The 68,979-nt window shown below is 46.6% G+C and overlaps 1 protein-coding gene across 2 annotated transcripts; it reads right to left on the bottom strand.

Moving 5' to 3' along the window:
- Positions 1–28,619: 28,619 nt before the first annotated feature.
- Positions 28,620–62,239, bottom strand: DBNL (drebrin like). 2 transcript variants are annotated; one of them, XM_069766688.1, is made up of 13 exons: positions 62,060–62,239; positions 50,893–50,948; positions 50,610–50,722; positions 50,460–50,534; positions 41,816–41,959; positions 41,650–41,727; positions 41,414–41,565; positions 41,237–41,270; positions 40,115–40,208; positions 39,805–39,993; positions 39,621–39,721; positions 39,466–39,544; positions 28,620–31,291 (listed from the first exon to the last, which is right to left on the bottom strand). In XM_069766688.1, exons 1-13 carry the CDS (start codon positions 62,140–62,142, stop codon positions 31,152–31,154), a joined length of 1,338 nt encoding a protein of 445 aa, XP_069622789.1. In that variant the 5' UTR covers positions 62,143–62,239; the 3' UTR covers positions 28,620–31,151. The 2 variants fall into 2 exon arrangements, with proteins under 2 accessions (XP_069622789.1, XP_069622788.1); XM_069766687.1 differs by having other exon boundaries at positions 39,466–39,550; positions 62,060–62,238.
- Positions 62,240–68,979: the final 6,740 nt, after the last annotated feature.

Here is a 68,979-nt window from a genome sequence, read left to right as displayed (position 1 = left end):
GATCTCGCAGGAATTTGCCACTCCTCTGCCTGATTAAGTAATTGGGTGTCATCCAGGTCTCCTGCTGTGTTCATCTTTCTACCACCTGAACTGCTATTCCTGGGCTCCAACACCGCCAGTTGCGGCTCAGAAGAGCAGGCTGCACAGTAAAAACATACGACCCAGTGTTATTGGGTTTCAGTAACGTCAGCTGATCCCCAGCTGTGTAGCCGGCAATGTGTCCTGCGACCGCCACGCTGGCACAACAACCTAAATGTAAGGGAACCTGTCCCCCCCCCCCCCCCCCGTCGTTTGTTACTGAAAGAGCCATCTTGTGCAGCAGTAATGCTGCACAAGCAAAAGGTAGCTCTTTTAGTTTAGCTCCTTGCACACGCAGAACTTAACACTTATAAAATGTGTTCACTGATACCGTTATACCGTCCCGGAGCTGGGACTTTCCTTCGTAATGTGACGCAGCACAGCCGTCATTCCTACCCCCTTGGTGCCATGCGCTGCCTCCTCAGCGTTGTTTTAAGCTGTCACGGAGCCTGCGCTGTTCTGTTATCCCTTGGCCATGCCCTATTTGCGCTGCCTGTCTTCTGACATAATTTGGTGTCAGGCTGGCTGCGCCTGTGTGGCCGCGCTGCCCGAGATCCCGCCTCGCAGTGTCTTCTGATTGAATCACACTGCGGGCCTGGGATCCATGGGCATGCGCAGTGCATATCTTCCAATCGGGCTCTCGCTCATCTCCCTCCGCCTTCTTTAGACTGTGCGCCGTCAGCTGATCCCTAATAGCATGCCACGGCCGTGACACCGCACAGTCTGAAGAAGAGGGAAGGAGGGGAGTGAGAGTCGAGGATATTCACTGTGCATGCCCATGGATCCAAGGCCCGCAGTGGGATTACGTTAGACGACACTGCGAGGTGGGATCTGGAGCAGTGTGGACGCACAGGCACTGACAGCCTGACACCAAATTATGTCAGAAGACAGGCAGCGCTAATTGGGCATGGCCAAGGGATAACAGAACAACGCAGGCTCCGTGACAGCTTAAAACAACGCTGAGGAGGCAGCGCACGGCACCAAGGGGATAGGAATGACAGCTGTGCTGTGTCCCATTACGAAGGAAATTCGCACCTCCGGGACGGTTTTACGGTAAAAGGGGACACATTTTTAGTGTTTACTTCTGTGTTTGCAAGGAGCATAATTAAAGGAGCAACCTTTTCCTTTTGCATCCTTAGTGCTGCACAAGATGGCTCTTTCAGCTACAAACGTCTTGGGGGGGGGGGGTTAAAGGTTCCCTTTCAACTTGCTCCAATCAGGCTTCGGCCTACACTCTGTTCCTCTGCTGTCCCTGGGCTCTAACACCGCCAGTTGGTGCCTGGAAGTGCTGTCTGCACAGTCAACAGTCGCTCCTCTGTTATTGGGGTTCAGTAACGTCAGCTGATCCCCAGCTGTGTGTGCGGCAATACCTCCAATCTGCTCCTCCTGCTGTCCCTGGGCTCTAACACCGCCAGTTGGTGCCTGGAAATGCTGTCTGCACAGTCAACAGTCGCTCCTCTGTTATTGGGGTTCAGTAACGTCAGCTGATCCCCAGCTGTGTGTGCGGCAATACCTCCAATCTGCTCCTCCTGCTGTCCCTGGGCTCTAACACCGCCAGTTGGTGCCTGGAAATGCTGTCTGCACAGTCAACAGTCGCTCCTCTGTTATTGGGGTTCAGTAACGTCAGCTGATCCCCAGCTGTGTGTGCAGCAATACCTCCAATCTGCTCCTCCTGCTGTCCCTGGGCTCTAACACCGCCAGTTGGTGCCTGGAAATGCTGTCTGCACAGTCAACAGTCGCTCCTCTGTTATTGGGGTTCAGTAACGTCAGCTGATCCCCAGCTGTGTGTGCGGCAATACCTCCAATCTGCTCCTCCTGCTGTCCCTGGGCTCTAACACCGCCAGTTGGTGCCTGGAAGTGCTGTCTGCACAGTCAACAGTCGCTCCTCTGCTATTGGGGTTCAGTAATGTCAGCTGATCCCCAGCTGTGTGTGCGGCAATACCTCCAATCTGCTCCTCCTGCTGTCCCTGGGCTCTAACACCGCCAGTTGGTGCCTGGAAGTGCTGTCTGCACAGTCAACAGTCGCTCCTCTGTTATTGGGGTTCAGTAACGTCAGCTGATCCCCAGCTGTGTATCCGGCAACGTGTCATGCGACCGCCACGCTGGCACAACTAAAATGTAAGGGGACCTGTCCCCCCCCCTAGGCGTTTGTTACTGAAAGAGCCACCTTGTGCAGCACTAATACTGCAAAAGGAAAAGGTCGCTCTTGAAATTATGCTCCTTGCAAACGCTGAACTACACACTCATGTAATGTGTCCCCTCACACCGTCCAACCGTCCCGGAGGTGGGACTTTCCTTTGTAATGTAACGCAGCACAGCCGTCATTGCTACCCCCTTGGCACCGTGCGCTGCCTCCTTAGCGCTGTTTGATTCCGTCATGGACCCTGCGCTGTTATGTTATCCCTTGGCCATGCACAGTTTGCACTGCCCGTCCTCTGACATCATTTGTTGTCGTCCTGGCTGCGCCTGTGCGTCCACGCTGCCCGAAATCCCACCTCGCAGTGTCGTCTAATGTGATCCCACAGTGGGCCTGGTATCCATGGCCATGCGCAGTGAATATACTAGCCTCTCACTCCCCTTCTTCACGCTTCTTCAGACTAGGCGGCGTCAGCTGATCCCTAATAGCATGCCACGGCCGTGACGCCGCACAGTCTGAAGAAGCAGGAAGGAGGTGAGTGAGAGGCGATGATATGCACTGCGCATGCCCATGGATCCCTGGCCCGCAGTGGGATTACATTAGATGACACTGCGAGGTTGGATCTCGGGCAGCTTGGACGCACAGGCACTGCCAGCCTGACACCTAAATGATGTCAGAAGACGTGCACCGCTAACTGTGCATGGCCAAGGGATAACATAACAGCGCGGGCTCCGTGACAGAACCAAACAACGTTGAGGAGGTGGCGCACGGCACCAAGGGGGTTGGAATGACGGCTGTGCTGTGTCACATTACAAAGGAAAGTCCCACTTCCGGGACGGTTTGACGGTGTGAGGGGACACATTATATGAGTGTATACTTCAGCGTTTGCAAGGAGCATAATTTTCGGAGCCACCATTTTCCATGTGCAGTATTACTGCTGTACAAGATGGCTCTTTCAGCAACAAATGCCTGGGGGGGGGGAGGGGGTTTAAAGGTTCCCTATCAACTTGCTCCACTGCAGGCTTCGGCCTACACTCTGCTCCTCTTTGATTCCCTGGGTTTCAACACTGTCAGTTGCCACCTGGAAGTGTTGTCTACACAGAAAAAACACTAGCTGATGTGTCAGTGGGGTTCAGCACCGCCAGCTGTTCCCCTGCTGTGTAGTCGGCAACGTGTCCAGCACAAGCCACGCTGGCACAACAGAACAAAAGCTGCCACCAGTGCAGGCTTCGGCCTACACTCTGCTCCTCTCATCCTGCTACTGCCCCTGGGCTCAAACACCGCTAGTTTTGGCCCGGAAGTGCTAGCTGCACAGAGAAAAACACCAGCCAATGTGTTAGTGGGGTTCAGCACCGCCAGCTGTTCCCCTGCTGTGTAGCCGGCAACGTGACCTGCAAACGCCACGCAGGCACATGAACTGAAATTAAAGGGACCCTGCCACCCACCCCAAGGTGTTTCTATGTATAACAGCTACCTTGTACAGCAGTAATGCTGCATTTGTACAAGGTGGCTGACTTTTTATCCTTGCCAACGTGGAACTCAACACGTACAAAATGTGTCTCATTGAGACCATTCCACTGTCCCTGAGGTGTGACTTTCCTTTCTAATTACACGCACCACCCCCCTTGGTAGCGCTGCCCGTCTTCTGACATCATTGGTTGGCTGCCTGTGTCTGGGTGGCCGCCCTGCCCGACACAACCCCCCTCGTTGTCTCATATATTTTGGCTGCGAGGGTGTGATTGATGGGCATGTGCAGTGCATATGTTCGCCTGTCTTAACTCATCTCCTTCCGCCTTCTTCAGACTGTGCGGCCTCATGGCCGTGGTAGGCGATAAGGGATCAGCTGAGGCCGCCCAGTCTGAAGCAGGTGTAAGGACATGTGTGAGCGGCAAACATATTTACTGCACAAGGCCACGAATCCCAGTACCGCAGTGTGACTTTATGAAAAGACACTGTGGTTCTGGGATTTATGGCCATCGTTAACCACACCGGGCAACATGAAATGAGGTGATAAGACGGCCTGCACTAACAGGGTATTGCCAAGGGATAACACAAGAGCGCAGTCTCCTGTACTGCAAATAACAACGCTAAGGAATCTGCACCCAGCACCTAGGTGTAAATTTTGACACCTGTGCTGCGTCTTCTTAAAAAGAAAAGTCACGCCTCCACTACTGTTTGACAGTATAATGGGCAAAATAGTGTATGTGTTTTATTCAGCGTGTGCAAGGAGCAAAATTAAGAGAGCAACCTTTGACTTGTGCAGCATTAATGCTGTTCAAGGTGTGGCTCTTGTACCTTGCAACACCTGAGGGGGGGTTAAAGGTTACCTTTGAAATTGGTTCAACTAGGCTTCGGCCTACACTCTGCTCCTCTCCTCCTCCTGCTGACCCTGGGCTCTAACACCGCTAGTTTTTGCCCTGAAGTGCTAGCTGCACAGAGAAAAACACCAGCCAATGTGTTAGTGGGGTTCAGCACCGCCAGCTGTTCCCCTGCTGTGTAGCCGGCATCGTGTCCAGCACAAGCCACGCTGGCACAACCGACCAAAAGCTGCCACCAGTGCAGGCTTCGGCCTACACTCTGCTCCTCTCCTCCTGCTGCTGCCCCTGGGCTCAAACACCGCTAGTTTTGGCCCGGAAGTGCTAGCTGCACAGAGAAAAACACCAGCCAATGCGTTAGTGGGGTGTTATGCTGTGCTATCAGGCAACACAGTGTGCAGTAATCAGCGCACATACAGTGATATGGCAATAACCCAAAAACAATAGAACAAGCTCTGAGACGTGGAATCTCTGCAGACTGCAATACCTGAACCTATCCTCACACAACTAAAAGCAGCAGTGGATTGCGCCTAACACTACCTATGCAACTCGGCACTGCCTGAGGAGCTGACTAGCCTGAAGATAGAAATACAAGCCTGACTTGCCTCAGAGAAATACCCCAAAGGAATAGGCAGCCCCCCACATATAATGACTGTTAGCAAGATGAAAAGACAAAACGTAGGAATGAAATAGATTCAGCAAAGTGAGGCCCGATATTCTAGACAGAGCGAGGATAGCAAAGAGAACTATGCAGTCTACAAAAAACCCTAAAGCAGAACCACGCAAAGGGGGGCAAAAAGACCCACCGTGCCGAACTAACGGCACGGCGGTGCACCCTTTGCGTCTCAGAGCTTCCAACAAAAGAGAATAGCACAGCTGGACAGAAAAAACGGAAACAAAAACAAAGTAACACTTATCTAGCAGAGCAGCAGGCCACAGGAAAGATGCAGTAGCTCAGATCCAACACTGGAATATTGACAAGGAGCAAGGAAGACAGACTCAGGTGGAGTTAAATAGCAAGGCAGCCAACGAGCTCACCAAAACACCTGAGGGAGGAAGCCCAGAGGCTGCAATACCACTTGTGACCACAGGAGTGAATTCAGCCACAGAATTCACAACAGTACCCCCCCCCTTGAGGAGGGGTCACTGAACCCTCACCAGAACCCCCAGGCCGACCAGGATGAGCCACATGAAAGGCACGAACAAGATCTGGGGCATGGACATCAGAGGCAAAAACCCAGGAATTATCCTCCTGAGCATAACCCTTCCATTTGACCAGATACTGGAGTTTCCGTCTAGAGACACGAGAATCCAAAATTTTCTCCACAATATACTCCAATTCCCCCTCCACCAAAACAGGGGCAGGAGGCTCCACAGATGGAACCATAGGTGCCACGTATCTTCTCAACAACGACCTATGGAATACATTATGTATGGAAAAGGAGTCTGGGAGGGTCAGACGAAAAGACACCGGATTGAGAATCTCAGAAATCCTATACGGACCAATAAAACGAGGTTTAAATTTAGGAGAGGAAACCTTCATAGGAATATGACGAGAAGATAACCAAACCAGATCCCCAACACGAAGTCGGGGACCCACACGGCGTCTACGATTAGCGAAAAGCTGAGCCTTCTCCTGGGACAAGGTCAAATTGTCCACTACCTGAGTCCAGATCTGCTGCAACCTGTCCACCACAAAATCCACACCAGGACAGTCCGAAGACTCAACCTGTCCTGAAGAGAAACAAGGATGGAACCCAGAATTGCAGAAAAATGGAGAGACCAAGGTAGCCGAGCTGGCCCGATTATTAAGGGCGAACTCAGCCAACGGCAAAAATGACACCCAATCATCCTGGTCAGCAGAAACAAAACATCTCAGATATGTTTCCAAGGTCTGATTGGTTCGTTCGGTCTGGCCATTAGTCTGAGGATGGAAGGCCGAGGAAAAAGATAGGTCAATGCCCATCCTACCACAAAAGGCTCGCCAGAACCTCGAGACAAACTGGGAACCTCTGTCAGAAACAATATTCTCAGGAATGCCATGCAAACGAACCACATGCTGGAAGAACAAAGGCACCAAATCAGAGGAGGAAGGCAATTTAACCAAAGGCACCAGATGGACCATTTTAGAAAAGCGATCACAGACCACCCAAATGACCGACATCTTTTGAGAAACGGGAAGGTCAGAAATGAAATCCATCGAAATATGTGTCCAAGGCCTCTTCGGAACCGGCAAGGGCAAAAGCAACCCACTGGCACGTGAACAGCAGGGCTTAGCCCTAGCACAAATCCCACAGGACTGCACAAAAGCACGCACATCCCGTGACAGAGATGGCCACCAGAAGGATCTAGCCACTAACTCTCTGGTACCAAAGATTCCTGGATGACCAGCCAGCACCGAACAATGAAGTTCAGAGATAACTTTACTAGTCCACCTATCAGGGACGAACAGTTTCTCGGCCGGACAACGATCAGGTTTATTAGCCTGAAATTTCTGCAACACTCTCCGCAAATCAGGAGAGATGGCAGACACAATGACTCCTTCCTTGAGGATACTCGCCGGCTCAGATAACCCCGGAGAGTCGGGCACAAAACTCCTAGACAGAGCATCCGCCTTCACATTTTTAGAGCCCGGAAGGTACGAAATCACAAAATCAAAACGAGCAAAAAATAACGACCAACGGGCCTGTCTAGGATTCAAGCGCTTGGCAGACTCGAGATAAGTAAGATTCTTATGATCAGTCAATACCACCACGCGATGCTTAGCTCCCTCAAGCCAATGACGCCACTCCTCGAATGCCCACTTCATGGCCAGCAACTCTCGGTTGCCCACATCATAATTACGCTCAGCAGCAGAAAATTTCCTGGAAAAGAAAGCACATGGTTTCAACACTGAGCAACCAGAACCTCTCTGTGACAAAACCGCCCCTGCTCCAATCTCAGAAGCATCAACCTCGACCTGGAACGGAAGAGAAACATCTGGTTGACACAACACAGGGGCACAGCAAAAACGACGCTTCAACTCCTGAAAAGCTTCCACGGCAGCAGAAGACCAATTAACCAAATCAGCACCCTTCTTGGTCAAATCGGTCAATGGTCTGGCAATGCTAGAAAAATTACAGATGAAGCGACGATAAAAATTAGCAAAGCCCAGGAATTTCTGCAGACTTTTCAGAGATGTAGGCTGAGTCCAATCCTGGATGGCCTGGACCTTAACCGGATCCATCTCGATAGTAGAAGGGGAAAAGATGAACCCCAAAAATGAAACTTTCTGCACACCGAAGAGACACTTTGATCCCTTCACGAACAAGGAATTAGCACGCAGTACCTGGAAAACCATTCTGACTTGCTTCACATGAGACTCCCAATCATCAGAGAAGATCAAAATGTCATCCAAGTAAACAATCAGGAATTTATCCAGATACTCACGGAAAATGTCATGCATAAAAGACTGAAAAACAGATGGAGCATTGGCAAGTCCGATCGGCATCACCAGATACTCAAAATGACCCTCGGGCGTATTAAATGCCGTTTTCCATTCATCTCCCTGCCTGATTCTCACCAGATTATACGCACCACGAAGATCAATCTTAGTAAACCAACTAGCCCCCTTAATCCGAGCAAACAAGTCAGATATCAATGGCAAGGGATACTGAAACTTAACAGTGATCTTATTAAGAAGGCGGTAATCAATACACGGTCTTAGCGAACCATCCTTTTTGGCTACAAAAAAGAACCCTGCTCCCAATGGAGATGACGATGGGCGAATATGTCCCTTCTCCAGGGATTCTTTCACATAACTGCACATAGCGGTGTGTTCAGGCACGGACAAATTAAATAAACGACCCTTAGGGAATTTACTACCAGGAATCAAATTGATAGCACAATCACAATTCCTATGCGGAGGTAGGGCATCAGACTTGGGCTCTTCAAATACATCCTGATAATCAGACAAGAACTCTGGGACCTCAGAAGGGGTGGATGACGAAATAGACAAAAATGGAACATCACCATGTACTCCCTGACAACCCCAGCTGGTTACCGACATAGAGTTCCAATCTAATACTGGATTATGGGTTTGTAGCCATGGCAACCCCAACACGACCACATCATGCAGATTATGCAGTACCAGAAAGCGAATAACTTCCTGATGTGCAGGAGCCATGCACATGGTCAGCTGGGCCCAGTACTGAGGCTTATTCTTGGCCAAAGGTGTAGCATCAATTCCTCTCAACGGAATAGGACACCGCAAAGGCTCCAAGAAAAATCCACAACGTTTAGCATAATCCAAATCCATCAGATTCAGGGCAGCGCCTGAATCCACAAACGCCATGACAGAATACGATGACAAAGAGCATATCAAGGTAATGGACAGAAGGAATTTGGACTGTACAGTACCAATGACGGCAGAGCTATCGAACCGCCTAGTGCGCTTAGGACAATTAGAAATAGGATGAGTGGAATCACCACAGTAGAAACACAGCCTGTTCAGACGTCTGTGTTCTTGCCGTTCAACTTTAGTCATAGTCCTGTCGCACTGCATAGGCTCAGGTTTACGCTCAGACAATACCGCCAGATGGTGCACAGATTTACGCTCGCGCAAGCGACGACCGATCTGAATGGCCAAGGACATAGACTCATTCAAACCAGCAGGCATAGGAAATCCCACCATGACATCCTTAAGAGCTTCAGAGAGACCCTTTCTGAACCAAGCCGCCAGTGCAGATTCATTCCACAGAGTGAGTACTGACCACTTCCTAAATTTCTGACAATATACTTCTACATCATCCTGACCCTGGCATAAAGCCAGCAAATTTTTCTCAGCCTGATCCACTGAATTAGGCTCATCGTAAAGCAATCCAAGCGCCTGGAAAAACGCATCAACATTACTCAATGCAGGGTCTCCTGGCGCAAGAGAAAACGCCCAGTCCTGTGGGTCGCCGCACAAAAAAGAAATAATAATCAAAACCTGTTGAATAGGATTACCAGAAGAATGAGGTTTCAAGGCCAGAAATAGCTTACAATTATTTTTGAAGCTCAGGAACTTAGTTCTGTCACCAAAAAACAAATCAGGAATAGGAATTCTTGGTTCTAGCATAGATTTCTGATCAATTGTATCTTGAATCTTTTGTACATTTATAACGAGATTATCCATTGAGGAGCACAGAGCCTGAATATCCATGTCCACAGCTGTGTCCTGAAGCACTCTAATGTCTAGGGGAAAAAAAAAAATGAAGACAGAGCTGAGGAAAAAAAAAATGATGTCAGGACTTCTTTTTTCCCTCTATTGAGAATCATTGGTTTGGCTCCTTGTACTGTTATGCTGTGCTATCAGGCAACACAGTGTGCAGTAATCAGCGCACATACAGTGATATGGCAATAACCCAAAAACAATAGAACAAGCTCTGAGACGTGGAATCTCTGCAGACTGCAATACCTGAACCTATCCTCACACAACTAAAAGCAGCAGTGGATTGCGCCTAACACTACCTATGCAACTCGGCACTGCCTGAGGAGCTGACTAGCCTGAAGATAGAAATACAAGCCTGACTTGCCTCAGAGAAATACCCCAAAGGAATAGGCAGCCCCCCACATATAATGACTGTTAGCAAGATGAAAAGACAAAACGTAGGAATGAAATAGATTCAGCAAAGTGAGGCCCGATATTCTAGACAGAGCGAGGATAGCAAAGAGAACTATGCAGTCTACAAAAAACCCTAAAGCAGAACCACGCAAAGGGGGGCAAAAAGACCCACCGTGCCGAACTAACGGCACGGCGGTGCACCCTTTGCGTCTCAGAGCTTCCAGCAAAAGAGAATAGCACAGCTGGACAGAAAAAACGGAAACAAAAACAAAGTAACACTTATCTAGCAGAGCAGCAGGCCACAGGAAAGATGCAGTAGCTCAGATCCAACACTGGAACATTGACAAGGAGCAAGGAAGACAGACTCAGGTGGAGTTAAATAGCAAGGCAGCCAACGAGCTCACCAAAACACCTGAGGGAGGAAGCCCAGAGGCTGCAATACCACTTGTGACCACAGGAGTAAATTCAGCCACAGAATTCACAACAGTGGGGTTCAGCAACGCCAGCTGTTCCCCTGCTGTGTAGCCGGCAACGTGACCTGCAAACGCCACGCAGGCACATGAACTGAAATTGAAGGAAGCCTGTCCCCCACCCCCAGGTGTTTCTATGTATAACAGCCACCTTGTACAGCAGTACTGCTGCATTTGTACAAGGTGGCTGACTTTTTCTACTTGCCCACGTGGAACTCAACACGTACAAAATGTGTCTCATTGAGACCATTCCACTGTCCCTGAGGTGTGACTTTCCTTTCTAATGATACGCAGCACCAGCCTTGGTAGTGCTTCCCGTCTTTTGACATAATTGGTTAGCTGGCTGCGCCTGTGCGTACGCCCTGCTCCAAACAACGCCCCTCGGTTTCTTATTTATTTTGTCAGCGAGGGTGTGGTTTATGGGCACGAGCAGTGCATATGTTCGCCTGTCGTCACTCATCTCCTTCCGCCTTCTTCAGACTGTGCAGCCTCATGGCCGCGGCATGCGAGAAGGGATCAGCAGAGGCCGCCCAGTCTGAAGCAGGTGTAAGGACGTGTGTGAGTGGCGAAAATATTTACTGCTCAAGGCCACGAATCACAGCACCGCAGTGTGACTTTATGAAAAGGCACTGTGGGTCTGGGATTTATGGCCATCGTTAACCGCACCGGCCAACATGAAATGAGGTCATAAAACGGGCAGCGCTAACAGGGCATTGCCAAGGGATAACACAAGAGGGCAGACTCCTGTACAGCAAATAACAACGCTCAGGAAGCTGCGCCAAGCACCAAGGCGTTATTTGGGACACCTGTGCTGCGTCTCCTTAAAAAGCCAAGTCACGCATCCACTACAGTTTGACTGTAGAATGGGCTAAATTGTGTACGTCTTTCATTCAGCGTGTGCAAGTAGACAAATTAATAGAGCAACCTTTCACTTGTGCAGCATTAATACTGCACAAGGTGTGTCTCTTGTACTTTGTAACACCTGAGGGGGGGTTAAAGGTTTCCTTTGAAATTGGTTCAACTAGGCTTCGGCCTACACTCTGCTCCTCTCCTCCTCCTCCTGCTTCACCACGGGCTCTAACATCGCTAGTTTTTGCCCGCAAGTGCTAGCTGCACAGAGAGAAACATCCGCCATTGTGTTAGTGGGGTTCAGCAACGCCAGCTGTTCCCCCACTGTGTAGCCGGCAAAGTGTCCTGCAAACGCAACGCAGACACAAAGCTGCCTCCAGTGCAGGCTTCGGCCTACACTCTGCTCCCCCTGCTTACCCTTTGCTCCAACACCGCTAGTTGGGGCTCTAGGAAGACAACCTTTAATAGGCAACGCATCTGGGTTCCAGCACCGCCAGCTGGTTCTCGGCAGTGTTTTTGTCACGGGTACTCCCTCGTGCCCAGCCTGGTTCCAGCACCGTCAGCTGTTTCCGGGTACTGTCAAACTCACTGAGACACCTATGCGTTGCCCCGTCGTGTTGCGGTCGAGTTAGCCAACTCCAGGGTGCCTCCAGTTTAGGAGCTTCCTATGTGGGCTGCATGAATTGGTAGTCAAGGCTGGTTCTGTAGTGCCAGTAGGCCAAGCTCCCCCTGTAGGACTGTTGGGGTTCGGTAACTGCGGCTGCCTCGCGGCCTAGCTGTTCTCTCCTCTCCTGTGGACCTTCGGGTCCACCACCTGGTTCCAGCACCGTCAGCTGGTTCCGGGCCGAGCCTTTGGCTTAGGTGCCTCCTCCTGGGTATCCGAGTTCTGCCAACGCCAGGCGGTCCTTGGTAGTGCTTTTAAGCGCGGGCACCTACAGCTTAGTAACCGGGTTCCAGCACCGTCAGCTGGTCCTCGGTCGTGCCATTGGCTCTTGCACACTGGGGCAACGCATCCGGGTTCCAGCACCGCCAGCTGGTTCTCGGCAGTGTTTTTGTCACAGGTACTCCCTCGTGCCAAACCTGGTTTCAGCACCGTCAGCTGTTTCCGGGTTGTGTCAAGCTCGCTGAGACGCCTATGCTTGCCCCGTCATGTTGCGGTCGGGTTAGCCAACTCCAGGGTGCCTCCAGTTTAGGAGCTTCCTATGTGGGCTGCATGAATTGGTAGTCAAGGCTGGTTCTGTAGTGCCAGTAGGCCAAGCTCCCCCTGTAGGACTGTTGGGGTTCGGTAACTGCGGCTGCCTCGCGGCCTAGCTGTTCTCTCCTCTCCTGTGGACCTTCGGGTCCACCACCTGGTTCCAGCACCGTCAGCTGGTTCCGGGCCGAGCCTTTGGCTTAGGTGCCTCCTCCTGGGTATCCGAGTTCCGCCAACGCCAGGCGGTCCTTGGTAGTGCTTTTAAGCGCGGGCACCTACAGCTTAGTAACCGGGTTCCAGCACCGTCAGCTGGTCCTCGGTCGTGCCATTGGCTCTTGCACACTGGGGCAACGCATCCGGGTTCCAGCACCACCAGCTGGTTCTCGGCAGTGTTTTTGTCACAGGTACTCCCTCGTGCCAAACCTGGTTTCAGCACCGTCAGCTGTTTCTGGGTTGTGTCAAGCTCGCTGAGACGCCTATGCTTGCCCCGTCGTGTTGCGGTCGGGTTAGCCAACTCCAGGGTGCCTCCAGTTTAGGAGCTTCCTATGTGGGCTGCATGAATTGGTAGTCAAGGCTGGTTCTGTAGTGCCAGTAGGCCCAGCTCCCCCTGTAGGACTGTTGGGGTTCGGTAACTGCGGCTGCCTCGCGGCCTAGCTGTTCCCTCCTCTCCTGTGGGCCTTCGGGTCCACCACCAGGTTCCAGCACCGTCAGCTGGTTCCGGGCCGAGCCTTTGGCTTAGGTGCCTCCTCCTGGGTATCCGAGTTCCGCCAACGCCAGGCGGTCCTTGGTAGTGCTTTTAAGCGCGGGCACCTACAGCTTAGTAACCGGGTTCCAGCACCGGCAGCTGGTCCTCGGTCGTGCCATTGGCTCTTGCACACTGGGGCAACGCATCCGGGTTCCAGCACCGCCAGCTGGTTCTCGGCAGTGTTTTTGTCACAGGTACTCCCTCGTGCTAAACCTGGTTTCAGCACCGTCAGCTGTTTCTGGGTTGTGTCAAGCTCGCTGAGATGCCTATGCTTGCCCCGTCATGTTGTGGTCGGGTTAGCCAACTCCAGGGTGCCTCCAGTTTAGGAGCTTCCTATGTGGGCTGCGTGAATTGGAAGTCAAGGCTGGTTCTGTAGTGCCAGTAGGCCCAGCTCCCCCTGTAGGACTGTTGGGGTTCGGTAACTGCGGCTGCCTCGCGGCCTAGCTGTTCTCTCCTCTCCTGTGGGCCTTCGGGTCCACCACCTGGTTCCAGCACCGTCAGCTGGTTCTCGGCAGTGTCTTTTGCTCTTGTACCTTCTGCTCCCCATCCTGGTTCCAGTACCGTCAGCTGGTTCCGGGCAGAGCCTTTGGCTTAGGTGCCTCCTTCTGGGTATCCAAGTTCCACCAACGTCAGGTGGTCCTTGGTAGTGCTTTCAGGCACGGGTACCTCCTGCTTAGTAACCGGGTTCCAGTAACGTCAGCTGGTCCTCGGTAGTTCCATTGGCTCTTGGACCTTCGGCTACCCATCTGGGTTCCAGTACCGTCAGCTGGTTCTCGGCAGTGTCTTTTGCTCTTGTACCTTCTGCTCCCCATCCTGGTTCCAGTACCGTCAGCTGGTTCTGGGCAGAGCCTTTGGCTTAGGTGCCTCCTTCTGGGTATCCGAGTTCCGCAAACGTCAGGCGGTCCTTGGTAGTGCTTTTTAGCACGGGTACCTCCTGCTTAGTAACCGGGTTCCAGTAACGTCAGCTGGTACTCGGTAGTTCCATAGGCTCTTGAACCTTCGGGTAGCCATCCGAGTTCCAGTTCCATCAGCTGGTTCTTGGCATTTTCTCAGCCTTCTTGTACCTTCTGCTACATTTCCAAGTTGAAGACCCTAACGTCGACGACCCGGAAGACCACCCCGATGACGACGACGGCGGAGACGACGACATGGAAGACCGAGAAGCAGAAGAACAAGAGGCTGCAGAACAAAGAGCAGAAGAACATTAAGCATAACACTTAATATCAGAGCAAAATATATAATCTAAATTATATGCAGAAGAAGACTAAGCAGTGTATGGGGGTGAGTCCGTTCCTCCTCGTGGTGCCCCTGGATAAAGCCTGATGCTGCAGGCCAAACTGAACGCGGACAAATGTAACTTTTGTGACTGGCAGAACGGAAGGTGTAATCTTCCAACTTTTATAGATAACAACTACGGGAATGCCTGTCACAAATGAGAATATGATGAAGAAGTAGAATAGGAAGACATGTGTGAGCGGCAAACATATTTACTGCACAAGGCCACGAATCCCAGTACCGCAGTGTGACTTTATGAAAAGGCACTGTGGTTCTGGGATTTATGGCCATCGTTAACCGCACCGGGCAACATGAAATGAGGTGATAAGACGGCCTGCACTAACAGGGTATTGCCAAGGGATAACACAAGAGCGCAGTCTCCTGTACTGCAAATAACAATGCTAAGGAATCTGCGCCCAGCACCTAGGTGTAAATTTTGACACCTGTGCTGCGTCTTCTTAAAAAGAAAAGTCACGCCTCCACTACTGTTTGACAGTATAATGGGCTAAATAGTGTACGTGTTTTATTCAGCGTGTGCAAGGAGCAAAATTAAGAGAGCAACCTTTGACTTGTGCAGCATTAATGCTGTTCAAGGTGTGGCTCTTGTACCTTGCAACACCTGAGGGGGGGTTAAAGGTTACCTTTGAAATTGGTTCAACTAGGCTTCGGCCTACACTCTGCTCCTCTCCTCCTCCTGCTGACCCTGGGCTCTAACACCGCTAGTTTTTGCCCTGAAGTGCTAGCTGCACAGAGAAAAACACCAGCCAATGTGTTAGTGGGGTTCAGCACCGCCAGCTGTTCCCCTGCTGTGTAGCCGGCATCGTGTCCAGCACAAGCCACGCTGGCACAACCGACCAAAAGCTGCCACCAGTGCAGGCTTCGGCCTACACTCTGCTCCTCTCCTCCTGCTGCTGCCCCTGGGCTCAAACACCGCTAATTTTGGCCCGGAAGTGCTAGCTGCACAGAGAAAAACACCAGCCAATGTGTTAGTGGGGTTCAGCAACGCCAGCTGTTCCCCTGCTGTGTAGCCGGCAACGTGACCTGCAAACGCCATGCAGACACATGAACTGAAATTGAAGGAAGCCTGTCCCCCACCCCCAGGTGTTTCTATTTATAACAGCCACCTTGTACAGCAGTACTGCTGCATTTGTACAAGGTGGCTGACTTTTTCTACTTGCCCACGTGGAACTCAACACGTACAAAATGTGTCTCATTGAGACCATTCCACTGTCCCTGAGGTGTGACTTTCCTTTCTAATGATACGCAGCACCAGCCTTGGTAGTGCTTCCCGTCTTTTGACATCATTGGTTAGCTGGCTGCGCCTGTGCGTACGCCCTGCTCCAAACAACGCCCCTCGGTTTCTTATTTATTTTGTCAGCGAGGGTGTGGTTTATGGGCACGAGCAGTGCATATGTTCGCCTGTCGTCACTCATCTCCTTCCGCCTTCTTCAGACTGTGCAGCCTCATGGCCGCGGCATGCGAGAAGGGATCAGCAGAGTCCGCCCAGTCTGAAGCAGGTGTAAGGACGTGTGTGAGCGGCGAAAATATTTTCTGCTCAAGGCCACGAATCCCAGCACCGCAGTGTGACTTTATGAAAAGGCACTGTGGGTCTGGGATTTATGGCCATCGTTAACCGCACCGGCCAACATGAAATGAGGTCATAAAACGGGCAGAGCTAACAGGGCATTGCCAAGGGATAACACAAGAGGGCAGACTCCTGTACAGCAAATAACAACGCTCAGGAAGCTGCGCCAAGCACCAAGGCGTTATTTGGGACACCTGTGCTGCGTCTCCTTAAAAAGCCAAGTCACGCATCCACTACAGTTTGACTGTAGAATGGGCTAAATTGTGTACGTCTTTCATTCAGCGTGTGCAAGTAGACAAATTAATAGAGCAACCTTTCACTTGTGCAGCATTAATACTGCACAAGGTGTGTCTCTTGTACTTTGTAACACCTGAGGGGGGGTTAAAGGTTTCCTTTGAAATTGGTTCAACTAGGCTTCGGCCTACACTCTGCTCCTCTCCTCCTCCTCCTGCTTCACCACGGGCTCTAACATCGCTAGTTTTTGCCCGCAAGTGCTAGCTGCACAGAGAGAAACACCCGCCATTGTGTTAGTGGGGTTCAGCAACGCCAGCTGTTCCCCCACTGTGTAGCCGGCAAAGTGTCCTGCAAACGCAACGTAGACACAAAGCTGCTTCCAGTGCAGGCTTCGGCCTACACTCTGCTCCCCCTGCTTACCCTTTGCTCCAACACCGCTAGTTGGGGCTCTAGGAAGACAACCTTTAATAGGCAACGCATCTGGGTTCCAGCACCGCCAGCTGGTTCTCGGCAGTGTTTTTGTCACGGGTACTCCCTCGTGCCCAGCCTGGTTCCAGCACCGTCAGCTGTTTCCGGGTACTGTCAAACTCACTGAGACGCCTATGCTTGCCCCGTCGTGTTGCGGTCGGGTTAGCCAACTCCAGGGTGCCTCCAGTTTAGGAGCTTCCTATGTGGGCTGCATGAATTGGTAGTTAAGGCTGGTTCTGTAGTGCCAGTAGGCCCAGCTCCCCCTGTAGGACTGTTGGGGTTCGGTAACTGTGGCTGCCTCGCGGCCTAGCTGTTCTCTCCTCTCCTGTGGGCCTTCGGGTCCACCACCAGGTTCCAGCACCGTCAGCTGGTTCCGGGCCGAGCCTTTGGCTTAGGTGCCTCCTCCTGGGTATCCGAGTTCCGCCAACGCCAGGCGGTCCTTGGTAGTGCTTTTAAGCGCGGGCACCTACAGCTTAGTAACCGGGTTCCAGCACCGGCAGCTGGTCCTCGGTCGTGCCATTGGCTCTTGCACACTGGGGCAACGCATCCGGGTTCCAGCACCGCCAGCTGGTTCTCGGCAGTGTTTTTGTCACAGGTACTCCCTCGTGCTAAACCTGGTTTCAGCACCGTCAGCTGTTTCTGGGTTGTGTCAAGCTCGCTGAGATGCCTATGCTTGCCCCGTCATGTTGTGGTCGGGTTAGCCAACTCCAGGGTGCCTCCAGTTTAGGAGCTTCCTATGTGGGCTGCGTGAATTGGAAGTCAAGGCTGGTTCTGTAGTGCCAGTAGGCCCAGCTCCCCCTGTAGGACTGTTGGGGTTCGGTAACTGCGGCTGCCTCGCGGCCTAGCTGTTCTCTCCTCTCCTGTGGGCCTTCGGGTCCACCACCTGGTTCCAGCACCGTCAGCTGGTTCTCGGCAGTGTCTTTTGCTCTTGTACCTTCTGCTCCCCATCCTGGTTCCAGTACCGTCAGCTGGTTCCGGGCAGAGCCTTTGGCTTAGGTGCCTCCTTCTGGGTATCCAAGTTCCACCAACGTCAGGTGGTCCTTGGTAGTGCTTTCAGGCACGGGTACCTCCTGCTTAGTAACCGGGTTCCAGTAACGTCAGCTGGTCCTCGGTAGTTCCATTGGCTCTTGGACCTTCGGCTACCCATCTGGGTTCCAGTACCGTCAGCTGGTTCTCGGCAGTGTCTTTTGCTCTTGTACCTTCTGCTCCCCATCCTGGTTCCAGTACCGTCAGCTGGTTCTGGGCAGAGCCTTTGGCTTAGGTGCCTCCTTCTGGGTATCCGAGTTCCGCAAACGTCAGGCGGTCCTTGGTAGTGCTTTTTAGCACGGGTACCTCCTGCTTAGTAACCGGGTTCCAGTAACGTCAGCTGGTACTCGGTAGTTCCATAGGCTCTTGAACCTTCGGGTAGCCATCCGAGTTCCAGTTCCATCAGCTGGTTCTTGGCATTTTCTCAGCCTTCTTGTACCTTCTGCTACATTTCCAAGTTGAAGACCCTAACGTCGACGACCCGGAAGACCACCCCGATGACGACGACGGCGGAGACGACGACATGGAAGACCGAGAAGCAGAAGAACAAGAGGCTGCAGAACAAAGAGCAGAAGAACATTAAGCATAACACTTAATATCAGAGCAAAAGATATCATCTAAATTATATGCAGAAGAAGACTAAGCAGTGTATGGGGGTGAGTCCGTTCCTCCTCGTGGTGCCCCTGGATAAAGCCTGATGCTGCAGGCCAAACTGAACGCGGACAAATGTAACTTTTGTGACTGGCAGAACGGAAGGTGTAATCTTCCAACTTTTATAGATAACAACTATGGGAATGCCTGTCACAAATGAGAATATGATGAAGAAGTAGAATAGGAAGACATGTGTGAGCGGCAAACATATTTACTGCACAAGGCCACGAATCCCAGTACCGCAGTGTGACTTTATGAAAAGGCACTGTGGTTCTGGGATTTATGGCCATCGTTAACCGCACCGGGCAACATGAAATGAGGTGATAAGACGGCCTGCACTAACAGGGTATTGCCAAGGGATAACACAAGAGCGCAGTCTCCTGTACTGCAAATAACAATGCTAAGGAATCTGCGCCCAGCACCTAGGTGTAAATTTTGACACCTGTGCTGCGTCTTCTTAAAAAGAAAAGTCACGCCTCCACTACTGTTTGACAGTATAATGGGCTAAATAGTGTACGTGTTTTATTCAGCGTGTGCAAGGAGCAAAATTAAGAGAGCAACCTTTGACTTGTGCAGCATTAATGCTGTTCAAGGTGTGGCTCTTGTACCTTGCAACACCTGAGGGGGGGTTAAAGGTTACCTTTGAAATTGGTTCAACTAGGCTTCGGCCTACACTCTGCTCCTCTCCTCCTCCTGCTGACCCTGGGCTCTAACACCGCTAGTTTTTGCCCTGAAGTGCTAGCTGCACAGAGAAAAACACCAGCCAATGTGTTAGTGGGGTTCAGCACCGCCAGCTGTTCCCCTGCTGTGTAGCCGGCATCGTGTCCAGCACAAGCCACGCTGGCACAACCGACCAAAAGCTGCCACCAGTGCAGGCTTCGGCCTACACTCTGCTCCTCTCCTCCTGCTGCTGCCCCTGGGCTCAAACACCGCTAATTTTGGCCCGGAAGTGCTAGCTGCACAGAGAAAAACACCAGCCAATGTGTTAGTGGGGTTCAGCAACGCCAGCTGTTCCCCTGCTGTGTAGCCGGCAACGTGACCTGCAAACGCCATGCAGACACATGAACTGAAATTGAAGGAAGCCTGTCCCCCACCCCCAGGTGTTTCTATTTATAACAGCCACCTTGTACAGCAGTACTGCTGCATTTGTACAAGGTGGCTGACTTTTTCTACTTGCCCACGTGGAACTCAACACGTACAAAATGTGTCTCATTGAGACCATTCCACTGTCCCTGAGGTGTGACTTTCCTTTCTAATGATACGCAGCACCAGCCTTGGTAGTGCTTCCCGTCTTTTGACATCATTGGTTAGCTGGCTGCGCCTGTGCGTACGCCCTGCTCCAAACAACGCCCCTCGGTTTCTTATTTATTTTGTCAGCGAGGGTGTGGTTTATGGGCACGAGCAGTGCATATGTTCGCCTGTCGTCACTCATCTCCTTCCGCCTTCTTCAGACTGTGCAGCCTCATGGCCGCGGCATGCGAGAAGGGATCAGCAGAGGCCGCCCAGTCTGAAGCAGGTGTAAGGACGTGTGTGAGCGGCGAAAATATTTTCTGCTCAAGGCCACGAATCCCAGCACCGCAGTGTGACTTTATGAAAAGGCACTGTGGGTCTGGGATTTATGGCCATCGTTAACCGCACCGGCCAACATGAAATGAGGTCATAAAACGGGCAGAGCTAACAGGGCATTGCCAAGGGATAACACAAGAGGGCAGACTCCTGTACAGCAAATAACAACGCTCAGGAAGCTGCGCCAAGCACCAAGGCGTTATTTGGGACACCTGTGCTGCGTCTCCTTAAAAAGCCAAGTCACGCATCCACTACAGTTTGACTGTAGAATGGGCTAAATTGTGTACGTCTTTCATTCAGCGTGTGCAAGTAGACAAATTAATAGAGCAACCTTTCACTTGTGCAGCATTAATACTGCACAAGGTGTGTCTCTTGTACTTTGTAACACCTGAGGGGGGGTTAAAGGTTTCCTTTGAAATTGGTTCAACTAGGCTTCGGCCTACACTCTGCTCCTCTCCTCCTCCTCCTGCTTCACCACGGGCTCTAACATCGCTAGTTTTTGCCCGCAAGTGCTAGCTGCACAGAGAGAAACACCCGCCATTGTGTTAGTGGGGTTCAGCAACGCCAGCTGTTCCCCCACTGTGTAGCCGGCAAAGTGTCCTGCAAACGCAACGTAGACACAAAGCTGCTTCCAGTGCAGGCTTCGGCCTACACTCTGCTCCCCCTGCTTACCCTTTGCTCCAACACCGCTAGTTGGGGCTCTAGGAAGACAACCTTTAATAGGCAACGCATCTGGGTTCCAGCACCGCCAGCTGGTTCTCGGCAGTGTTTTTGTCACGGGTACTCCCTCGTGCCCAGCCTGGTTCCAGCACCGTCAGCTGTTTCCGGGTACTGTCAAACTCACTGAGACGCCTATGCTTGCCCCGTCGTGTTGCGGTCGGGTTAGCCAACTCCAGGGTGCCTCCAGTTTAGGAGCTTCCTATGTGGGCTGCATGAATTGGTAGTTAAGGCTGGTTCTGTAGTGCCAGTAGGCCCAGCTCCCCCTGTAGGACTGTTGGGGTTCGGTAACTGTGGCTGCCTCGCGGCCTAGCTGTTCTCTCCTCTCCTGTGGGCCTTCGGGTCCACCACCAGGTTCCAGCACCGTCAGCTGGTTCCGGGCCGAGCCTTTGGCTTAGGTGCCTCCTCCTGGGTATCCGAGTTCCGCCAACGCCAGGCGGTCCTTGGTAGTGCTTTTAAGCGCGGGCACCTACAGCTTAGTAACCGGGTTCCAGCACCGTCAGCTGGTCCTCGGTCGTGCCATTGGCTCTTGCACACTGGGGCAACGCATCCGGGTTCCAGCACCGCCAGCTGGTTCTCGGCAGTGTTTTTGTCACAGGTACTCCCTCGTGCCAAACCTGGTTTCAGCACCGTCAGCTGTTTCTGGGTTGTGTCAAGCTCGCTGAGATGCCTATGCTTGCCCCGTCATGTTGTGGTCGGGTTAGCCAACTCCAGGGTGCCTCCATTTTAGGAGCTTCCTATGTGGGCTGCGTGAATTGGTAGTCAAGGCTGGTTCTGTAGTGCCAGTAGGCCCAGCTCCCCCTGTAGGACTGTTGGGGTTCGGTAACTGCGGCTGCCTCGCGGCCTAGCTGTTCTCTCCTCTCCTGTGGGCCTTCGGGTCCACCACCTGGTTCCAGCACCGTCAGCTGGTTCTCGGCAGTGTCTTTTGCTCTTGTACCTTCTGCTCCCCATCCTGGTTCCAGTACCGTCAGCTGGTTCCGGGCAGAGCCTTTGGCTTAGGTGCCTCCTTCTGGGTATCCAAGTTCCACCAACGTCAGGTGGTCCTTGGTAGTGCTTTCAGGCACGGGTACCTCCTGCTTAGTAACCGGGTTCCAGTAACGTCAGCTGGTCCTCGGTAGTTCCATTGGCTCTTGGACCTTCGGCTACCCATCCGGGTTCCAGTACCGTCAGCTGGTTCTCGGCAGTGTCTTTTGCTCTTGTACCTTCTGCTCCCCATCCTGGTTCCAGTACCGTCAGCTGGTTCTGGGCAGAGCCTTTGGCTTAGGTGCCTCCTTCTGGGTATCCGAGTTCCGCAAATGTCAGGCGGTCCTTGGTAGTGCTTTTTAGCACGGGTACCTCCTGCTTAGTAACCGGGTTCCAGTAACGTCAGCTGGTCCTCGGTAGTTCCATAGGCTCTTGAACCTTCGGGTAGCCATCCGAGTTCCAGTTCCATCAGCTGGTTCTTGGCATTTTCTCAGCCTTCTTGTACCTTCTGCTACATTTCCAAGTTGAAGACCCTAACGTCGACGACCCGGAAGACCACCCCGATGACGACGACGGCGGAGACGACGACGGCGGAGACGACGACACTGGAGACGACGACCCTGGAGACTACGACATGGAAGACCGAGAAGCAGAAGAACAAGAGGCTGCAGAACAAAGAGCAGAAGAACATTAAGCATAACACTTAATATCAGAGCAAAAGATATTATCTAAATTATATGCAGAAGAAGACTAAGCAGTGTATGGGGGTGAGTCCGTTCCTCCTCGTGGTGCCCCTGGATAAAGCCTGATGCTGCAGGCCAAACTGAACGCGGACAAATGTAACTTTTGTGACTGGCAGAACGGAAGGTGTAATCTTCCAACTTTTATAGATAACAACTACGGGAATGCCTGTCACAAATGAGAATATGATGAAGAAGTAGAATAGGAAGAATAATAACAATTGAATAAAATGAATATGTAGAATAGGAAGAATAATAATAGTTGAATAAAATGAATATGAAGAATAGGAAGAATAATAACAGTTGAATAAAATGAATATGTAGAATAGGAAGAATAATAATAGTTGAATAAAATGAATATGAAGAATGTAATAAAAAAAAAAGGTAAAGGATGAAGAAGAAGATGAATAAGGTGAAGAAGAAGTTGATGTCAAAGATGCTGATGATGATGAAGATGAAAGTGTGGGAAAAGTAAAAAAAAAAGAAGGGGAAGGGCGTGGAATAGTGAAACATCAATATCTGACAAAATAAAAAAAAAATTTACATAGTCAATATCTTTGTCACTCCGAACGTCTTTAAAAAAAACAAAAACATGCTATTCTATTTGATTGGGCTAAACCTCTATGACTTTAATGTCTCCGCCACCTCCCCAAATACATCCTGCATTATTCTTAGTTGTTTTCCTTCATGTAGAATGAACCTACAAGGAAAGAAAGGGTTTATTTCAATTCCGATATTTTGGTCCCATTGACTTGCATTGGGATCGGGTATCGGTATCGGCGATATCCGATGTTTTTTGAATATCGGCCGATCCAATCCGATACCAATACTTTCCGATATCGGAAGGTATCGCTCAACACTAATCACCTAGAATAAAGATTTCACTTGAAAACTGTTTGATTTCATTTTGTAATAAGCTGATAATGCTTATAACTTCACAAGTGACCTTGTTTATTTTTTATAAATAGATACTGTTTTCATAGGCAGTTTGTTCCAAAACATTGCAATTATACTAGAATAGTAGATGACTGGTAAATAACAATGACTGCAATTCAGATAGGTAATTTGGAGAAAATATGAGTTAATATTATTTGCATAATAATTTGGAACACAGTGTGTGTGTGTATATATATATATATATATATATATATATATATATATATATATATATATATATATATATATTTCTAAACAATTTTTTTTTAACTTTTGGCATGCTTCAATAGTCAAAGGAGACTAGAAGCTGCCACAATCCGATCGGCTCTGCTACATAGGGGCGATTTTCAGATCGCCATTTATATAATCAGATTTACTCACTTGCTAGGAGCGCTGACCACTGGGTGGCGCTCACAGCAAGCCGGCACTGACAACCATAGAGGTCTGCAGGAGACCTCAGGTTGCCATGCCAATACACCGGTGACCCGCGATCACGTGTTGGGAGTCAACTATGTGCGTATTTCTGCCACAATTGCCGGAAGTGTGATTTAAATGCCGCTGTCAGAGTTTGACAGCGGCATTTAACTGGTTAATAGCCGCGGGTGGATCGCGATTCCACCCGCGGCTATTGCGGGCACATGTCAGATGTTCAAAACAGCTGACATGTCCCTGGAAAGATGTGGGCTCACCGCCAGAGCCCACATGAAAGGGAGGGAGTCCGATATCAGCGTACTATTATGCCCGATGGCGGAAAGGGGTTAATTAAATGGGCTTACCAAACATATTCTGTAAAACATTTAGGAATTACATCTATTTTTCTGCAAAGACTTCTAATTTCAGGGGCTCAAATGTTATTGGACAGGTTAACTTTACCATAAATAAAATTCATTATCGTGAATTGAAATCCATAAAGACATTCCCAGAGAGAGGAAATATCACCCTCACATTGAACATATGGTAGTCGTCATGATAACTGGGGAAGTGAGAAAGATGACATTTCAACCTCAATTGAAGTAGGGACCTTCTGATCAAGTAATTACAGCAATAAATTTGATCTGAGAACCAGTCATCACAACGCAGATTTTGTTTACTCAAGGCGGTACCCTTCCAAGGGAAGAGCTTCGTCTATTCAAAGCACTGGTCCCTGAAATTTTGGAGTCAGTGATGTGATGAATATTGGTGTCTGCATCGATCCTATATGTATGGAAGATATATTTTTGGTGTCTTATCAAAAAGACACACAACGCACTCACATCACCGGATGGCCATGCTAACCCCTCCAACTTAATACTGGATAGATGGATGATGCTATTCCAGCCATGTTTCATCACTCTAGAAAGGTAAATTTGCAAAAGAAAACATGACAACAATATCTGCCGCCTGTAACCTCCAGGAGCGAGATATCCTGAAAATTAGGGATCTCAAAGTTATAAACAGACATAAGAGCCATTCCTGCATCAGGCCTAGTAATTTTCTTTTGTTATCTCTTATTTTGTCTAATTGTGAATACTGTATTGTGTTCTCATTTTGTATCATTTTATTTATTTTTTATAAACACTGCCCACATTTCCAGAATATATAAAATGTAATCGCTCTGTTCCTCTTGCTTTGTAAACGACACCCCTGAAGCCATAGACTACCTGTAATGGGTGTCCAGCTGGCATGAATAATAAACAGCCACGACCTTGCCCAGTCAATTGCGTAATTGTCCTGACGATTGGAAGCAGCAGGGTTGCATCCCCTGACAAACTGGTAGAAGCAGTGGGATTTGTGCAACCTCCCGTGTCATTCTCTGTCAAAATGGTGGCAGTGATTAGATCTGCATGAGCTACCCAGTGTCATCCATGACAAACTGGTGGCAGTAGTGGGATCTGTGTCCCCTCATACCCTCCATGGCCGTTATCCTTATTATTACTTAGCCTTTGAATGCAAAGAATTCTCTACAACCTGAAGTCTGGAAGCCAAGGACGTCACCAAACTGGGTTTCCTCCTTTGTGATGGTTTGCCAGCGTTTATTGCATGACTTCACTTGTTGCAAAGGCTTCCTAAGCATTTAAAAAGGTCACTTAGTCTGTTTCAGTAGGCTGCACAATCATGGGGAAGACTGCTTAGTTGACAGATGTCCATAAGGCAGTCATTGACACACTCCACAAGGAGGGTAAGTCACAAAAGGTAATTGCTAAAGAAGCCGGCTGTTCACAGTGCGGTATCCAAGTATATTAATGGAAAATTGAGTGGAAAGGAAAAAGTGTGGTAGAAAAAGGTGCACAAGCAACCGGGTTAGTCACAGCCTTGAAAAGGATTAAGAAAAGGCCATTCAAAAATTTGGGGGAGATTCACAAGGAGTTGACTGCTGCTGGTGTCATTGCTTCAATAGCCACCACACACAGAGGTATCCAGGACATGGCTACAAGTGTTGCATTTCTTGTGTCAGGCCACTCATGACCAATAGACAACGCCAGAAGTGTCTTACCTGGGCCAAGGAGAAAAAGAACTGGAATGTTGCTCAGTGGTCCAAGGTGTTGTTTTCAGATGAAAGTAAATTTTGCAGTCTGGAGGAAGAGTGGAGAGGCCACAATCCAAGCTGCTTGAGGTCTAGTGTGAAGTTTCCACAATCAGTGATGGTTTCGGGAGCCATGTCATCTGCTGGTATAGGTTCAGTGTTTTATCAAGACCAATGTCAGCACAGCAGTCTACCAGGAAATGTTAGAGCACTTCATGCTTCCCTCTGCCGACAAGCTTTTTGGAGATGTACATTTCATTCTCCAGCAGGACTTGGCACCTGTCCACACTGCCAAAAGTACCAATACCTGGTTTACAAACAACAGTATCACTGTGCTTGATTGGCAGCAAACTCGCCTGACCTTAACCCCATAGAGAATCTATGGGGTATTGTCAAGAGGAAGATGAGAGACACCAGACCCAACAATGCAGACGAGCTGAAGGCTGCTATCAAAGTAACCTGGGCTTCCATAATCCCTCAGCAGTGCCACAGGCTCATCGCCTCCATGCCACTGCACATTGATGCAGTAATTGATACAATAGGAGCCCCGACCAAGTATTGAGTGCATTTACTGGACATACAGTACATTTCAGTAGGTCAACATTTTGGATTTTAAAATAATTTTTCAAGCTGGTGTTATAAAGTATTCTAATATACTGAGATAATGGCTTTTGGGTTTCCATTGGCTGTAAGCCATAGTCAAGAACATTATCAGAAATAAACACTTGAAATAGATCACTCTGTTATCATTAACTTTTTGATGATCTTCTAATTCTGTGAGAAACATTTGTAGTTTCAACTGTGATAAGAATGCTTTTCCAGAACTGGGTGGCTTCTTTAGATGTTTTTTTTCAATGTCTAATCTGGCTTTTCTATTTTTAAGGCTGATTAATGGTTTCCACCCTGTGGTGAGATCTCTGTATTTGCTCTCAAGAAGTCTTCGCTTTATGGTAGAAACAGAAGCAATAGGTTAATCTGTGCAGCCGTGGAAAGTTTAAGCAGTTTAATCATCAACGCGTTTCCAAGTTTCACGACTTCATTAGGACAAACCTCAATAATCGATATTGTGGTTTTTCCTGAAGTTGTTAAACTTCGAAACGTGTTGACGAATAAACTGCTTAAACTTGGATCTGCAGGTCCTATTTCCTTCCACGGCTGCGCAGATTAAGCTATTGCTTTCATTTCCGTTTCTTCCATTTATATCGCGGGTCAACAACAGACTAACTGACAGTGGTTGTGTACACACAACTGCATCTGGTGAGCACCACTGTGCATGTTCTTTGATTACTGTTTAACCCAAGTAAGACCCTATTAGCGCTTCTTATTCCTTCCAGCATTTGTCTCCCTTCTCTTTATGGTAGACTGGAGAGTGTTCTTCACTTGGGTTTTTCTTCACTATGGAAAGTATTTTGTGATCCTCCACCACTGTTGTCTTCCGTGGCATCCAGTCCTTTTTGAGTTTCCAAACTCACCTGTGCGCTTTTTTTGTTGGTGCTGAATGTACCAAACTGTTGATTTGACCACTCCTAACATTTCTGCTCTCTGATGGATTTTTTCTTTATTTTCAGTCCAATGATGGTCTGTTTCTCTTCTACTGAGAGCTCCTTTGACCGTATGTTGTGGGTTCACATTAACAGCTTCCAAATGCCACACCTGGAATCAGCTCCAGACCTAGTACCTACTTAATTGAAGATGGATTAAGGAGGGAAAAGCCCATGCAGCCCATTAAAGAGCTTTTGAGATAATTGTCCAATTACTTTTGGTTCCTTGGAAAAGAGGAAGCTGCATATTAAAGGGAACCTGTCACCTGAATTTGGCGGGTCCTTTATTGGGTCATATGGGCGGTGTTTTCGGGTCTTTTATTAACCCCTTTTTTTCCCCGCTGGCCGCACACTGGTCGCGAAATTGACTTGCCGTTGATTCGCTTTCCTCCCTAGTTAACGCGTGCGCAAATCAATCTTGCCTTGCGCACGTGCAGTATGCTTTGCCCAACTGCGGGCAAAGCCGAAAACCATTAGTGTGCATGCGCCGGCGCACTATGGTCCGGAACACAGCAAAATACTTCCGGGACATAGTGCACCGCTGCATGCGCACTAATGGTTTTCGGCTTTGTCCGCAGTTCGGCAAAGCATACTGCGCGTGCGCAAGGCAAGATTACTTTGTGCACGCGTTAACTAGGGAGGAAAGCGAATTAACGGCAAGTCAATTTCGCGACCAGCGGGGAAAAAAGGGGTTAATAAAAGACCCGAAAACACCGTCCATATGACCCAAAAAAGGACCCGCCAAATTCAGGTGACAGGTTCCCTTTAAAGGAGCTGTAATTCCTAAACTCCTAATCCAATTAGGATGTGAACACCCTAAAATTCCATGCTGAGAGTCTGCATTTTACGCTCATATCGATTATATAACTGCATATGGAGTATGTTTTGGTAAAAAACAAATCCCAAAACTTGCATCACTGTCCAATTATTTCTGGACCCAACTGTAGAAACTCACATACTACTCGCTTTTATTTACAATCCTTTTAATCTAAAATGCGTCCAACACATTCTCCCTACAATGGTAAATAATAAATATTACGTGCGTATGTTATCAAAGACTTTTATTTTATATTCTAATGATTAAAAAAAAAAAACGAACAAAAAAAGTTTCAACATAATTATGTGATTTCACAGATCATTTGTACTCAATCCCTTTACATGACTGATCAGACAGGTGAACATAGACTGGAATTAAAAAAAAAAAAAAAAAAAAAGTATCAGACCCTGCAGAGGGCAATTAGTTCCCACACACCACCCGCCCGGCACCTTACCCACAGGCCCAGAGCACAGTATATACAGTACTATAAATGACAGGTGAGATCATGATAGCCATTTTTTCTTATAAGTGATTAGACATTCAGCTTGATTCACACTATCCGATGCAAGAAAAAGAAACTGCAAAATCCATACTATTATCAGTTGCAATTACAAATCATAATTTTCACAAATTATGTTAGATCTAGAAGATTTCCTTGAAGCATAAACTTCATTTTATTTTTTTTCATACATCAATAGTTCACATGAAAATATATATATCTTATCAGAGAGATCTGCTTTTTCTCAGCCAGGACTGATCATTCTCAAAATATTCAATTTAAAGGTAAAAATCTGTCTACACTGAATACAGATGACCCCATTACCGAGATAGGAGATGACAGCTGGTGCTTATAAAGTTCTATGGAGAACTGTCATTTCAGGAGAACTTGCGGCGGAATGTCTGTGCGTTCCGCTAGCTCCTCTTTCATAGAAATAAAAATCACCAACTGTCATGTATCTCAGTACAGGGAAAACCTGGTCTTCACTGAGGACAGATTTTACCCCTGAATTGAGAGTGAAAGATCAATCCAGGCGGAGAAAGAAGCAGATTTCTCTGATATATTATAAAGTTTATTATTTTCAGGTATACAATTGAATTATGAAATAAAACCGTTACCGTTTACAGGCATACTCCACTTTTAATCAGTTTACAATTCACAGTTGAGTTACATGACGTTTTCTTCTCTATTAATTGCTATAGCTACGTGGAAGATTCCTCCGTTTACCCCCATGCGATGTGATGACAGCTACACAGGGGGCTGGGGATGTGCTGCCGATAACATGATGCTGTATGGGGACAGAACTTGTAAATGGGGGCTGATCTACATGAACCATTAGGTCACACCGCTGTCTGTGTACACGGGAAACCAGCCGTTGTGTATATGAATGGAGAACCAGACATAATGGACTTAAAAAAAATACAAAAAAAAAAAACAAACAAAAAACAGTAAAGCATAGTGACAGCAATCTTACGCATCATTGGTGAAATGCAATAGCAAAATTACACTTAATACAGTTTTGTGACCCGTAAAAACCCTTAAGCTTGAGGGATTTCTCAGTAGGCATTTGATCAGATTGGTTATTTGGTATTGTCCTTTATATGGCAGAAGGGTACATTCACGATGTGGAAGTGTACGTCCGGGTGTGCTGCCTATAACACGGCAGAGTATTTGGGGACAGAAAAATGGTATCAGCGATCGTTCTGCCCCTATCATTGCTTGGACGATTGCAAATAGTCGATCAGCACTCGTTAATGGTGCACCAAGACGTGCAGTTTTTGGGTGCACACTAGTATAACTTGCTATTCCTATGAGGTTTATTCAGTCTTTTACTGTAAAAATCAAGCTGCCTGCAATACTGTGTACAAGACCAACACGTGGAAAGTCGTGAGACAAGCAGTCGCGAGCACTCGAACATATTATTCGATTAGTATGGAGGCCTCCTGATTAAACCCCCCCTTCCCCGAAGGATTTTGTGGGAATGAAGTGGAATCATTTTGTTTTTAGGGAAGAGGTAGGAGAAAATGTTAACTAAAGAGTTATTTCCAACATTGCAAGTTATTAACTTGATAATGGGTGGTGGTCAGATTGTTCCGATCCAGACTCAGAAATCCTTCATCGGATCTGTCGGGAGAAAACAGAGCCCCGTACTCCATCTCTGGCAGACCCGTAGACTATGAATGGCGCAGGAACTTTCCATTCTTACAGGACATCTCCGGATCGGTGGGGGTCTGATTGCTGTGGCAGGCGATATTAATCTCTTGTCTTTTAATGTGAAGAGCTTGCAAATAAAAGGTGAAAATGTAAAATGTAGCAGAAAAGATAGGATCTGAAGAAAAAGATGGCCAGAGAAAAAAAAAGAACAATAGGGGCAGGGAAGACAAGGCGAGAGGAAACCTCCCAGCGTAATTGCGGCACCCCCCCCCCCAAAAAAAAAAAAAAAATATATAGAAAACAGTAATCGGTCCTTGAACCCCAGAGGTCACTGTTAGGAATGACGGCAGAAAGTACAGTAATAAACCTTGGTGGTCACGTTATCCTTTGGTCGAACTCCTTGGTCTATTTGAAAGAAAAGACAAAAATAAAAAATACAAAAAAAAAAACAAAAACAGAAGCTCAAGGCTTGTAGGAAGAAATAGGTGACTGTGCCTCACAGCTGGACATATAGAATTACATTAAGTGTTTCCTATGTGGTTACAGCCCATGATAATTAGCGGTTTCAGTGCAATGGGGGCCTCTCTCCCTCCCCTCGCCAATCAGCTCATTCCAGCAGTTCCACGTAGTTGGCGGGGAACATGCCGAAGTGCCCATCGGGTCCGTATCCGCGCCACCAGCCATCGTCAATCATCTCGATGTGCGTGATGATTTGGTCGGGGTCAAATGAAATCTCGGTATCATCAGCTGTGTAGGAAAAAGAAGAAAGATTATTATTTTTGTTGTGCCAGAGCTTGCAATCTATTAGGAACAGAGAATAAAACAGGATTTTTGGTTACTCACAATAAATTCTGTTTCTCGGAGCCTTCACTGGGGGACACAGGAAACCATGGGATTAAGGCACACTCTACCCGGGCATTGGACGCCTCTTGGGCAGTACACCATAGGGCATCCGGGTAGAATGTGCCTTAATCCCATGGTTTCCTGTGTCCCGCAATGAAGTGATAGAAAAATATGAAAGATCTGAGAAGAGTTGGAAGCGGAGACACTTTAGGCCAGTGGTCTCCAACTTGTGGCTCTCCAGCCATTGCCAAACTACAACTGTCAGCATGTCTGGACATCCGCAAGCGGTTTTGCAGGATTTAGGGAAGAGATGAAAGTGAGACTACATGATCAGACTACACTGGGATTGTTTGTAGTCTGTCACCATGGAGATGCAGAAGTCTACATAAGTGTTTGGACACCAAATTATCTCAAATCACAGACTTCCACTGAGAGCTTGTGACCGTCACCGCAGACTTCTGGTCAGTCAGACGTTGTGGTCACAAGATATCACAGCGGCGCCAGAAACAGCTGAAGATGGTGGCTGGTAAGTATAATATTAGGGACAGGGAACTTAACATTAGTGGCACCACTCCAGCGATGAAAAAAAAAAAAAGTGGCATTAATAGTTTACACTGAACGCAAATCCAGCGCGGTCACCTCTCATGGTTAAAAAGAACAATAAAGAAAAAAAAAAAAATGCTAATTATATGAAGAATATGCAACTTTTACACTGAGGGGTCAATAATGTCAGAAATCTCATTGCACGTCTATTGTGGCATTTTTTTCTTCTTATAAAGGTAGAATTCTAGAAACAATGACAGACACTGAATAGACCTGGTGTGACTTCGGCAGAAGGACCGAATCTGCTAGAAGCTACGTCCACCTATGAACACTTTGCAAACAGTCGTCCCAATGTAATCACAAATGTAAGATTCATAAAAATTCATTAAAAATCTGAATAAGATTATGTTTTGCCTACAGCACCTATGCAGACTTCTGCATCTCCGAGGTAACAGACTGCAAACAAACCTAGCGTCGTCTGTTCCTACATGTCCCTGTCCGCCTCACAAAACTGCCGGCAGCCTGGGAACTATATACACAGAACACCAAGGCGTTTGTGGCTGCTGCGGGACTAGGTGGTTCAGTTATGTAGACACAAAAAAAAATAAAAAATAAAAAACCTCAGTAATTTTTCTAATATTTACAGCGATGATAAATGATGGTATATCCTAGCAGCAATTTATTATCAGAGGAGCAGACCACGGAGACCCTCACTCACCCCAAGAATGAAGGGGTGTAGCTGCACCTATGATTAGCACACGCAAGATCTTCCATCCTTATAAATGTATCAGCATTTTTTCCGGTTGTAAAGGAAGTCTGTTCCCCATTTACCTAATTTTACATTTTTTTTTATATTAGAGGATAAGAAGCTGCAGTTGCTGCCTGGTTTTGGTCTGATTGCTTAAGAGCCACGTAGTATGGAATATTAAAGGGAACCTGTCACCCCCAAAATCGAAGACGAGCTAAGCCCACCGGCATCAGGGGCTTATCTACGGCATTCTGTAATGTTGTAGATAAGCCCCCAATGTATCCTGAGAGATGAGAAAAACAGGTTAGATTATACTTACCCAGGGGCGGTCCGATCCGATGGGCGTCGAGGTCCGGGGCCTCCCATCTTCTTACGATGACGTCCTTTTGTCTTCACGATGCGGCGCAGGAGTACTTTGTCTGCCCTATTGAGGCCCCCGCCTATGTCCGCATGTGGCCACGTACCGATCTTTAATATTAGGTACGCAGGTCGTGCGGATGCCTCCGCATGCGTCGTTTTGACGATGCAGCGACCCGCATCGAACACAGCTGGTTGGAATTTTTTTTCCCCTGCATCAAGACGACTCATGCGGAGGCATCCGCACGACCTGCGTACCTAATATTAAAGATAGGTACGCAGGCCGCATGCGGAGCTGTGCGGCGGAGGTGCGGCCGTGGGCGGGGCTTCATAGAGGAAGTCCGCAGCTCACCAAAACGCTAGTGTGAAACTAGCCTAAAAGAGTATTGGTATATGACCTGGCTGCTGTCTACACGTATCTCGCAAGATCCTCTGCTTTTAATGGCTATCTTAAAAACTAATATTTTTTACGGATAAAGAAAAATATAGTACTTTTGCTGTTCCCCCACTTGTGCTGCGGCACTTCATCTGCATCACTGCTTCTTATTATTCCAGGGCAATAGGATCACTATGGCGCAGGATACAATCAGCAGGATATGATATGCCGCTCGGGCACAGTAATCCACAGACATATTTCATGTAACCGCACTGTAGTTTGTGGTTCACTTAGTGCAGGATTAGGAATGTTCTATTCCGTGTGGACACAGGGTATAACTGTGTATGAGGACGGGGAACATCCAAGGACAACATTCCACTGCTTCTTATACGGTGAGGGGCTCCGATAATAAGCCTTTAACTCTTAGTCTGCTCTATAGCAACAGAATTTTACCTAAAAGTACGGTAACTTTGCAAAAACTATGGTGGAAGAAAATAATTCTTAAAAAGCGTTCAGACTTGTTAATAAAAAATAACCCAAGTAACACCCACCTTCACTAATCCGCCACCAATTTTGTTCTTGTACTTACCTGGTCCCAAATTCAACACTACTGACAAGTGACGCATATAATACATAATACTAGATGGTGGCCCGATTCTAACGCATCGGGTATTCTAGAATATGCATGTCCACGTAGTATATTGCCCAGCCACGTAGTATATTGCCCAGCCACGTAGTATATTGCCCAGCCATGTAGTATATTGCCCAGTCACGTAGTATATTGCCCAGTCACGTAGTATATTGCCCAGTGACGCAGTATATTGCCCAGCCACGTAGTATATTGCCCAGCTACGTAGTATATTGCACAGCCCACGTAGTATATTGCACAGCGACGTAGTATATTGCACAGTCACGTAGTATATTGCACAGCCGCGTAGTATATTGCCCAGCTACATAGTATATTGCCCAGTGACGCAGTATATTGCCCAGCCACGTAGTATATACGATACGATACACTTTGATCCCGTGGGAAATTATGGTATCACAGCAGCACAACTTAAATCATAAAAATCATAAAGGAATTACATAGTTGACATGACAGTTTGTTGACAGAAGAACATTATACATTATACATTAGAAAGGACATACACAACGAGTGAACTGAAATGTAGAGAAATAAGTAGACTTTCACCTTGGTGGTTTAACCCTAATGTTATTATTGTACATTCCCATGGCAGTTGGCACAAACGATTTCCTATATTTTTCCTTCGCGTAGTATATTGCCCAGCCACGTAGTATATTGCCCAGCCACGTAGTATATTGCCCAGCCACGTAGTATATTGCCCAGCCACGTAGCATATTGCCCAGTGATGTAGTATATTGCCCAGCCACGTAGCATATTGCCCAGTGATGTAGTATATTGCCCAGCCACATAGTATATTGCCCAGCCACATAGTATATTGCACAGTCACGTAGTATATTGCCCAGTCACGTATGTCACAGGTTAAAAAATAAACATACTCACCTTCGGATCCGAGGGCCCCTTGTAGTTGTAACATACTCACCTTCGGATCTGGTGCAGGCGATGAGTGCGCGGCTGCTGCCATCTTCTGTTCCCAGGATGCATTGCGAAATTACCCAGATGACTTAGCGGTCTCGCGAGGCTGCTAAGTCTTCTGGGTAAATTCGCACTGCATCGCCGGGAAAGGAAGATGGCGGCCGGCTCTGCGAACAACGGAGGGTGAGTATAGCAGGTTTTTTGTTTTTTTATTATTTTTAACATTAGATTTTTTTTACTATTGATGCCGCATAGGCAGCGTCAATAGTAAAAAGTTGAGGACACACAGGGTTAATAGCGGCGGTAAAGGAGTACGTTACCCGCGGCATAATGCGGTCCGTTACCGCCGGCATTAACTCTGTGTTAGCGGTGACCGGAGGGGAGTAAGGAGCGGGCGCTGACTGCGGGGAGTAAGGAGCGGCCATTTTCTTCGGGACTGTGCCCGTCGCTGATTGGTCGTGGCTTTTTTTCCGCGACCAATCAGTGACTTGGATTTCTTTGACAGACAGAGGCCGTGACCAATGAATATCCGTGACAGACAGACGGAAGTGACCCTTAGACAATTATATAGTAGGTGTGTGTGTGTGTGTGTATATATATGAGATACATACACACATACTTTAACAGGCTTAAGCCCTTTTAAAAATAGTCGAGTGATACACACTGTGATACACACTGTGATAAAGGGGTTGTCTGGGAGTTTAACATTGATGGCCAATCCTTAGTATAGGTCATCTATGTCGGATCGATGGGGGTGCAACACCCGGCACTCCCGCCGAAACTGCTCAGGGGATAGAATAGTGGCTGCGGCAGGGTACTGAACATCCCTCCTTGAATAAGGGGCAGATGTGCAGCACCCGGCCACGGACACTATACAGTCATTGCAGCTGTGCAGCTCTGTGACGGTGGCGTTCCAGCCGATGCCACCACCGGGAACAACTGATCGGTAAGGGTGACGGGTGACACACGCCCACAAATCAGACAAAGATCTATTGTACGGATAGTCCAGCGATGTTAAAGTCCCAGACAACCCCTTAAGGGAAAACCTACAAGAACAGTTAATTTATAAATATCCTACTATCCTTCCAGACAATAGAGAATGCCAACACCCTATGCAATAGCTAGAAAGTGACTTATCCTTCATTGTACTCACAGAACATGGTTTTCAGTGGGGGCACTGCAGGGAAATTGAGAACTTTTTGCAATGTTTTCTCACCGATTGCAAATGAAAATCCCACAAAAATATATTTTTCTACGTAGACAAACCCTCTAAAAAAGGTGTATTCCCAACCGAGGTATTATAGCATGTAAATGTCCAATACACATGAGACCACTTATATGGAGAATGTGGATCCTACAGAGAAAACCTATACAGGTTTTATATATTAAACGAAAATCTTTTACAAGTTATTAGTCTCCTACTGCTATTCTTCACAAGGACAAAATACCAATAAACCCTATTTGTAATGGAGAATTATCTGAGCATGCTCTTACTAAATGTTATGGTGAATTATGCTGTGACATCTCCTATTGTGAATGGTGGATCCTGTGTTGTCAGCTGTATATAGAAGCATTACCTCATTTTAATCCGGTCTGTGATTATAATGAGACTTCTGAAAAGTGTTCTATATAGAACCTGAAGTTGAAGCCTAGTATTATGCCTAGTGGCCTGTGTGAATTCTGTGTCTTACGGTAATTTTTATTTTTTTAACAGATTCTGATAGATTAAAAAAAAAAAAAAAAAAAAACACGTATTTTTTAAAATATACATTTAATATAACCTGTATTATATGAAAAGTTATTTTCTGAGGACACATTCCCTTTAGGGAAAGAAATTTGCATATTTATCGTACTTTACAGTTCATGCATCTTCCATAGAAGTGAAGGGGGGGAGAATATATATATGGACACCTCTCCATTCATTCTCCGTTAGAAGCAGCAGCCATTCTCCACATAGATGTGGGTCCCAGAACATGAGGTTCAATGTTGGGCCCCTCCGACAAATGGATCCAAGTATTGGGCACGTAGTAATCCACATTGATGCCATAACCCGGTTGGATTGCAACGACATTTTAGATTTTTTGACAAATCGCCAAACATGCACATCAGTAAGTTCTTTACCGTCCTCTAGCCGATGATTAACTCCTAACCGTATCATAAAATGACAGATTACTCATCACACAGGATTTCCTCCACCAACACATACATCTTGTGTCCTAGATTAAAGTAAGCGCTCCATTACCATTAGTGTCACTATATCATCACAGGAAATAGCTGATCATTTCACCAGAATCAAGACCCTCAAGTGTCGAATAAATTAATCCACAACCTTTGGTGAAGAGACTTTCTCCACTTTGTAGGCTCCAGCGCCTAATAAAAGGGTTTTCTAATGTTTTAAAGGTCTGAACACTTTATGATTGATGGAGGTCAGACTGAATGAATCCCAACACTTCTGCTGTGCTATGCAAGTAAATCGCGTTGACTGCAACTCCCTGCAAAGCGGGACCAGCTGCCCAGTGGTCGGCGCTCATAGCAAGTGAGTAATTCAGCTACATATAGGCAAACCGATCAGCCTATCGGGTTATGGCAGCTATTGAAGCATGCCAAAAGAGAGAAAAAAAAAAAAAAGATTTTTGAAAATATACGGTGTGTGTATATATATATATATATATATATATATATATATATATATATATATATATATATATATATATATATATATATATATATATATATATATATATAAGTTTAACTCACCCCCTATTTCGCCCCATTCAAAATGAAAAAAAAAAAAAAAAATCAAACACACACACATTTGGTATTGCCGCATTCAGAATCGCCTGATCAATATAAAAGAAAAAAAAAAGCCTTAACCTGATCGCTAGACGGCATAGCGATAAAAAAAGTCACTGTCAGAATTAGGTTTTTTGATCGCTGCAACATTGCATTAAAATGAAATAACGGGCGATCAAAAGATTAAAAACATCAGCTCGGCACGCAAAAAAAAAAGCCCCCACCCAAACCCAGATCACAAAAAAATGGAGACGCGACGGGTATCCTAAAATGGCGCACATTTTGTTGTTTTTTGTTTTAACAAAGTTTGGAATTTGTTTTTTCACCACTTAGATAAAAAAGAACCTAGACATGTTTGGTGTCTATGAACTCGGAATGACCTGGAGAATCATAATGGCAGGTTTGTTTTATTATTTAGTGAACCGACCAAAAAAGCCAAACAATAATAAACTGTGGGATTGCACTTTTTTTGCAATTTCACCTCACTTGGAATTTTTTTTCCCATTTTCTAGTACACGACATGGTAAAACCAATGGTGTCGTTCAAAAGTACAACTCGTCCCACAAAAAACAAGCCCTCAGATGGTTATATTGCCGAAAAAAAATAAAAAAAAAATAAACCACAAATACCTCCGGTCATGAAGGGGTTTAACACCCTGTAGTGTAACATGAAAGGCAGTAAAGGGTGTAAATTTACTATATGTAGGGAGCTTGTGATGTTATATATCTGGGGGAGGGGGCGAAGCTGAGTGGGCCCCTAACCAGGTAACCCCAATTATAACTAAAGTGTCGCACCTTAATAGTGGATGTAGGAGAACCTCAGCAAATGACCGCGCAGTTACTAAAAATATAAAATAATCTACATAGTGTAATGCACCCCCCATATGCCTCCATACAGTATAATACACTCTCCATAGGCCTCCTTGCAATATAATGCACTTCCCTTAGGCCTCTATAAAATTCCTAAAAAAAAAAAAAAAAAAAAGGCGCCAGCGCAGTGGCTGCTATTGGATCCCCGATAACTGCTACTGTGCAGGCGAGGCGGCGTTATTTTCAAACAGATTTTTTTTTTTTTACGGAATTTACAGATACCATCAAATGAATGCACAATATGGTTGAAATCATGGTGAAGTGCAATATTCTATAATCATATATATTTAAACTAGGGGACAGGATAGTGGGGGGGGGGGGGGGGGGAAATCAGTGACCGGTCAGAAGCCATACACATGAATACCTAATCGGAGCACCACATAAAGCCCCCCTCCCCGGGGCACGAACATATCATTAACTCAAAATTGATAATAAAGGTTAAACAACAACCAGAAGACTGATTTCATCACCAAGGTAACATTGTAGTCAGTATAACGGCGCCGACCTGACACTGTCTGTAGATTACCGTGCACAATCCTGCTGACAGGTTTCCTTTATGGATACTTCATCAACATTTTGGTGCAACACATCCCATCTAATGGCAGCTGCTAACTATAGAACACTGTACATCTAAGCAGAAATATTTTGTATAGTCCAGCCAGTTCAGTTTTAGACTCCTAAAAAGAGGATATGGTTGTTCTATAGACGGTCGTCCATTCCCATCAGACAAGCTGCAGGGAGGAGTAACAGGACGGATGGATACAGTACACAGAGCATTCCCCTGCAGTTAGGCAGCACCGCATATTTCGGGATTTTCGATCAGTCGGCACTCACCAGCTTGGTAGTCGTACAGCGCTCTAGCACACAGTCCTCTGTCTTCATCCATCCCAGTTTCATAGACGGCTTCCTCCTGCTGCACCTGAAGTAAAAGATGGGGTCATTAATGATGGCACCACAGTGTCCAATACTACAATGGAGAAATCCTTTACCCCGGAATCCCCCGGAGCAGCCTCTTCGTACACAGCGTTGTCTTCTGGGGGCTCCTGGTACAAATCCTCTTCCTCCTCCGGCCGATATGAAGACACTGGCTCTGCGGAGATACACACACTCTCCACATAAGCTGATGAGGCCCATATCTGCCAGCTGCAACTACTGCTGGTTACACCTGTGTACCTTTCACAGTGACAGCGGGTTCAGGAGGTGCATGAGATACAGGGGCAACAGGAGACTTGGGGGGTGTCTGATGGGCACGAGACACGGGGGATGCAGGGGGTTCTTGAACACGATTTACAGGGGATGATGGAGGAGACTCTGGCTCGGGCTGACTGGTCGACTTCTGCAGGAAGGGACTGGTCAACCTTCCTGAAAACATACACCATGAGACAGAAAAGAGACATACTCCATGATGCAACAGAAAACATACAGTGAGGGAGAGACGTCAGAAGAGCACGCCATGCCTCGGTTATCTGCGGTGGGTACTCACCAGGCTGTGTGCTCGCAGATGGGGCACTGGGCATGGAGCGCTCTTTCTGTAGGAACAGCTCTCGTGCGTTTACCGACTTCTGGGCAGCAGAGTCCTGGAAAAGATGCTAGGGATGTAACCTGTATTTTATATGTACTGGTAATATCTAAGTTTTATATAAACGTTATACACTAATGTCTTTGCATCGTCTATTTCGGAATGTTACTTAGGTGCTTGATCCATCCACTCGCACTACCGCCAATGAACGTCCACCTAACTCAATGGCGCCTTGTCCTCTCATTCAATATATGCACAAATGTGAAGAGATCTACATGTAAAGTCAAAATGCAGACGTTTAATTAACCAGGGTTGGCCGTCCCCAGGGTTGGCCGTCCCCAGGGTTGGCCGTCCCCAGGGTTGGCCGTCCCCAGGGTTGGCCGTCCCCAGGGTTGGCCGTCCCCAGGGTTGGCCGTCCCCAGGGTTGGCCGTCCCCAGGGTTGGCCGTCCCCAGGGTTGGCCGTCCCCAGGGTTGGCCGTCCCCAGGGTTGGCCGTCCCCAGGGTTGGCCGTCCCCAGGGTTGGCCGTCCCCAGGGTTGGCCGTCCCCAGGGTTGGCCGTCCCCAGGGTTGGCCGTCCCCAGGGTTGGCCGTCCCCAGGGTTGGCCGTCCCCCTTTTTTTAAAAATTTTTTTATATATTTTTAACAAATTTGTTTTCACTTATTTTCATGTGTAGTACTGATATATGTAATAAAAATTAAAAACTACGGTTATACTTTAAGCAATCAGTGTCACATTGCTGGGGATCCAACAGCCGGCATCATTAATCTGCTATCTGCTCAGATGATTGGATGTAAACAGTGAGCAGAGCCGCAGCAGCACAACGCTCTTCTGTGTAGTAGCCGTCCTCAGGTGCTGCAGTTTAGCGCCTACTAAAGTTAATAGGAGCTGATCTGCATTACCAGGGAACGGCTACTACACAGGTACAGTGATGTGGTGTTCAGGCTACAACAGAGCAGAGACAGCCGATTAGGGGGCAGTCACCCAGCACCACCAATCCGTTCTATGGATAGAAAGCCCCATGTACAGTAACTGTTTGCAGCACCTCACTGTATTAATTGCATATACCCCATTTTTACACACTCACCCGATCTTTTTTATCTGCTTCTTGTTGTTGCCTCCTGTATGGGAAAAATAAGTAAATTTCCATTAGGTCAGCAGTTTCCAACCTGTTGCTAAACTACAACTCCCAGCATACTAGACGCTGCCAGGGCATGCTAGGAGGTGCAGTTTTGCAACAGCGACTGCCATCTGCCGCACTAACCTGTGAGCATCTATCTCTCCTGCCCTTTCCTTAAACCTTCTTTCCCTCGCCTCGGCCTCTTTCTGCTCCCTGTCTTTGCGCTCCCTCTCCAGTCTTTCCCTCTCCAGGTTAGCCCTCTTCTGCTCCTCCAGTCTGCGCTCCTCTTCATCTTTCTGTTTGCAGTGAATGACCATTGGTTATGCCAGCAGTGCCACCATGAAGCTGCCGCTATAGGCACCAGGATAGACCGTCCTCACCTCTGCCTTGGCCCAGAAGTTTTCTTTTCCGATGCGTTTGATTTCAGACATTGCATTCGTTTTCTGGTATACAGAGCCCTGTGAGTGAAACATCAATGTCACACAAGCCGCCATCTTTATCACAGCTCCCGACACCACTGGAGGCGGACCAGTAAGATTTCCTCACCACTGGGCCCTGGGGAGCGTCGTTGCCTCTGCTGGTCTCCTTATGGAAGTTGTAATTGGCTCCAGAAGCTTTGGCAACCTTCTCCATGATAGAGTCTGGCTCCACGTCTTCATCAGCGCGGGCATTAATCGTCACGTGGGCACCCTGAAGGAAAACAAGTATTATACCGGAGGCGCCACCGGGTTGTGAGAAGACATACAGGTCTCTCGATGTCAGAAACCCTCATTGACAGACTCTACCCAGGACGATGTTCACACTTTGGATAAAACACAAAAAATATGACCATGTAGAGGCGTAAAGAGGTATCAACTTTGTGATCTGCAAATATTGGTCATTGCAGATCGTACAGAGGAGCGAGGACCCCAATAACTGGAAAGTCACATTCTAATGACAGATACACTTGGCGTGTCAATTATCTCCTCATCATAGGCAGCCAAGTCTTAACATTTCACTTATCTCCAATTGTTCGCTCAGTACAACCCAGCCTTCAGCAAATATTAGAAAGTCGCTCTACTGTTTTTAACCAATGCTGTACTGATTAGGCCACACTTCATCAGGCTCCAGAACCCTCAGAAAACAGTTTAGTCTACCAATGACCATTTCTCCTGCAGCAGCTGCCACCATACACTAGTGAGCGTGCCCACTAAATCACATGTACACCACTAGCGTCCCAGGACACATGTCTTAATCGTTGAAATCAGGTTTTTATAACATCTGGCCCCCAACCATGGCGGGTGGTAAAGAGCTCCCAGATACCAGCACGGTCCTGCAATAGAGGTCACCGGGATAACAAGTCCGTTCCTGACATTTCTTCCTTCCTACATATTCCACCCTCACCTGCGAGTGATATTATTGAGAAGTGAAAGGAACTGCAGCGACTCAGTGGAGACCCCGTAACGTTACAGAGTAGGGTCAACGAGTGCTGAGGAGCAGAGGGCAGAAAAGTCATCAACGCTCTGCCGACTTCATGACTGCAAAGTCGAGACCTCCTCTGGTATTAACATAAGCACATACACTGCGCCAACGTCCGGGAGCTTCCTGGCCAAGCAGCCATACATCACCAAGCACAATGAAAGTGGTGGAGGGAGTGGTGTAAAGCACTAGAAAAAAAAACAATGACCTTGATTTGTCACCGTGTGCTCAGTTGTGCATCATTTTCAGGCTTTTACGCCTACTGGAGGCAGACACCCAGATACAGTCTACTACATCTGGGAGTCCGTCTCTGGTAGGCATACACACCTGAAAATGATGCACGACAGAACACACCGACTACCACAGCATCATGATGGTCAATGGGACGATTGGTATATGCACCCGATTCAGGTCTTGCCGGGGGTTTGGACGCAAGCCCCTACAGGACCACTGAATGTGGGGAAGAAAGAAGTGTGAAAGGGCCCCTACATCGTAAAAGCCACTTAGGGGGGCACGCATAGAATGATCTGGAGAGACTGAAGAGCGGTGACGTCACTGAGAAGAGCAGAACGGTGCTGGATACCGGAGAAGGCGAGTATAGCAATACACTACATATACACAGAATTAGTAGAAAAAAATATATATATATTCCTGGCTGTGCATCTTATTGATGCACACTTCTCATTAAATCTGCTGTATGAAACGCCAGTTTTAATTAATTGAGACTAATAATAAAAATAGCTTTACTCACACTGTGGGTCCTGTGCTGAATCTCAGCCATTATTACTGGTGCCTATTATTGTCTGCAGCGCTGACCTCACATCAACAGGGCTGCAGCCCATCAGTGAGCTCGGCGGCTCTACAAGAGTCTCTCAGCTACTGAATGGCTGCAGCACTGACGACGTAATGTCAGCGCTGCAGACAATAATAGGCACTGAAAGATGGGCTGCACACTCCTAATTGGACCCAGAGAGGGTGAATAAAGCACAGTTGTTGTAATTTTTTAGAACAATTTGAAGCTGGGGAACAAAAGTTTTATGAAATCTGAAAACCCAAACAAACAAAAAAAACACTCAGATGAATTGGTTTTCAGTATCACATCTGCAACTAATCTGCCATGGGTGAATATACGCTACTGTAAAGCGGATCAGAAACGGAGCTCCGCACGCCATAGAAGTCTGACGTCAAAGATTTTTTTTTTTTGCACAAATGACAAAATATAATCTGACATTCGAGTCCCTTTATTACAACAGGAGAGACTGAACTTATTGTGCTGCACAGCAGCTGATCGGCTGAGCTGTCACTACTACTGCGGGAGTCTAGCAGCAGGAGTCCAAATGGTTGCCATAGTTTACAGCATATCGCTGCTTCTAAGAAAAACATGTTTCCAGGAAGAAAGCCAAAATCCATGCAAGTCCTGGATCTGACACCGAGAAACCACGCTTCAGGCAGAGAGGAGACACTTCCGGGGAGAACGGGTCAGTCCTATCAAACAATGATAGCGAGACTTGACGTTCTCTGGACGTTCTACCACATTTGTGTCATGTCCATGTCATGGACTTCATAAAAGAAGGGGTCTTTTTATGTTCCTTCTAAAATTTTAGAAGCAAAAGTCTGAGTGATTTTCAAAAAGGGTCAAATTATAATAACTAAACGAATGGTCATAAGATCTTAAAAATGACGAGAGGTTCTTAGAACTTGGCGCGATGTTCTTGGAACTTGGTGGTTATTGACCAAAAGTGTCTCAAGGAAGGACAACTGAGGGACACTAGTACCCAAGCCTCATAGATAGGAGGGAAGCATAGATGAATCTGTAGGGCCCAATCTAATAGAAGAGCCACTGACCCAAAAATTGCAATGCCAGCCATAGCATGTGTGTATAAACTGGTCAGAAAGGACATGCTGGCCATTGTCCTCTGGACCATGGAAGGTGGCCTAGTGTAATGCCTCAGGTTTTCATAGACACTTACCTGGGCAAGATGTGCACTATGGGAAAAGACAACATGGCAGATAAAGTGTGACGTTGGGCTGGCAAACTTTAGGCCCTGGCATGATGTGGATGATACTCTGATAAGCACCACCTACCGAAACATTGTACAGAACATGTACATCCCTTATTGGCACTGGTATTACTTAATGGCAGCGTCCTCTTCCACTAAGATAATTCCCCCCCTGCGAAAACTGTTTAGGAATGGAAGAACATGACAAAAAGAGGACAGTGATGACTTCTCTCCAAATTCTTCTCCAGATCTCATTCCGATTGATCATCTGGAAAAACCAGTCCATGGGGGTCACATCTCATAACTGACAGGAGTATAAAGAGGACCTGTCACCAGATGAAGAGAAGCAGTTTCGCTCTTTTATCCCCGCTGCTCCCGGAGTATGCAATTTTCTTTTTTACATCTGCCATAGGCTCCAGAGATACGGGCCTTTTTATTTTGTGCAAATTTTCATGATCTTTGTACCAAGGGGCGTGGCTCACAGGATTCTGTGGGGGGTGTCTTTAGGCTACTCTCAATTACCCAGGGAGCCAAACCCCTTTGTCAATACTAACAATTATCATATTTGGAACACTAAATAAAAAAAATAAAAAAACATTTCTGCGCAACATATGCCTGTGTTTGTTAGGCAATTTCTGCGTGTGAGGCACCTGCAGAACAGCCATGAGCCATGCGGCCGCGGTGACTCATTTTTCGAGCACGAAGACACTCCGTTAGAACCCGAGCATGCTGAGATAACACCTTATCCGAGCACATTCGCTCATCACTATTCAGGATATAACGAAACAGTGAGAAAGCAGAAGTTGTGCCAATCTATAAAATCTAGTAGACCACGTTCATGGTCTGTCGGTATGATACTTTGACCCCGAGGGTGGTTTGCACGTTAATGAGCAAGCCAATTTTTACAATTTTGACCACTGTCATTTTATGAGGTAATAACTCTGGAAAGCTTCAACTTGTCCCACTGATTTTGAGTATGTTTTTTCGTGACATTGTACTTCATGATAGTGGAAAAAAATTAATAACCTCACATTTGAAGTCACTTTGAGGGGTCTATATTGATAGAAGATACCCAAAAGTGACACGATTCTAAAAACTGCACCCCTCAAGATGCTCAAAACCACATTCAAGAAGTTTAACCCTTCAGGTGCTTCACAGGAATATTTAACTTTATTTTGACAAAAATTGACTTCAGATCCAAATGTTTTTATTTTGTCAAGGGTAACGAGAAAAGAAAAAAAAAATGGACCCCAAAATTTATAGTGTAATTTCTCCTGAGCAATACCCCATATGAAGTTGAAAACCACTGTCTGGGCGCACGGCTGAGCTCGGAAGGGAAGGCGTGCCAGTTGACTTTTTGAATACAAAATTTGCTGGAACAATTGGCAGATGCCATGTTCCATTTGGTAAGCCCCTGATGTGCCCAAACAATGAAAATCCAACACAAGTGACACCATTTTGAAAACTAGACCCCTCAAGGAACAGAACTAGATGTGTGGTGAGCACATTAAACCCTCAGGTGCTTCACAGAAATTTATAAAGATGAGCCGTACAAATAAAAATAAAATCACATTTTCCCTACAAATATGATTTTAGCCCCAAATGTAGCATTTTTATAAGGGTAACAGGAGATATTGCACCATACAATTTGTAGTGCAATTTCTCCTGAGTAAGCCAATACCCTATATGAGGGGGAAAACTACTGTTTGGGTGCACGCGAGTGCCCGGAAGGGAAGGAGTGGGGCATTGGACTTTTTGAATGTAAAATTTCCTGGAATTATTAGCGGATGTCATGTCCTATTTGGACAGCCCCTGATGTGCCTAAACAGTGGAAACCCCCCCGCAAGTGACCCCATTGTGGAAACTAGACCCCTCAAGGAATGTACTTATATGTGTGGTGAACACCTTGAATACCCAGATGCTTCACAGAAGTTTATAACATTGAGCTGTGAAAAAAACAAAAACACCACATTTTCCTCACAAAAATGTTTATTTTGGCCCCACATTTTGCATTTTCATATGGGTAACAGGAGAAGTTGCACCATACAGTTTTCTGTACAACTTCTCCTGAGAAAGCAGATACCCCATATTTGGGGAAAACTGCTTTTGAGGCGCAGTTCAAAGCTCAGAAGGGAAGAGGCGCCATATTCAGATTTTCCTGGAATGGTTTGAGGGTGCCATGTTACATTGGCAGAGCACCGGAGGTGTCAGAACAACAGAAACCCCCTATATGTGACCTCATTTTACAAACTACACTCTTCAATGAATTCATCTAGAGATGCAGTGATCATATTGACACCACATGTGCCTCAGAATTTTATACCACTGAGCAGTGAAGAAAGAATACATGACATTTTTACCACTAAAATGTTGTTCTGGCCTTTTGGCCCCAAGTTTTTAATTTTTCTACAACAAACTGAGCTCCTTTTCTTCCTGAGTGCACCACTACCCTACAAGTAGTCGGGAATTTTTCAGGCACAGTGCAAAGCTCAGAAGGCAAGGAGAGCCAGATTTTACTGTTATGGTTAGGAGGTGCTTTGACCCACTGTGAGAGCCCATGTGTTGCCAGAACAGCAGAACCCCCAGAAGTGATCCCATTTTAAAAACTACACCTCTCAATGAATTCATCTAGGAATGCAGTGATCATATTGACAGCACAGGTGTGTCACAGAATTTTATACCATTGGGCAGTGAAGAAAAAAATAACTACATTTTTACCACCAAAATGTTGTTTAAGTCCCAGATCTCACATTTTCACACTGGGGAATGTGTAACAATGGCACCAAAATTTGTCCCACAATTTCTACTGAATGCGGCCATAGCCCTTATGTGGCTGTACAGTGCTAATTAAGGTACCTTCACACTAAACAACTTCACAACGATATCGCTAGCGATTTGTGACGTTGCAGCGTCCTGGATAGCGATATCGTTGTGTGACACACAGCAGCGATCTGGATCCTGCTGTGCTGTCGCTGGTCGGAGCTAGAAGGCCAGCACCTTATTTCGTCGCTGGATCACCCGCTGACATCGCTGAACCGGCGTGTGTGACACCGATTCAGCGATGTCTTCACTGGTAACCAGGGTAAACATCGGGTTACTAAGCGCAGGGCCGCGCTTAGTAACCTGATGTTTACCCTGGTTACCATCGTAAAAGTAAAAAAAACAAACACTACATACTTACCTTCTGCTGTCTGTCCCCGGCGCTCTGCTTCTCTGCACTCCTCCTGCATCCTGTGTCAGCGTCGGCCGGCCGGAAAGCACAGCGGTGACGTCACCACTCTGCTTTCCGGCCGCTGTGCTCAGTCAGTGCAGGAAAGCACAGCGCCGGAGGACAGACAGCGGAATGTAAGTATGTAGTGTTTGTTTTTTTACTTTTACGATGGTAACCATGGTAACCATCGGGTTACTAAGCGCGGCCCTGCGCTTAGTAACCCGATGTTTACCCTGGTTACCGGCATCGTTGGTCGCTGGAGAGCTGTCTGTGTGACAGCTCTCCAGCGACCAAACAGCGACGCTGCAGCGATCGACATCGTTGTCGGTATCGCTGCAGCGTCGCTTAGTGTGAAGGTACCTTTAGCCATATGGAGAGACTCGGGAGGGACAGAGCGCCACTTGCCTCCTGGAGCGCAGATTTTCCTAGAATAGTTTGCGAACTCCATATACAGAGCACCCATTTGCTAGAAGAGCAGAATCCCCCCTTAAGTGACTCCATTTTGGAAATTATACCCCTTGGGGAATTTATCTACAGGTGTAGTGACTGTTTCTGGAAAATACCCATGGAGTCAAAATAAACAGCAATGTTGCTGAGTGAAAATTGCCCTTGTAGTGACCAGGATGTTGCAGTCACCAGTACATTATGCCCAGCCCGTGCTTCTGGAGACACGCACCCGTAAGTTAGGTGGGCTCTCATCACTACAGAAATGCCAAATGTGGATGATATGTGTGGTTTAGGTACACTACGGGGCTCAGAAGGAAGGGAGTATTAGGATTTGAGAGCACAGAATTTGCTGAATTTCTTTTGGCGGGTGAGGAGCCATTTCACTTTTCCAGAGACTTTGTACTACCAGTAATGTGGAAGCCCCCTGTATTTCCGTTAACAGATGACAGAGCTGAGTGGGGAGTTGCTTTTTTTGTGGATCGACTTGAAGCTTTTATTGGGAACATTTTACATAACGTTTTGGATCACAGTTATCCGGTGCTCTACGCTGAGCACTTACTTTGGGGTTTTCATCTAAATCTCTGAGTGACGTGATTCAGATGAAACCCCTGAGGGATCCACTCACTATAATGAGGCAGCAGAGATACTCTGGACTCTGTCTGGCCTCTGTTCAGTGGTGTCCTTTTAGGAAGTGCACAAAACTGTGACTGATGGCACTTTTATGTAATCCTAAGAAGATGAACACCACCAGATTACAGCTCAGACAGCGTCCACAGTGCCTCCATCTGCCTCATTATAGGGAATCTTCCACCAGAAGTTCCGTCTGAGTTAGGTATTTCAGATTTACACAGAAACCCCAATGCAAGCGCTCAGAGCAGGATAAGTGTGCGCCGAGCCTTCTGTCAACTTTGGGAGGCAGAATAAAAGTGATTAGGTGACTTTATTCTTCGGGTTGGTGCGATTACAGCAATACCAGATTTATAATGGGTTTGTATGTTTGTTTTTTTTGTTTTTTCAAATTTTTATGTTTTTCCATATTTTGGCCCAGAGAGTCATGTGATGGCTTGTTTATTGCAGGACGAGATGACGTTTTTATTGGTACCACTGTTGGGCACATGACCTTTTTAATCACTTTCTATTCCGATTTTTGGGAGGCAGAATGAACAAAAACCAGCAATTCAGGATTTTTTTTTTTTGGGGGGGGGGGGTTTATTCCACTTTTTGTTTGGCAGTATGATGATAAAGCATGGTTTTTTGCCTTGTTTCTTGTTTTATTTTTTTTTTATGTTGTTCACTAAAGGGGTTAACTAGTGGGACAGTTTTATAGGTCGGGTCACTGCGGACGCGGCGATAACAAACGTGTACTTTTGTTGTTTTTTTTCTTCATTTAAATATCTATTTATAGGTTAATAAATAAATCAAAAGATATTGTATTTGTTTTTTTAAATTGTAAAAATATATATTTTTTTATTATTATTATTTTTTTTTTACTTTGTCCCAGTATGGGACAATCATTTTTTGCAATCTGATCGCTTATACTGGGTCATCTTGGCAATGATTGGGACCCCGCCTCACGTCACGGGGGTCTCCGATCCAAATGCAGAAGGACTATCAGCCTGCTGCTGGCTCCTGGAATGCAAATCTCGCTTGATGTCAGCTATCAGAATCAGCCGACACCTGGCGGCGATCGTCTGCACGCTACCCGTGTGCGCGGGAGATCGCGCAGACGTAATAATGCGTCCCTGGTCAGATAGACCTAGGTCACATGGACGGATTATTACGTCTAAAAGGTCAAAAAGGTGTTAAAACTCAGAAAACAGGAAGCTCTGGATGAATAGTGCTATCCGCCCCTCGCTGGATAAAGGTGTTCTGTGATGGATGGAGTACAAAAGAAAAAACAGTTATGGCGATTTTTACTTTCATTGAGAATATTTTACATAGGAAATTGGCAAAAACGTGAACATTTATGTCACCCAATCTGCAATGAGAAAGACTTTACAAGACCCTGAATATACAGTATCAATGGACCGATATGGGAAGAAAATATATGGATGCAAGGTCGCAGGATATTTACCTTAAGAAAGTTTGCCAACGTGCTGACGTGATTGGCACAAACCCCTTTCCTGGCATCATTCACCCCTTCCCCTGTCTGGAGAAGAAAGAATACATGACGTGAGTGGGACAAGGAATCGGTAAGAGCCTGATGACACAGCCATGTCCTTACCCAGTTAATAAGGACATATTTGGGGAGACCGGAGTTGGGGTCCTGCACGCGGCAGAAGGCATACATCACTTTTCCGCTGCTCAGCTCATCCACAAGTTCTTCCAGGCCTCCATCTATGAGAAGAGGAGAAGAAGTGAATGGTGGGAGTCACAGACACGAGATGGTTTATAATAGAACAACGTAGAAGTGCAGATTATCGCAGGAGGACTACTGATAGCATGTGGTTACAGCAGAGACAAACAGTATTGCGAAGGTTTCCTGCGTCTGGTCACAAGCCACACACCTCCAGTGCCCGCCAGTCTGACGTCATTGCTGTTGCCTTCATAGGTGAAAAGAGCCCTGCAATAAAAGAGGTCAAAATCAGCAATATATAATGCAAGAAAAAAATCCTGAGTAGAGGTGGTCTGTGCCGCGTCAGCTTCCATAGAACTACAACTCCCAGAATAGCCTGCTACTCATCACTCAAGACAAAAATCTGCTTTTGGGGCACAAGTCCAGGAACTGCAACAATTTCTAATGCTCTGTAACTTGCCATCATCCATTCTTTTAGTGGGTGGTTCCTCTATCAGCATTCTACCAGCACTATAGGTACCAAAACCTCCTTTGATTAACATTCCAAAACTCATTGCTCCACAAAAACGGACTGTCTATTCGTCTGTCAAATGAGATCAAGTCAAAGAGAATCAGTTAGTAGGATCAACCCTTCTCATCCGTCTACATGGCCATGTAGGTCATTGGGAGCTGAATAAAATGATACCTGCAAACTGATATCTTATATTAAGACAAACGTGGATTTCATTGGAATGTAAATGAGCTGTTGGAGATCTGTGCCCGGCCCACAGATCTTCTGAGAATCTGCCTCCAATGCTTATTTATAAAAAAAAAAAAAATTATATTTTAATATATAGAGTATTGATAGCATGAGACATGTATTGACTAACACTTTGCTCTCCTGATCTCAATAAAGAGCTGTGTGTGATGACAGTTAACGCAGTACAGCAGAACTGAACTTTGTTTCATTACAAACACATTTGCAGCAGCAGATGTCCTGTCAGCTCTGCTGTACTGCCCCTGCTGGCTGCGTGTGGGTGAGAAGCTGAAGCACTATGAGAGGACAATTGCGTATGCAAATATATTTGTAATGAGAAAAACATACCATAAGGAAATAAAGATGATGATAAATGCAGCAGGCACCCACGATAAAGGCAGGGGCCTCCTGCATTCGGCCACTTCACATCACACATACCTGTGCGACTGGCGTTCCAACCCCTCCATAATTTGGTAGGTGTGTGGGTGGTTGTTTCTATCAGTAATTTGCACCTTTGCTGCCTCTGCCTTTATCATGGGTGCCTGCTGCATTCTGCTAGTGCATTTATCATCTGGTTTTGGCTGTTTCCTTGTTTTCTATGTTAGCTATATTTGTAATGAGTCAATGCTTAGCTCTGCTGTACTGTGTTATTATCACACACAGCTCTGCAGTGAGACTGTCAGTCATTATATTTCTCACATTAACGCCACCATTCATTTAAAAATAAGCTCTGGAGGCAGATCCATGTCCGGCCCATAGACCTTAACTCATTTACATATTAAGAAAAACTTGGATTTCTCTGGAATAAAAACACTGGATCGCAGATATCAAGGTATTGTTTTATCCAACTCTCGATGCCCTACACGCATAGGGGTGTTGATCCTACTGACAAATTCCCTTTCAATGAATCAAACTTATTGTGGGGATCATTAGACTAATACCTGAAGCAGGTGAGGGAGTGTGACAGCCATATGTCCCAATCCAAATAATTTATGGCTTGATAAAGGGCTTACCCTGCCTGAAACATTGCAATAACTTATCAAAGAACTCTACCCAAATGTTACATCAACAGCAGGGTGTTCTTTCCTACTTGAAACACTGGGGATTACAATACCAGTACCGCCTAGGTGGGTGCTGCCAATCTCTACCACCAATATACAACATTTGAAGTCTATAACCACAAAGACACATAAGTGTGTATAGGAACTGCAAACACAAAACGGTAGACCATTTTTAATCATGATTATTTGTTAACTCGACGACTTTATTTTATATGCACTGGAGCAAAGTTGAGTATATCCTATAGTACATATCAGATATAGAAGAACTTTCATTCTGTGATCGGTTTCAGAAGATAAAGTTTAAATATGAAAGGATTCTAATAATGTAACTGAGATTTCAGGTCACTTTTCAGAATTAGCCGATTATGGCCATTACAGGACTTGTAGGGTGAATGCTCATCAGGCTTTAGCTCTAATTTACAGTTGTCTCTGAGTTGGTGGGTGGAGACTTACTGCTATGATGTCTCCTATACAGTGTACACACAGTCATGAGAGATTCCTGCTCTCCTGTTCTTTATACAACACAACCTCAGAAGCAGCATGAGGGATATTATACAGCAGTACTGAGCAGCGTGGATGTGAATCCAGCAATGAGGAGAAACACTTAGTAGAAAGCATCTGCCCAACCTCTCACTGTGCTCCCCTCTCTATATACTTTAACAATGAGCTGTAGTCAGATCACTCAGTGAGCTGGCAGACCGTCTTGTTTTGATTAATAGGAATATTTCCGAATTAGGGAGCAGAAGAGTGGCTAACAAGAGGAGAAAGAAGCAGTTCTCTCAGATAACATATAGTACAAAGTTTTTTCATATTTGTTGGTGACCATTTAAAGAGTAATTGCACTCTTAGAAAGCCTTTGACTCAGGCAGGTTGATCAGTGGGGTTTTCGAGTCTATGAGTGCACCTTCAGATGAAGGTCTCAGCAACTGGACAACCATAGAGCAAACATCTAACATGTGATTATGACTGAAACAAGACTTCTGGTAATACAGTTACACCTGGATGAGGTTTTCCATTACTGGACAATCCTTATTAAAAGGGATCAGCGAAGTAGAAAAAAAAAAACAAAAAAAAAAAAACGACAACCTCGCTGGCTTACTAGGATCAATATCCAAGATGGGTTTCAGGTGAGCGCTGCAGCCAATCAGTGGCTACTAAATGGTTGCACACTTATGCATCGCTCTCTTTGGATGTTTATCTCAGCAGACCCGGTGGGACGGCACAACCTACTGAGGATGCATGCTGGTCCAGAAGAGGAGCATCTATTGCTGATCTTTTTTTGCTCAGGCCTGGAAGAAGGGGACAAATTACCAGAAAAGATGGTTTTTTTTTTGTTCATATAAAAAGAAATATATTAATTTGACAAGGGGTGCAAGTACTTTGACAAAATTACTTTTGTTTTTGGGTTGGTTTTTTTTTGAGGAGGTACTGGAAGTATCTACCATAAACTGCTATTTAGGCTAAACGGAGGCCGGACAGTGGTAGTTTCTTCCTGTCTTTGGACAGCATTAAGATCTCATGTTATACAATTGTACAAACGTCCAGTTATTTACATATGACCACTCTTGGCGCTTTTTGCACATTACAATTTAGTAGTACACTGCCATTAACTCTATACTTGTTTGGTCTATGCACTTTTTACAACTCCTACGGTCCTTGCACAATATTGCACTTTTTGCACTATACACCTTATGGCATATTATCAAATGCCATATTAATTAATATTTATTTATATAAGTTTTCCCCTTTTTTAGCACTTTATATTGCAGTTTTGCACGCACATTTTGGCATTTGTGATTAAGGACTCTTTGCTATATTTTGCACATATGTTAGAACGTCCATGATAGGTATATGTAATCTCTGGCCATATGATTTCAGTTATTTATAATAATTTTTCTGGGGGTGTATGTACCCGTTATTCTACATTTATTTATATATTTCCTTTGGGTCAGCCTGTACTATTTTTTATTGATTTTAATTACTAATTATATTGTCCCTTTGTGCGCACATACATTTCTGATTTTTTTATTATTGTTAATAGTTGCCAATTAGATATAATAAAGACATTCTTGTACCATATCCCTGTCTGGTGGCTTTTTCTTGGACTATTCCATATCGGCTGTGGTTGTTCTCGTCTGGCACGTTGGTGTTTCTTACACTTCTTTTTCCACAGGACACTAGCCACTGACATCAATATATACATTTTATTAGTTTTTATTGATATTATCATTTATTGGCATTTAGTGATTGGTGTATCTGTGGTTGTTACTTAATCATAAACTGCGAGACACTGTCCCACACCATGGTCCCAGTATTTAAAGGAAATGTTACGAAAATTGGCCACAAATTTATCTCCCCAATTTCTGGCTTGTATCAGAGGCATGGTGACACACACAGGCCTGTGGAGAGATTGCGCAGGTGGTTAACAGTCACCTCCTACACATCGCCATTTCCTCCTTAATAAAAGCATTATTTCCTCAAACAGCACAAAGTGATCATAGTGACTGCAGGAGAGTCAAAAGTGCAAGTCCTGCGCCTGATGGTAAAAAAAAAATAAAAAATAAAGAGGCAGCCTGAAGACGTAACATGCATCACGTCCACCGCAGTACTGAGCGAAGCCCACGTCCACCGCAGTACTGAGCGAAGCCCACGTCCACCGCAGTACTGAGCGAAGCCCACGTCCACCGCAGTACTGAGCGATGCCCACGTCCACCGCAGTACTGAGCGATGCCCACGTCCACCGCAGTACTGAGCGATGCCCACGTCCACCGCAGTACTGAGCGATGCCCACGTCCACCGCAGTACTGAGCGAAGCCCACGTCCACCGCAGTACTGAGCGATGCCCACGTCCACCGCAGTACTGAGCGATGCCCACGTCCACCGCAGTACTGAGCGATGCCCACGTCCACCGCAGTACTGAGCGAAGCCCACGTCCACCGCAGTACTGAGCGAAGCCCACGTCCACCGCAGTACTGAGCGAAGCCCACGTCCACCGCAGTACTGAGCGAAGCCCACGTCCACCGCAGTACTGAGCGATGCCCACGTCCACCGCAGTACTGAGCGATGCCCACGTCCACCGCAGTACTGAGCGAAGCCCACGTCCACCGCAGTACTGAGCGAAGCCCACGTCCACCGCAGTACTGAGCGATGCCCACGTCCACCGCAGTACTGAGCGATGCCCACGTCCACCGCAGTACTGAGCGATGCCCACGTCCACCGCAGTACTGAGCGATGCCCACGTCCACCGCAGTACTGAGCGATGCCCACGTCCACCGCAGTACTGAGCGAAGCCCACGTCCACCGCAGTACTGAGCGAAGCCCACGTCCACCGCAGTACTGAGCGAAGCCCACGTCCACCGCAGTACTGAGCGAAGCCCACGTCCACCGCAGTACTGAGCGAAGCCCACGTCCACCGCAGTACTGAGCGAAGCCCACGTCCACCGCAGTACTGAGCGAAGCCCACGTCCACCGCAGTACTGAGCGAAGCCCACGTCCACCGCAGTACTGAGCGAAGCCCACGTCCACCGCAGTACTGAGCGATGCCCACGTCCACCGCAGTACTGAGCGATGCCCACGTCCACCGCAGTACTGAGCGATGCCCACGTCCACCGCAGTACTGAGCGATGCCCACGTCCACCGCAGTACTGAGCGATGCCCACGTCCACCGCAGTACTGAGCGATGCCCACGTCCACCGCAGTACTGAGCGATGCCCACGTCCACCGCAGTACTGAGCGATGCCCACGTCCACCGCAGTACTGAGCGATGCCCACGTCCACCGCAGTACTGAGCGATGCCCACGTCCACCGCAGTACTGAGCGATGCCCACGTCCACCGCAGTACTGAGCGATGCCCACGTCCACCGCAGTATTGAGCGATGCCCACGTCCACCGCAGTATTGAGCGATGCCCACGTCCACCGCAGTATTGAGCGATGCCCACGTCCACCGCAGTATTGAGCGATGCCCACGTCCACCGCAGTATTGAGCGATGCCCACGTCCACCGCAGTATTGAGCGATGCCCACGTCCACTTTATTTTGCGTCCCTCTTCAGTGCTGATACATGTCAAACAATGGGCGCAGATCCCATTACGGTGACAGCCAGGCAAGCCAAGACCCGTCTCTTCCACCTACAACCATCGTTTCTGGGAAGGTGCATTTCTTATTTTAAGGAGCATGCAGAAAATCTTAAAAAGGTATTCTGCAGTGCCTCTTTTTTTGCACCTCTGGAGTGGAGAGATGCTGCTGCACGCCATACAGGACAGTCGCCTTCGGAAGCTGATGGTTACTGGCCGGCCCAGATGGCAGCAGCGTCACTCTAGGCCCAAGAAGGGAAAAAAAAGAGCTGCATAACTAAATACATGGTGGGCCATGTATATGGATACACCTAAATAAAATGGAATGGTTGGTGACATCAACTTCATGTTTATGGCACATTACTATATATGGGAGGGGGAAAACTTTTCAAGATGGGTGGTGACCATGGCGGCCATTTTGAAGTCGGCCATTGGGATGCAACTTTATAAATGGCCCACCCAGGTGTATCCATATAAATGGCTTAGTGTGTATATTTATTACACACATACACACATTATGTGTATGTGTATACATACACACGTATATGTAGCTATAGGGTTTGTGTATGCATCTACGAGCTCCTACTTCACCATGTATCTCAGACTGTACATTGCACATACAGTACTGTATTACAGAGATATAGTCATCTAGAAGTATTGATTCTAAGGGAGATATCTGTGTAGCGCAGAGCACCATATGGCGGCATACAGGGTGTCAATACCATGTGTATGAAGCCTCGCAGACTGACTGGCAGGTATTTTTCTTAATCATTTGTATGTGCAGTATCCCTTTAAGACAGCGGCGTGCATGGCGGTCAGGTGATATCATCCAGAAGTACGCTGCTAACATGTAATTACACGGGTGGGACGCAGGGCTTGGGGTTTGGTTCTGGGCCAGATTCTGAGAATATATCAAGCTCTTATCCTGTACAGACCCTTGCATATGAAGAACAGACACAATGGAGTATAGAGTCCGGGTAGTAATGTCGCAGGGGGCGACTAGCTGCTCCTGAAAACTAATAATAGCGAGTGACAAGCCACATCTAATTTTGTCAAATTGTTTCCTAGACCCCCAAATAAGGGGGTGGATTATTTGATAAATGTGGCACCCTCCACCCAGGACCGCCATGCTGCATTTCTGGTGCGTCCAGCCTTACAGGATCCGTCACCATCCTCAGTACTTTAATGAGGACATTAGCAGTGTTTATATGTCACTTACAGGTGACTAAGCTGCCGACGCCGGTGTGCAGGGAATGAATCAGAGAATCGTTTCATGTATTCTACACATTTGCATATTACTAGATGGCGTCATACACGTAGGCCTCATTAAAGCTCCGCTGGTAGATATCCACTGCTCCATACTCACTGCTCTCTCCTGGTTCTCTTCCTATCTTCCTACCTGTTCCTTCAGTGTTCTGTTCTCTGGCTCCACTTCATCTCCTCTTCCTCTCACTGTTGGGGTACCTCAGGGCTCAGTCCTTGGCTCCCTTCTCTTCTCCCTCTACACGGCCCCAATTGGACAGACCATCAGCAGATTTGGCTTTCAGTACCATCTTTATGCAAATGACACACAACTATGAAATGCTAGATGAAATCCCAAGAAACAATGAAAACCCTATATTAAGGGTCACCAATCTAACCCAAGAAGAGGTGCGAAACCGGCTAAATCAGATTAAAATAGATAAATCTCCGGGTCCGGATGGCATACACCCACGAGTACTAAGAGAACTAAGTAATGTAATAGATAAACCATTATTTCTTATTTTTACGGACTCTATAGCGACAGGGTCTGTTCCGCAGGACTGGCGCCTAGCAAATGTGGTGCCAATATTCAAAAAAGGCTCTAAAAGTGAACCTGGAAATTATAGGCCAGTAAGTCTAACCTCTATTGTTGGTAAAATATTTGAAGGGTTTCTGAGGGATGTTATTCTGGATTATCTCAATGAGAATAACTGTTTAACTCCATATCAGCATGGGTTTATGAGAAATCGCTCCTGTCAAACCAATCTAATCAGTTTTTATGAAGAGGTAAGCTATAGACTGGACCACGGTGAGGCATTGGACGTGGTATATCTCGATTTTTCCAAAGCGTTTGATACCGTGCCGCACAAGAGGTTGGTACACAAAATGAGAATGCTTGGTCTGGGGGAAAATGTGTGTAAATGGGTTAGTAACTGGCTTAGTGATAGAAAGCAGAGGGTGGTTATAAATGGTATAGTCTCTAACTGGGTCGCTGTGACCAGTGGGGTACCGCAGGGGTCAGTATTGGGACCTGTTCTCTTCAACATATTCATTAATGATCTGGTAGAAGGTTTACACAGTAAAATATCGATATTTGCAGATGATACAAAACTATGTAAAGCAGTTAATACAAGAGAAGATAGTATTCTGCTACAGATGGATCTGGATAAGTTGGAAACTTGGGCTGAAAGGTGGCAGATGAGGTTTAACAATGATAAATGTAAGGTTATACACATGGGAAGAAGGAATCAATGTCACCATTACACACTGAATGGGAAACCACTGGGTAAATCTGACAGGGAGAAGGACTTGGGGATCCTAGTTAATGATAAACTTACCTGGAGCAGCCAGTGCCAGGCAGCAGCTGCCAAGGCAAACAGGATCATGGGGTGCATTAAAAGAGGTCTGGATACACATGATGAGAGCATTATACTGCCTCTGTACAAATCCCTAGTTAGACCGCACATGGAGTACTGTGTCCAGTTTTGGGCACCGGTGCTCAGGAAGGATATAATGGAACTAGAGAGAGTACAAAGGAGGGCAACAAAATTAATAAAGGAGATGGGAGAACTACAATACCCAGATAGATTAGCGAAATTAGGATTATTTAGTCTAGAAAAAAAGACGACTGAGGGGCGATCTAATAACCATGTATAAGTATATAAGGGGACAATACAAATATCTCGCTGAGGATCTGTTTATACCAAGGAAGATGACGGGCACAAGGGGGCATTCTTTGCGTCTGGAGGAGAGAAGGTTTTTCCACCAACATAGAAGAGGATTCTTTACTGTTAGGGCAGTGAGAATCTGGAATTGCTTGCCTGAGGAGGTGGTGATGGCGAACTCAGTCGAGGGGTTCAAGAGAGGCCTGGATGTCTTCCTGGAGCAGAACAATATTGTATCATACAATTATTAGGTTCTGTAGAAGGACGTAGATCTGGGGATTTATTATGATGGAATATAGGCTGAACTGGATGGACAAATGTCTTTTTTCGGCCTTACTTACTTACTAACTATGTTATACACGTCATCCCCTGACCTTACCCCCGCTGTACTACAGAAAGCCAGTGACTGTCTGTCTGCAGTCTCCAACATCATGTCCGCTCTCTATCTGAAACTCAACCTCTCCAAAACTGAACTTCTTCTGCTCCCACCATCTACTAACCTCCCTAAATCTGACACTTCCCTCTCCGTGGGTGGCACCATAATAACGCCTAGGCAGCAGGCGCGCTGTCTGGGTGTTATGTTTGACACCGATCTCTCCTTCACCTCCCATATACAATCTCTTGCCCGCTCGTGCCACTTACACCTAAGGAACATCTCTAGAATCCGCCCTTTTCTCACCATGGAAACAACAAAAACTCTCACTGTCGCCCTGATCCACTCCCGCCTGGACTACTGTAACGCTCTATTAATTGGCCTCCCCCTCACGCGACTTTCCCCTCTTCAGTCCATCCTTAATGCAGCAGCCAGGGTCGTCCATCTGGCTAATCGTTACTCGGACACGTCCGCTCTTCGCCAGTCATTACACTGGCTACCCATTCATTACAGGATACAATTCAAAGTACTTGTTCTCACCCACAAAGCTCTTCACAGTGCAGCACCCGCATACATCTCCTCCCTCATTTCGGTCTATCTGCCTAGCCGACCGCTGCGCTCTGCAAACGACTTTCGACTAACCTCTGCACTAATCCGTACCTCCCACTCCCGACTACAAGACTTCTCCCGTGCTGCGCCAATCCTCTGGAATGCTCTACCCCAAGATATTAGGACCATCCATAATTTGCATAGTTTTAGGCGCTCTCTCAAAACACATTTGTTCAGAACGGCCTATCACGTTCCCTAATCAGTCATTTTATGTTTGTGTGTGTGTATCCCATTCACTCTCTCCATCCACCCCCCACCCCCTGAAGATGGCTGGACCATCATTGTAAATACATCATTGTAAATACACACCTGTACTTTGTATCTCCCCCACCTCATCGTAGATTGTAAGCTTTCACGAGCAGGGTCGTCTTATTTCGCTTTATTGTATTGTTAACGTTGTTACCTATGACTGTTGTGTTTGAAACTGTTAAACTGTAAAGCGCTGCGGAATATGTTGGCGCTATATAAAGATTAATATTATTTATTATTATTATTATTATATAATTCAGAATCCATAGAAGTCTAGGGTTGCAATGTTCCTATGTTTTTATGGCATTTCTAATATATGAAGCTGTACTGAGTACTATATGGCGGTATATAATGGGCGTCCACAGTAAGCAGCCATACAGAAAAGGCAGATGCGATACATAATACAACCGGATGAAATAATTCCACCCAACTGTTCGCGCGGGGACGTCACACCATATTGCGCTGGGAGTTGTTGATCAGGATACAAGGACTGAATAACAAACATGATTATTTTTTTAACATCCGTAAAAGCAGTAAATGATATGGTAATGCTTAGTTGCGACAGGTAAGAATACAAGTGACAACAAGCCCATCGGTAACGTGTATTAGCAGCGAGTCACCGGGCTTAATTACACTCAATATTAGCTGATAAAACTATAAATCAGAAATAATGAGTAGAATTAAATTCCTTAACAGTCCTGGTCTGACATGTGGCCCCTTGGGAAATTAATTTACTCCCTATCCTATACTATGGGTCAGCACTTACTGATCACCCAGCAATCCCAAGATCCCCTTCTAGAATGGCGCAGGGGTGCGCATGAACGTCCTCCCCTCCGTCCACAGTCTATGGGACAGCTGGACATCGCGGAGCTCTGTGCACCCTTGCGCCATTCAAAAAAAAGCAGCAGACGTTGAGATGTTGTGTCGCATGTTGACGAACAGCCCTAACCAAACAGGGGGCTTGTGTTAGGAAGACGACCCCTTTAGAAAATATCTCAACAGATTATTGCTGCTTCCTCCAAGCCACAGCAGCTGTAGACTTCATGGTCGCCCATTCATTCATATCGGTGCACATCAGCCGATTATTGCAGCTATCAGAGCATGCTGGGGGTTGTAGTTCTTCACTAGCAGCTGCAGATCACCAACCTGTCACAATGCTGAATGCAGGAAGTCAGCAAGCATTGTGGAACTACAAGTCTCAGCATGCCTTGTTCCTGGGAATGCTGGGTTGTGTGGTTCTCCAGCACTATACACACAGGTGATATTGCAGTATACAGCTGTAGGCAGGGAGCACAGGGGCAGCAGTGCTGCAGCCTGTCCACACCCCCTGCAGGCAGGCAGGCAGGCAGGCAGGCAGGCAGGCACACTCACCAGTCAGTCTTAGTCTTCCCGTCCACCACGTCCTTGTAGGCGGCCTGCAGAGCAGCTCCATTCTTACTGAGGTTCACAGACATGATGGGATGTGTTGTGTCACTGCTCCCCCTGCACTTCCTCCAGCCTGCACCCTGCGCTGCACACTGCACCCTGCACTGCTTCCTTCTTGTGCAGGAGGGAGCTCCTCCCCGGGCAGCGCCATCTGCCGGCAGCACTGGGAACAGCCCCCTCATGAGTCACATTGTAGTAATGCTTTCCGTTCCCTTTCCTGTGTCTTCCATTGTTTCTACATTTCCTACATGAAGCTCAGCACTTATATATATTAATGGCCACAACTAGAAAGTGCAACTAGTAAAGGGGTCTACAGATACCCCTCAAATGCAAAATGTTTCCCAGAACTGGTCACATCTGAGATTGTAAAGATACAGAAATGATCAGGAACCTTGGAGCCGCTGAAAACATCGACTGTATCATCTTAGTAGTCAGTTATTAGGGTATTTTCTCCCCGAGCTTTTTCCTCAGCTTCAAAATCCTCCTCAAAAACAACTTAACAATCCTTTCTGAATACTCTTCCTATTCGTTTCAATGTAAAATCCACTTTGCTGTTCACATGAGGCGTTTTTGGAGCGTATTTTGTCCCCCCCCAAAAAAACGCACCGAGATGAAGGGGGAAAAGTGACGTAATTCCTATGAGGTGAATTCTTCATGGAATACGCTCCAAACTTGTCATTGTCAGGATGGGGGGAAAAAACACTTCGAAAACCTCCCGTGGCAATTACCTGATGAGGAAGTGAAACGTCGAGTGAAATTATTTTTAAGCTCGCTTAAAAATCATTGGTCTCGGCAGCACATGGTGTCGTGTAAACATTACGTGTGCTACCGAGAACAATGACATCCTGTACTCACAGAACGATCGTATTTAGAATTGTGGTTTTCTATATAATATTACAGCTAGGTTCCCATATAGTTTCTGTGGAAAATTTTGGTTTGGATCAAAAAGCACTTTAAATACTCTTTTTTAGGCCAGTCTCACACGTCCAGATAATTACCGAAAAATTGGTACCGGAATTATCCGTGTCCGTGTGCTTACGTTGAACATCAGTGTGGCACACGTGCGGCAGCCGTGTGCCGCCCGTGCGCTGACTGAGGACCACATGGACCGTGCAGGAGACTAGAGTTAAGCGCCGTCCCCTGCGTGCGGTGCTGAAGCCGGTATTCAACCCTTCTTCCCAGCAGCGTTCGCTGGAAAGAAGGAATGAATAATCTTTTTTTAAATTTATTTTTGTTTTTAAAATGAAGTTGCCGGTAATCTGCCCCCTCCCACCCCCTGTGCGCCCCCCCACTGGCATTAAAATACTTACCCAGCTCCCTCGGCGCTTACATCCTCTCAGCATCGCTGCTTGTCCTGTATGAGCGGTCACGTGGTGCCGCTTATTACAGTAATGAATATGCGGCTCCACCCCTATGGGAGGTGGAGCCGCATATTCATCACTGTAATGTACGGCACCACGTGACCGCTCATACAGGACAAGCAGCGACGCTGAGAGGATGTAAGCGCCGAGGGAGCTGGGTAAGTATTTTAATGCCAGCGGGGGGGTGCACAGGGGGTGGGAGGGGGCAGATTACCCACAACTTAATTTTAAAAACAAAAATAAATAAATAAAAAAGATTATTCATTCCTTCTTTCCAGCAAACGCTGCTGGAGAGAAGAAATGAATGGGGCTTCAGCACCACACGCAGGGGGGACAGCGCTTACAGTAGCGCTGTCTCCTGCACCGCACACAGACTGCACACGGACAACATCCGGGTGTGGTACATGTTTTACACGGACCCATTGACTTTAATGGGTCCGTGTAATCCGTGCACTCCCACGAACACTGACATGTCTCCGTGTTTTCCAAACGGACACACGGTCCATGAAAACACGCCGACATGTGCAGAGACACATTGATTTTAATGTGTCTACGTGAGTCAGTGTCTCCGGTACGTGAGGAAACTGTCACCTCACGTAACGGAGCCACTGACGTGTGAAACCGGCCTTAGAAAAATTCCACTGGCGAACAAAAGTAACTTTATCAAACATGCACCGCAGACAAAGTACACATGTAATACACACAGAAAAAATGGTGAAAAAGAAAAAAACATTCAAAAAAGGCCTCAAAAACGCTGCAAAAAGAGCATTTTTACCGCCAAGAGAGCATGTTTTGGCTGAAGAAAAAAAATGCCGCAAAATGTTACATATAAAGGCTATGTACACATGCTGACTAATTGCCAAAAACCTGAGTGTTGACAGGAAAAATTCTGCAGAAAATAATCTTTTTTTTAATGCGTTTTTTCTTGCTTTTTTTTCCATTTATGTGAATCGGTGAAAAACACTGCAAAAACGGACAGATTTAAAACTGCTTTTCTGCACCTAAAAAAAAAGCAGCATGTGCATGAGGTTTTGGAAATCTCATTCACTTCGCCGGTACTGTAAAGTATAGTGGATATTTTTTAACCTTTAAAAAAAATCCTCTCTGTGGTACATATCTTCCATCATTGTGCAATTAACATGATTCTTCCTATTTCAGTAAGAAACAGGAAGGAAAGTGTTTAACCAACGACTCCATTGTCTAAAAAAAGCTAGTATTAAGGTCAGGTGCCCTGTCATTACCCCCATAACTATGAGCATAGTTTTTCCAAAGGGCAAACGAATAACCTTATTTCATCGCTCTGCCTATGCAGCTTTTCCAACGTTGGCCGCGTATACACCTATTTAAAATTGACTAATTAACCTTTATTAGTGCACCAAAACGAAAAGAATCATTATTATTAATCCCTACACAACATTGGACGTATAGGTACATCCAAGGCCGTGTACCTGCATTTGATGCAGGCTCCGGCGCTGAGCCCGCATCTTTCCCTGCACATGACAGCTGATCTGATCTAACAGCCTTGCATGGATCCGCGATCCACCTGCGGCTGTTAATAAGTTAGAAGCCGAGGTCAGTCTCTGACAGGGGCATTTAACACATGCTTCATAGGCACCTCTGTCACGTGATAGCAGGGCGGTGGTAGGTTGTCAAAACAGTCAGGGGTCTGCAGAAGACCCCCATGCCTGTCATTATAAGTCATGATTTATGCCACACATGGCAGTGCTGAAGCCCTTTTATGTGTAGCACAAGCGATTGGAAGATCGCAGCTTCAGGCGTCCTAAGGGGACTAATGAAGAAAGTAAAAAAAAAATTAAAAAAATTAAAGAAACATAAAAGTTCAAATCACCCCCTTTTGCCCCATTCTAAATAAAACAATAACAAAATTAACATAATGGTATCGCTACGTTCAGAAATGTCCAAGCTATCAAAATATTAAGTAAATGAATCCGATCGTTAAACGACGTAATGAGAAAAAAATCAAAACGCCAGAAATACGTTTATTCGGCCTCTGCAGTATTGCAATAACAGGCGATCAAAAAATCATATCTACTCCAAAATTATATCAATAAAAATGACAACTCAGGGCGAATAAAATTAGCCCTCATCCAGCCCCAGATCCAAAAATATAAAAACACTACAGGTGTTGGAAAATGGCAAAATAACATTTTTTCTCACAAATATCAGATTTTTTTTTTCACCACTTAAATAAAAAAGAACCTATACATGTTTGGTGTCTGTGAACTCGTAAAGACCTGGAGAATCATAATGGCAGGTCAATTTTAGCATTTAGTGAACATGGTAAAAATAAAATAAAATTGTGGAATTGCACTTTTTTGCAATTTCACCGCACTTGGTATTTTTTCCCGTTTTCCAGTACATGATATGGTAAAATCAATGGTGTTGTTCAAAAGTACAACTCGTCCCTCAAAAAAACAAACCCAGATTGACAGAAAAATAAAAAAATGAATGCACGAAAATGGAAAATCGCAAAGTGGTGGAGGTTTTAAAGTGTCTTAAAACCACAAATCGGTGGATTATGCTGGGATGAACATATTCAATCTACTAAATGGATCCCCAAAGAAATTCCTATTGTATTGTTGAGGCAGCCTGTCTAATGACTCACCTGGTCACTAAAAAACACACTAAACCCGACCTCCCCACCACCAATACATCCAGCTTCAGGCGCGGACAGGCCATCAACACTATTAACAGTATCAGCGGAAGCGAATATTGTCAACAGCTTTGTCAGAGCACAGAGCAATCAGCTCCGCATTCTGTCACTTACTCCAACAGGCCACAGGATACTTCCGGTCTGTGCCCTGCCGGAGGTCAGCACAACAAAAAGGATGTCTATCGTTGCGATGATGTCACTTCATCGCGCCATCCGTGTCCACAGCAAGCAAGACAGAATAGAGCAGGAGACAGAGGCCTCAGCAGGATTAGTTAAGTATTATATATATTTTTTTTGTGGACTGTGGGGGACCATCAGACCAGGTGGGCGCTGTGAGAAAACATGAAAATATCATACTATATGGGGCTGAAGGAGACTGTCATACTGTATGGGGGTCTGTTTGGGGGCCATCATACTATATCGGGCCTGTGAAGGAACATCATACTACAGTCATGGCCAAAAGTGTGGTCACCCTTGAAATTGTTCCATGTTTATTTCCTTTGTGTATATTGGTACAACACGCAAAAAAAAAAAAGAGGAAAAAAGGCAAATTGTAAATCAATTGCAATTAATCGCTTCCTATAACCCTCAACAAGCTTCTTAGACCTCTAAACTTAAATTTTGGACCACTCTTCTTTTGCAAACTGCTCCAGGTCTCTCATATTTGAAGGCGCCTTCTCCCAACAGCAATTTTAAGATCTCGACTCCATCGATGTTCAATGGGATTTAGATCCAGACTCATTGCTACCACTTCAGAACTCTCCAGCGCTTTGTTTCCATCCATTTCTGAATGCTTGTTGATGTATGTTTGAGGTCAGGGGCGTAACTACCACGGTCGCAGCAGTCGCCATTGCGACCGGGCCCGGGGTAGTCAGGGGCCCCAGCAGGTCAGATGCACGCCGACTCCAGCAAAAACTTAACTGTTGCCGTGCAGGTGATTCGTCCCGCACGGCAACAGACAGACCTGCCCTCCACCTGACCTGCCGGGCGCACACATCAGATCAGCAGCCGACGCCTGATCTGAAAGGAAGAGCTGAAGATCCTGTGGTGACGTCATCACTATCATAGGTCTTTCACCATTTATCAGCTCCGCCTCCTGATCACATGACGATGACGTCACCACAGGTCCTTCAGCTCTCAGCAGCTCAGTCCTGGTTGTGTGCAGCTCGTGTTCTCTGGTATCAACCAGCAGCAGATTTCCGGTTCCTGCTGTTCTGGTGAGATATGGAGACGGGCAGAATGTGGAGATGGATAGGGCAGAATGTGGAGATGGATGAGGCAGAATGCGGAGAAGGATGGGGCAGAATGCGGAGATGGATGGGGCAGAATGCGGAAATGGATGGGGCAGAATGTGGAGATGGATGGGGCAGAATGGGGAGACGGATGGGGCAGAATGCGGAGACGGATGGGGCAGAATGCGGAGACGGATGGGGCAGAATGCGGAGACGGATGGGGCAGAATGCGGAGACGGATGGGGCAGAATGCGGAGTCGGATGGGGCAGAATGCGGAGACGGATGGGGCAGAATGCGGAGACGGATGGGGCAGAATGCGGAGACGGATGGGGCAGAATGGGGAGTCGGATGGGGCAGAATGCGGAGACGGATGGGGCAGAATGCGGAGACGGATGGGGCAGAATGCGGAGACGGATGGGGCAGGAGTATGGGCAGGATGTGGATTTGGGTGGAAAATGTTTTGGTGGGGGGGCCCCATTTGAAAGTTCGCACCGGGGCCCATAACTTTGTAGTTACGCCACTGTTTGAGGTCATTGACCTGCTGGAAGACCCATGACCTAGGACGCAAACCCAGCTTTCTGACACTGGGCATTACATGGCAACCCAAAATCCTTTGGTAATCTTCAGCTTTTATGATGCCTTACACACATTTAAGGCACCCAGTGCCAGAGGCAGCAAAACAACCCCAAAACATCTTTAAACTTCCACTATATTTGCCTGTAGGTACTGTGTTCTTTTCATTGTAGGCCTCATTCCGTTTTCAGTAAACAGTAAAAATATGTTGTTTACCATAAAGTTCTCTCTCGGTCTCATCTGTTCACAAGACGCTTTATCAGAAGGGTTTTAGCTTATTCATGTACATTTTAATAAACTGCAGTCTAGCTTCTTTATGTCTCTGTGTCAGCAGTGGGGTCCTCCTGGGTCTCCTGCTATAGGGTTTAATTTCATTGAAATGTCGACGGATAGTTAGCGATGACACTGATGCACCCTGAGCATGCAGCTTACATTTCTTTGGAACTTGATTGGGGCTGTTTATCCACCATTCAGACTATCCTGCGTTGCAACCTTTCATCAATTATTCTTTGCCGTCCAAGTTCATGGAGATTAGCAACTGTGCCATGGGTTGTAAACTTCCTAATTATGTTGCACAACGTGGACAAAGAAACATCAAGATCCCTGGAGATGGACTTGTAACCTTGAGATTGTTGATAATGTTCAACAATTTTGGTTCTCAAGCCCTCAGACAGTTCTCTTCTCATCTTTCTGTTCTCCATGCTTAGTGTGGCACACACAGATACACAATGCAAAGATTGAGTCAACTTCTCTTTTCATCTAGTTTCAGGTGTGATTTTTGTATTGCCCACACCTGTTATTTGCCACAGGTGCGTTTGAACGAGCCTCATATGCTTTAAACAAAGTTGTTTACCCCACAATTTTGGAAAGGGCACAACAATTTTATCCCACCCATTTTGAGGGTTTTGCGTGAAATGATATCCAATTTGCCTTTTTTCTCTATTTTTTTGTGTTGCTCCTATACACATAAAAGAAAATAAACATGTGTATAACAAAACATGTAATTGCAATGATTTTCTGGGAGA

This window comes from Ranitomeya imitator, chromosome 4 (genome assembly GCF_032444005.1).
Source record: "Ranitomeya imitator isolate aRanImi1 chromosome 4, aRanImi1.pri, whole genome shotgun sequence".
Classification (NCBI taxonomy): Eukaryota; Metazoa; Chordata; class Amphibia; order Anura; family Dendrobatidae; genus Ranitomeya; species Ranitomeya imitator.
Note: the sequence above shows the minus strand (reverse complement) of the source record. Positions and strands in the feature narration are given on the sequence as shown.

Coding starts and splice junctions, on each gene's coding strand:
- DBNL (XM_069766687.1), bottom strand. CDS start 62,142: ATGTCTGTGAACCTCAGTAAGAATGGAGCTGCTCTGCAGGCCGCCTAC. Junction 50,535..50,609: donor AATATGTCCTTATTAACTGG/GTAAGGACATGG, acceptor TTTCTTCTCCAG/ACAGGGGAAGGGGTGAATGA. Junction 39,722..39,804: donor ACCCGCTGTCACTGTGAAAG/GTACACAGGTGT, acceptor GTATCTCCGCAG/AGCCAGTGTCTTCATATCGG.